General features: G+C 37.5%; 1 protein-coding gene across 3 annotated transcripts; it reads left to right on the plus strand.

The window, feature by feature from the left end:
• The first annotated feature begins 17,118 nt into the window (after positions 1–17,118).
• LOC149244851 (uncharacterized) lies at positions 17,119–18,112 on the plus strand. Of its 3 annotated transcripts, none has more exons than XM_089455505.1 (2): positions 17,119–17,381; positions 17,546–18,112. In XM_089455505.1, exon 2 carries the CDS (start codon positions 17,595–17,597, stop codon positions 17,826–17,828), a length of 234 nt encoding a protein of 77 aa, XP_089311631.1. In that variant the 5' UTR covers positions 17,119–17,381; positions 17,546–17,594; the 3' UTR covers positions 17,829–18,112. The 3 variants fall into 3 exon arrangements, with proteins under 3 accessions (XP_089311631.1, XP_089311630.1, XP_089311629.1); XM_089455504.1 differs by having other exon boundaries at positions 17,120–17,381; positions 17,502–18,112; XM_089455503.1 differs by having other exon boundaries at positions 17,128–17,381; positions 17,537–18,112.
• Positions 18,113–72,089: the final 53,977 nt, after the last annotated feature.

The following is a 72,089-nucleotide window of genomic DNA, read 5'->3' on the forward strand; positions in this document are numbered from 1 at the left end:
ACACTTCCCAGCGTCATCCCTTTGACTTTGATAGCCATGTCGAGAGTAATTATTGCACTATCTACCATTTAATTAAGGAGCGGCAAGGTGACCGCCACTTCTCTCGTCGAGCTCATATCGCCCAACTCCCGAGAGAACCCCACGATTTTCCATTTTATCAGCAACGTGGTTCAAGTGATGAAGAGCATGATATAAGGTGTATTGCTAAAATTTCGACAACTATTATTTAATTACTTTGGCTATGGAAGTATTATTCTCAATATAATGAACATTTGAGAACATTCTTATGACCAACATGGAGTCCCCAATATGTTTATTCTCTTTATTCCGAGAGTGATAGCGAGATCCAAACCTTTCCACAAGGCGAAAAGCTCAACCTTGTTGTTGGTGGTCACTCCCTCCCCACGCAAATGTTGTCTCTAGATGTTCATCGGGCTTGTGAAGGACCCCTCCCGCTCCTTCCTCTCCTTTTATCATCTATTATTATACAACAATTTTAACTTAATTTAATTTTTATTTTTTCTCTCTCTTGTAATTCTTTATCATGTCATAATTTCTTTTTGAATTTAAATGCAACAATATAGCTATTATGATTATTCTAGATAGTGACATTTTTCTTTATATTGTAATTATTTAGTGAAAACTTAACATCTTTATGTCATTTTCACATAAATTATAAATGATTTTCAGTGACCTATAAAATAATTTTAAGAAACTTCTTATAATGTAAATGAGGAAAATTTTAAAGATGAAAGATTATTTTAAAATGTAGAAATATTGGTCAATTTTACTAATCCCTATAACATATTGACAATTTTTAACATGAAATTGCTTTATCCTAGATAATATATGTTAATAATTTTTTGAAAAATTGGAAATTAACCAACTTTTTTTTTAAATAAACCATTTCTAAATTTAGAGCCTAAAATTATATATATAAATTACTTAAAATCTTTAACTTATATATAATTATTAAAAATAATAAAAAGTTATCAATTTTTTTAAATTTTATTTTATAAAAATAAACTATCAATATTCTTAAAAATTTATAAGTAAAAAGATGTTTTTAATAACTTTTTCAAAAAATAAATTTTTAAAATTTATTAGTTAACTTTGTGTGTATATATATATATATATAGATATTTTGTAATTAATTATTTTATTTCTTTTATTTTATAAATAAAATTAAGATTCACTTCCAGGTTGACCTAAAAGGGCCAACAAACAAGTTTGGCATGTATGCCAACAAGTCCTTCGCTCTCCATCAATCTTCACCACAAGCTACAATACCTTTGTCAAACCTCCAAATATCTTTATAGCACATCATGAAGCCATCACACACTACTACAAGTCATCCTCATAGGCATAGACATGAAGACCTAATGAGGACCTGGTTGACAACTCAACTAGTGTGCCATCAACCATCTCTAACACATGTAGATATGTATGATCAACTGTAGCACACCATCTCTACCTATAGCAACATCAACAAACCATCATGACTTGCTCATCAATGCACATGCTAACTCCTCCATGACCAACATGCTACTATCAAACTCCATCAATACCATCACATGAGTGTGCCATCAAGTGTGTCATCATCAATATGATCAATCATCAATGCCAATACATGCCGACACACACCATGGTCCATCAATCTACATCATCATGTGGTTGACATAAGTGCATGACCTAAAGAGTTGAAATCAATGCCAACACATCCATCTCAGTATGACAAGAAGTAGCATGACCATGACCCTGTTAACATCAATGCCAACAAACTCCCCCTTTGGAATTGATGTCAACCTCATCAACATGTGAGGTTGATCTATATACATACAAATTGTCTCCAAATTCTCCCCCTGATCCAGGAGGATCTTGTCAGATCAATTGCATAGGTTCAGTTTCGTCGTCAACATTCAGTGTCTGGTGTCGTCAGCTTCGACAGTGATGTTTATGGTTCAGGTTGTCTAGTAATGTATATGGTTTTCATGGTGATATGGTTTGTTACCTAGTTGTCGACATGTGATTGTCGTCAGTTTTGCCAGGATTTGGTCGTTGAAATGGGTTTGTCGTTCGCCTTGTAGGATTTGGTTTTCTATGGGTTCGTCATCATGTGACGCTTGTCGCAAATGTCGCTTTGTAATAAAGAAGTGTGCATAGATTTATTGATTTAAATCATCAAAAAAAGATCTAAACCTAAAGCCTACATGCAAAACCTAACACCTAAACCCATTAACCTTATCCTAGAACCTAAGCCATGTGTTAAAACACATTTAAATACATTAAACCCTAAAATATAACCTCTCGGACCATATAAAAACAATACGATGCAATAAACCATAATACAAATAAAAATATTACAAACATAATCCTAACCGCTGTCTTGACCGCGTCGGAATTGCGGGTTCATGTGAGCAGATAGGGTAGACCGCGCAGATATGTGGACATGTGGGAAGATAATCATAACATTCAAGCAGAGACAAGAGCATGTGAACACGTTCACCGCAGCTTCAGTTAACTATGGCATTGAAATCGCAGTCAGGTGGAGGTAACATTACTATGGTGGTGACAACATGTGAACGCACCACAACTGTTAGCGGAACCGCTGGAGAGGTGACCGTGAGGTGTCCACCTATGGTTATACCATAGCTTATTCACATGGGCGATCAACCAACTCCACGCAGTCAGCTCACCGCCTGCAGTTTATGTGTAACCAAAGTTATTTTTGGGTTTTGAAAGGTATTTTTGGTGTTAAACTAATAACAAGACCTTGTAACAAACCAACTAGGTGTTCCCTATGACATAATGGCAAACCCTATCTTTAACATTCATGCCAATATTGGGCATAAGGAGTTCGAATGCATTTGCAGGGATTATTAAAGGAAATTTTTCTCATTGAAGAAGGAGAGTGGTTTTTTTTAGTTTTGTATGCAGATTCTAGAGGATATAGGTTGTTTTGTTTTTAGTGTAACGGGAGCATCGGGAGTCAGAATTGGGAACCAAGATAGGTGTTAGAAAGCTTATTTAGAGAGATTTCTTGTGACTGTGACAAGAAGTGCCTATGTGAAAAATCATTCTGGTCAATTTTCTGTGTAATCGATCTCTTCGGAATCAATCCTAATAAAGCGATCGCCCATCTTGAAAGCGGACCCGAAGATGTAGTCCATAAGGGATGAACTCCGTAATCAATCTTGTTGTCTGGTATTGTTGTTTATTTGTTGTTTTCACTTCTTTTTTGCATCCTACTTATGTTTATCATCTGTCGTAAATTCTTTCTTCTCAAGAAGTTATCATGATAAAATAACTTTCAATTAACGTTCTATTCATTAATGGCAGTAATCAATTCTTTCTGACTGCCTAACATTCAGCGGTCTAAAGTTTCGAGATCGTGATAGGGATGAATAATTTAGTGATAGGGGTAGAACCGGACGAAGGAAAGCTGTAACTAGCAAGGATGCTTCGGGCTCTTGAACTAGATGCTCTTTATTCTGTCGATTCATTAGCACTAGCACCACCCGTAGCTAGGGCAAAGGCGCCCACCCACGTAGGTATAGAAAGTGGCTAGAGCAAGGGTAGCAGGAGCAGCAGTGGATTCGGTTGATCCTGCAAAAGCAAGGGTAACAGATGGTTGGGTCATCAGTTTGACATATGATCATTTCAGATCATATAATTTGGTATCAAAGCAAGTTACGTTTGTAGGATTTGTCAGTGAATGTTAACCAGCTCAAAGTTGCAACATGGAGAAGGAATCCTCAAGGAGATTGATCCAGAGATTGGAAAGCAAAGATTTGTTGATAAGTCGACCATGACAGGATCTGATGCAGGTGAAACGCTAGTAACTAAGATAAGTGATGAACAGTTTTAGCAAGCATTCTTGACTATGCAGCAGATGTTGGAAGACCTATACAAGGATAAGAAGGCAAGAGATGTAGCTTCTTCTTCAAAGACATCGACGAAGGAAAAAGGTAAAGGCAAGGCTAATAAACCACCTTCACCTCCATCATCTCCATCATCATCATCTTCTTCTTCTTCTTCCATTCCAGAATCTGAAATAGAAAATAAACCTAAGAAAACATCTCTTTTAAAACTTGATGTAAAATTTGAGTTACCTATTTATGATGGAAAAATGAATCCTGAAAAGGTTAGATAACTGGATTAAGTAGTTAGAAGTGTACTTTTGTATTCAGAACATTTCTGACGATAAAACAAAAATTTAATGGGGCGAACAACTTTAATTTGGTGGGAAAGTAAAACTCAGATAGATGTAAAGCGGAAAGGAAAAGTCATCTCTTCATGGTCTAAGTTTTTACAATATCTTAAGAAAAAATTCTATCCTTTAGGATACATGCAGCAAGTTGTTATTGATTGGTAGCCCTTGAGGCAAGGTAGAGGACAGAGTGTTTAGGAGTTTACTCAGGAGTTCAGAAAGAAAGCATTGGCACTTGGTATTTCATTGGATACACGTGAAACTTTATTAAAATACATCGGCAGTTTACGTTCATATTTGCAGCATACATTATTGATGTTTAATCCTGATGATTTTGATGAAGTGTGTGTTCAAGCCATACATATTGAATCAGGTGGTAGACCATTCAAGTTTTCACCGTAAGCATCCAAAGAGTTGGAAATTAAGGATTCCAATGAAAGTAAAGGGAAGAACAATTTGAAGAGAAAGAAATCAGCGATAGCTCAAAAGGAAATACCTACTTTTTCTCATTGCCAAAGAATCAGTCATGATGAATCTAAGTGTTGGAAACTTCATCCAAAACTTAAGCCCAAAAAGTTCCTTAAAGAGAAGGATGAAAATAAGGCAATTGTTGCAGTCTAGCAAGATCTAGGTTCCGATTCAGGTGATGAAAGGAGGATAAGTGCCATAGTTTCGACAAGTAAAACTTCTGACACTTGTTCAAGTTCAAATACTATTGCATCTTTATCAGACATAAATCCTTCAAATGAGGATAAAATAGTTGAATTATTTAACATAAGGATAACTTCTAAGCACACAAAAATAGATACAATGTTTGACAGTGGATCACAGGCCAATTTAATATCTAAATATTTAGTTAATAATTTGGGTTTGGAGACACGAAATTATTCAAGACCTTACCCATCAGGATGGCTAAATAAATCAACTCAGATAAAAGTCACAAAACGGTGTCGATTAAGATTTTCCATTACAGCTAATTACATTAATGAAGTGGAATTAGATGTGGTTCCAGTAGACATATGTGGAGTTGTCTTAGGAAGTCCTTATCTTTATGATAGTGATGCAGTATTTTATAGAAAAGAGCATAAATATCACCTTAAGAAAGATGGGGTTGAATTTATTGTCAGAGCACATCAAAGTAAAAATCACTTGAATTTAGTTGTTGCTAATCAGATGAAGTGATTAATCAATTCAAATAAGAGATTTGTAATCATGTGAGTTAAGGAACAACATAAGAATCAACATGATGTTTGTTCAAGTTATGAGTCTCAGCTTAAATATAGTTTGATCAAAGAGGTTGAAATTTTTCCTATTCTATTTAAAGAAACCAAACATCTTACTCATAAGTAGGGAATACAACATGAATTATAGTTGATGCCTAAATCTCCTCTTCCTAATGTTAGAATGAATCAATTCAGTCCAAGTTTCGAATTTAACAGTTACAGGGATGCAGGTCATTATTGGGGAAGTCAGTGTTAAAGTTATCTTGTATTGTGTCACCATTTCATGTTTCAAACATTTTGGAAGCCTCTTTTCAAGTGGAGAGGAAGCCCTTTTGTTTTCATATCAAAGCCTTTTCTAAAGCAGTGTCAAAGTATTCAATACATCTAAGGGAAACTTATGCATCAGGGGAAAGTGCTAATCAATGGAAACATCATTTAATGAATGAAGAAACAATGATTCAAATAAATCATTCGACATTCAATACTTTCGAAGACAAACTAAGCTGCGGCAATTTTCACCTTACAGTTTGATGGGTTTATTGCTGCAAGTTCACTTAGCAATCAGGAAGTAGGAAAGTATATCAAGTCGAATAGATGATATGATGTCAAAAATGTCTTTGATTTCCTTTGTCATTCTGCAATATAGATTGTTAGTACATGTCAATAGTATTGAACAATATCCTGTAGAGACTATTTTCAAAGATGTGTATGAATCACTAATTCATGGTACTTCGTGGAAAGAAGTCAATTACCATGTTTATAACAGGTTGTTTAACCATATTTGCAAGTTGTGCATACTGTAGATGGATGGAACAGGTCACCAATTCAAAATGTGCCATGATCAACATCATCAGGGTCATCACTTTTAGGTGGTTGATCGAATGTATTGGTACATCTTTCAGACAAGGTGGAGAGTGAGGGAGCTCTACCCTCATCGACTATCTGTTTAAGTCAAACTTTTGTGGTCCAAAAGATTTCAAGTGGAGAGGATTGATCTAGGAGGATCTTGTCAGATCAGTTGCATAGGTTTAGTTTCGTTGTCAGCATTCAGTGTTTGGTGTCGTCAGCTTCAACAGTGATGTTTATGGTTCAAGTTGTCTAGCAATGTATATGGTTTTCATGGTGATATGGTTTGATACTTGGTTGTCGACATGTGATTGTCGTCAGTTCCACCAGGATTTGTTCATCAAAATGGGTTTTTCGTCCACCTCGCAGGATTTGGTTGTCGACAGGTTTGTCGTCATGTGACGCTTGTCACAAATGTCAATTTGTGACAAAGAAGTGTACATAGGTTTATTGATCTAAATCATCAAAAAATGATCTAAACCTAAAGCCTACATGCAAAACCTAACACCTAAACCCATTAACCCTAACATAGAACCTAAGCCATGTGTTAAAACACATTTAAATACATTAAACCCTAAAATCTAACCTCTCGGACCATATAAAAACAATACAATGCAATAAACCATAATACAAATAAAAATATTACAAACACACTCCTAACCGCTATCTTGACTGCGTCAGAACTGCGGGCTCATGTGAGTAGACAGTGTAGACCGCGCGGATATGTGGACATGTGGGAAGATAACCATAATAGTTAGGTGAAGACAGGAGCATGTGAACACTTTCACCGCACCTTCAGTTAACCGTGGCATTGAAATCACAGTTAGGCGGAGGTAACATTACCATGGCGGTGACAACGTGTGAACACACCGCAACCGTTAGCGGAACCTCCAGAGAGGTGACCGTGAGGTGTCCACCTGTGGTTAGACCACAGCCTATTCACATGGGTGGTCAACCAACTCCGCGCAGTCAGCTCACCGCTTGCAGTTTATGTGTAACCAAAGTTATTTTTGGGTTTTGAAATGTATTTTTGGTGTTAAACTAATAACAAGCCCTTGTAACAAACCAACTAGGTGTTCCCTATGACATAATGGAAAACCCTATCTTTAGCATTCATGCCAATCTTGGGCATAAGGAGTTAGAATGCATTTGTAAGGATTATAAAAGGAAGTTTTTCTCATTGAAGAGGGAGAGTGCTTTTTTTGAGTTTTGTATGCAGATTCTAGAGGATATAGGTTGTTTTGTTTTCAGTGTAACAGGAGCATCAGGAGTCAGAATTTGGAACCGATATAGGCATTGGAAAGCTGATTCAAAGAGATTTCTTGTGACAGTGACTAGAAGTGCCTGTGTGCACAATCAGTCTAGTCAATTTGCTGTGTAATCGATCTCTTCAGAATCAATCCTAATAAAGTGGTTGCCCATCTTGAAAGCAGACCCGAAGATGTAGTCCATCAGGGACAAACTCCGAAATCAATCTTGTTGTGTGGTATCCTTGTGTATTTTCTATTTTCACTTCTGTTTTGCATCTTGCTTATGTTTATCATCTGTCGTAATGTCTTTTTTCTCAAGCAGTTCTCACGATAAAAGAACTTTTAAAAACATTCTATTCATTAATGGCATTAATCAATTCTACATCAGTTTGACATATGATCATTTCAGATCACTCCCGCTTTGACATCAATGGAAAAGGGTCAACTCCATATGAATAAGCAACAAGAACTGAATTGCATACTGGAGTAATACATGGCTACATGGCTAAAATAAAATACATCAAAGGTTATCTATCAGTCCATATAAGAAAGCAACAATATATACCATTCACCATTCAGAGTAGAATACCAACCAACAAATACTAGCAGCAAGCAGCAACATGCCAACATAAGGAAACCATAAGCATCATATGAAACATCATCATAATATGCAACTATGAGTAGCATCAAGTATAGAAACAACATGCACATGAGCATCAAACATCACTCCTCCATATAGAAACATCATATGAGGCAACCACACACAATCTCCCCCATGACTGCATAGTAGCAACTCCATAACATCTCATCACATGAGGCCAATAACCCCAATGTCATAGCATAGTATGAGGTATAACATGAAAATCTCCTCCAAGCAGATCACAATGCCAAAAATCTATGGCTTAAATAAATAGGAACAAATAATGCTCTCCCTGAACACGTGCCATCTCCAAGTTGTAGAGATACCAATTGTTGGGCTAAAATGATCACTTCTGCTACAAACAATGCTTCCTTTGACAGATAGAAACACCATATGGACTAAGACTCCACGCGACCATGACTCAAGTGACATATACATGATAAATACATGGTTGTAGCAGTGACATAGAAGACCTCATATATCCTCATAAGACCATAACATGACCTCATGAATCATGGCTAAATGACCCAAATGATAGTACAACATAAGTACATGGCTCCATGAGAATTTTACATGAATATATCAATAAATACATGGCTGTTATGATCATCTCCTATGGACTACTAACACAAAAACATGAAACATCAAGACTATTACATCATCATTAGCCTGTACAAGTGGTTGCAATAGGACTCCATAAGATTCCTCCAAAACAAGTCTATCACCATGATGACTCAAGAACTATTGAATGGACTCAATACCATCATAAAATGATGAAACAATAGTAAATACATGATTGTAATAAACTGCATATGACAACCTATACATGCCCGGTCCATGTCACAAGCCATAATTATACATCATGGAGTCACGATCACAATCTATGCATGGTTACACATCTTTTCAACCAGCTATTGGTGGAAACCTAAAACATACATGGTTGAAAAATGTGCTCGTTTTCACTCATGAAAATACATGTAAATATGTTGCAAATGACTAAGTGAAAACCAATGAAGAAAATGCTAAATATTACATATAAATCCATACCATTCATAGCTCCCCTGAGCTCAAAATACCTCCAATAAGACGGGTTGATCCCATGGACCTAAATGTGCATGAGGCTAAAATGAACTGAACAATGTTGTTGCAACAATCATCACACACTCCCCCTGAGGTTGTGCACTTATCATAATCTGCAGTCCTCTATAAGTATGCATGAAATAACTATGGACTGCAAGAGGGAGTGCTCTTCACTAGTTTAAAAGCTGCAACTCCTTCTTCTTCCACATGGTCCTCAGTTGCTTCTTGTTTTTATTAATTTTCTTCTCATCTCACTTCTGTTGCTTCGTTCCTTTCTCCACTTCTTTTGAGTTAGATCCTCTTCATTTTTGCTGCTTCTGACGGTTTTCACTTCGTAACAGCATAGAAAATAATCTCTTGCCATATGGCCAAATCTATGGAATATGTAGCACTCCTCATGGCCAAGAGGATCAACCCTCCTATTGCTCATGCTAGATCTAAACTGTGCATGAAATGTGCTTCTCCTCCATTGGTTAGATTTGCAATCCATTTCTTTATGGTCAAACAAGTGACATGAGTAACAATAACCATAAAAATCATGATTATACCTATTGGCCATTCTCCTTGGCTGTTGGAATTGCTGGAAACTCTACTGATAAGGTCTTTATGTTCTGCTCTAGCAATTTATTGCAACATGCCCAAACTTGTGACATCTATAGAATTTTATATCATGCATCAAAGGAATGAAAGGTCTTTGCTTCCTTTGAAATCTAATGGAGTTGCCACGAACATGTCTAGGAGAAAAGGATCTTTTGAAAGTAGATGTTCCTTGATATTTTCTACTTTGCTGCTAGTTCTACTTATTTTTCTATTGTTGGTTCTTTTGTTTGCTAACTGGCTACTGGATTTGCTTCTTGGCTCCTTGGTTCTCATTTTTTCTTCTGGTATTGTTTGCAATAGGTTTCTTGGGTTCTTCTTTGATATTTTTTCCTGCATGAAAACTAGATTGAAATCCAAGACCCAATTTATCCAATGATGATCTTTGGATCTCAAGCAAATTATCCAAGGAATAATGCTCTTCTCCATTTTTCGCTACTTTCTAAAGGAAACAATTTCAGCTTCTAATTTCTCACATTCTTTTACCTTCACTTAATATTGTTTCCTCGTACCTTCCTCAAATTTTTCAGATTCAACCAATTTAACTTTTAAGCTCATTATCTGTTCCTTGAGCTTCACCTCCCTATCATCACAAATTTGCAAAAAAAAAATCTTGATCCTTGCATGCAACTGCTAGTTTAGAAATTTCAGATCTAAGACCCTTAATAACATCCTCATCTTCACTAGGCACTTCATCATGATCAAAATCTGAATCATAATTATAACTCAATAGAAAATCATTAAAATTTCTACCTTTGGATTCAAGATTTTCTGATCTCTTCTCATCATCTGTTGAATCATGTGCACTGGAAGAATGAGACTCTTGCAGTTGATATTTTTGTTTTTGGAGGCTCTTCTTCTTGTTTCTCTTCTTCTCATTTTCAAATTTTTTGCTAGTACCATCACCAAATATGGATTTTGGCTTGTCCCACATATCTTTGGCACGTTTCAAACCCACTAATATCTTCATATCATCATTGCGAATATTCTCATAGATTATACACCATGCTTGTGCATATTGGTACAAAACTTCATCTAGAATTGGATCTTTGCCACAACCTTCACACAATACTTTCCAAATGTTAGATACACAAGATAAAATTTGAGATTTTACATTTTGTGCCACACCTTATAATTTGTAGCAGTGAGGACAACCATTCTATAAAAAAAAAATCAATATTCGCCATCAAACCCCAGATCTACTCTGCAACGATCAAGCTACAACCAAGAGCCCTTCTTTGATACCAATTGTTGGAAACCTTTGAGCACTACTAAGGGGGTGTTGGGGGGGGGGGGAGAGTGTTGTGAATCAATAGTGTGATCTATATATGATTTTTTCCTTTTATTACTTTACCGAATCACACACTTATTATTACAACAACTCACAATATATTAGCAGCATATGAGTAAACAATAAACATATAAGAAACATATGCTAAGGAAAAATATCAAAGCACATCCACACAAATCATAATCACACATGAGACACAAGATTTATGGTCAAAACCCTTCCGGGAGAAAAACGACCCTTGTCGCCACTGCTCTGCTCTGAATTCTATTATTTCAAGCAATTGATCTTTTACATAGTGTGCTAAATCCCATTAGCATGGAGACTTGACCTCATATACATAACGCCAACATCCATCGACTAGGAGACTCGATACTACTGGATCAACTCAGAATACTTTGTTCTCTACAGATTACTATGCGTTGCATGCCACCATGATCAGTCAATCCTCTTCCAACTACCATTGGAATATCCAACCACCATTGGATTGAGAAACCTATTCCTTTCGTTGAAGCTTTGCTATCACTGCTCCACCTCCATGAAGTCAATGCTCCTCACCACCACGCAAACCTCCTTTCATGTATTTTCAAACTAGATCCCAAGACACTATGCTCAACAAGAAATCAACTTTTCATACATATTCTTAGCAACAAGATATCATCATCAAACCAAAATAAAACAAATGCACAAAGTATGTGCTCTCCAATACAAAACTGTGTTGACACAAATATGAATAGATCAGACCCTCACAACAATATAATGTTGCATAATACAAATAACATCATAATACACATGGTTATGTGCTACATGCATCAACAACTCCTACAAGAACAAGTGTGAGAATCACCAACATAAACTCCACTAGCAACATACATGGATCATCAAACCAAATTCTACACCAACAACTACAAATCTAATCTACTCTGAACTCATGCTTCAGATATGGAAATTATTCAGTCATAAACACTCATGTACTGAAGCATCTAAGCTCTACATAAGATCCGAAGAATCAACACTCAATGCAACCTTCTCTTCACACATACACTCAACCTCTAACATCATCAACAACCAGAAATCTCGTAATCCATGAATATAAAACATGTAGGGTGAAATTGAGCTTGGGATAGGATCAAAAGTGCATTACTTGGACCAACTCAATCCACTAAGGTCAGTACTAGTGCACTAAATGCATTCACATCATGAGAGGACTTTTTAAAACTATTTGTGGCCTTTTTCACTAATTTTGGAAGCCTCTAGGAATTTCCAATCTATTTTTCTTCTAAACAACGTGAGGAATGCGGAGATAAACTCAAAAAATTCCCTAGACACTCCCATAACACATTGTGCATGCGTCTAGGGCCTTGGATGCTCCCTTGAGCTAGTCATGAATGCATCCAGAGACTTCCAGACACTCCCACATGCTTCTATGTGTGCGTCCAGGAAGAGACCCTTTCATTTCTATCAATCTAGACCGAATTCTGAAAATTGCTAATTTGGTTCGTTCTGCACAAAAATCATGTCCCAAAATTTTGAGATTCATCTTCATTAGCCCAGAAAACCCAATCCAAAAATGTCACTTCTATCCAAGCACCATACTCAATAATTGGGCCTAAAATTGAAGTAAAACATTTGTTCTTTAGTCCGGAACCTTTGCCACATGATGGAACATCTTCTCCAACATATGTACTAACCTCCATACCTCTGACATAGCCTCTGACACCTCTGCAAGTGGATCAAACAAGCCTCCCAAGTGTCACTGCCAAGTTGACCTAGAAGGGCCAACAAACAAGGTTGGCAAGTATGCCAACAAGTCCTCCATTCTCCATCAATATTCACCACAAGTTGCAATACCTTTGTTAGACCTACAAACATCTATGTAGCACATCATGAAGCCATCACACACTACTACAAGTCATCCTCATAGGCATAGACATGAATACCTAATGAGGACCTAGTTGACAACTCAACTAGTGTGCCATCAACCATATCTAACACATGTAGATATGTATGATCAACTGTAGCACACCATCTCTACATGTAGCAACATCACCAAACCAACATGGCATGTTCATCAATGCACATGCCAACTCCTCCATGACCAACATGCTACCATCAAACTCCATCAATACTATCAATGAGTGTGCCATAAAGTGTGTCATTATCAATAAGATCAATCATCAATGCCAATACATACTGACACACACCATGGTCCATCAATCTACATCATCATGAGATAGACATAAGTGCATGACCTCAAGAGTTGACATCAATGCCAACACATCCATATCACTGTGACAAGAAGCATCATGACCATGACCCTGTTGACATCAATGCCAACACAACAATGCCGAAAAGATACACATTTTTTCCTAGGGATCTGGAAAACTAGTTTCGTAGGAAATTTTTAGCATAACACTTCCTCACTATTAATTTTCCTTTATTGTTTGCAGTCTTGCACATTCTCTGAAATGAAATATTCTTCGCAGCCTCCAAACATCGGTTTGGTAATTTCCTTAAACCATATGATGGAATGTCCCAGGGATACGAGAGGATGTCATGTGTCCCATCCATTCTCCATCTATCCGACCTTCTAAGAACACTTCCCTGTGTCATCCCTTTGAGTTCAATAGCCATGTCAATATTTCACTATCCACCATTTAATTAAGGAGCAGCAAGGTGACTGCCACTTCTCCCATCGAGCTCATATCGCCTAACTCCCAAGGGAACCCCACAATTTTTCATTTCATCAGCAGCGTGGTTCAAGTGATGAAGAGCATGATATAAGGTGTATTGCTCAAATTTCGCAAGCTATTATTTAATTACTTTGGCTATGGGAGTATTATTGTCAATATAATGAACATTTGAGAACATTCTTATGACCAACATGGAGTCCCCAACTATGTTTATTCTCTTTATTCCGAGAGTGATAGCGAGATCCAAACCTTTCCACAAGGCGCAAAGCTCAGCCTTGTTGTTGGTGGTCACTCCCAATCCCCACACAAATTTTGCCTCCGGATGTTCCTCGGGGCTGTGAAGGACACCTCCCGCTCCTTCCTCTCCTTTTATCCTCTATTATTATACAACAATTTTAATTTAATTTAATTTTTATTTTTTATCTCTCTTGTAATTCTTTATCATGACATAATTTCCTTTTTTATCAACAATATAGCTATTATGATTATTCTAGACATAATTTCCTTTTTTATCAACAATATAGCTATTATGATTATTCTAGATAGTGACATTTTTCTTTATATTGTAATTGTTTAGTGAAAACTTAGCATCTTAATGTCAATTTCACATAAATTATAAATAATTTTCAGTGACATATAAAATAATTTTAAGAAACTTCTTATAATATAAATGAGGAAAATTTTAAAGATGAAAATTTATTTTAAAATATAGAAATATTAGTCAATTTTACTAGTCCCTATAACATAGGGACAATTTTTAACATGAAATAATTTTATCCTAGATAATATATGTGAATAGTTTTTTGAAAAATTGGAAATTAACCAACTTTTTTTTTAAATAATCCATTCCTAAATTTAAAGCCTATAATTTTATATAAAAATTTCTTAAAAAATTTAATTTATATATAGTTATTAAAAATAATAAAAAGTCATCAGATTTTTAAAATTTTATTTTATAAAAATAAAACAATTATCAATATTTTTAAAATTTTATAAGTAAAAATATTTTTTTATAACTTTTTCAAAAAAAAAAATTTAAAATTTATTAATGAACTCATCATCATATATATATTTTGTAATTTTTTTTTAATTCTATAAATAAAATTAATTTAAAAGAAAACAATCAACAATTTGTTTGTGATTAATTTAGAAGAATTATTTCAAAACATTATGAATCATAGAAATTTGAACTCAAAAAAGAAAACAACCATTATAATCTAATCATCATCAATATTATGTGTAATGGATAATAATAAAACTGAAAACATTACTATACCAAAAACTTTTTAAATTTTTTCCATCAATTTTTTTAGTTTGAGTAACTTGAATTTGAAATTTGAATCTCATTGTTTACATAATATTTCATAATACAACTATGACAAATTACGCTGTCTTGATAAAAAAAAATGTATCCATTATTTAGTGAAAAGCATCTTAACTAATTTAATTTAATAAATCAATCTCTTAGGGTAAATAATTTACATAATATTCCATAATACAATTATGACAAATTCAACTCCGTGAATAAGAAAAACATATCCATTAATTAATAATCTAAAGCATCTTAACTAATTTAATTTTATAAGTCAATCTCGTGGAGTAATTAATTTGTAATTAATCGTTTAAATATTATCATTTCAGGAAATAAATGAACATTAGTAATTTTTTAATCTGTAATCAATAAATATTGGTTATTTTAATCTTGTAATGCTTTGTCATGTCATTATTTATTTATTTTTTAAATTTAAATGCAACAATTTTTAAATTTAAATGCAACAATATATTTATTATGATTATTCAACAGTGTTTTTTATATTGTAATAGTTTAGTGGAAATTTAGCATTTTATGTGAATTTCACATCGATTTTAAAGATTTTTATTAACATATAAAATAATTTTAAGAAACTTTTTATAATGTAAATGAGGGAAAATTTTAACTATGAAAAGTTAAAGTGTAGAGATATTGACCAATTTTATAGTCCCTATAATATGTTAGTGATTTTTAAGGTAGAATTAATGTATCCTATAAGATATGGGTGAATATTTTTTAGAAAAATGAAAATTAATCAATTTAAAAAAATATATAGAAAATCAACCTTTAAAACCTTAAATTTTTTATACAAATTTTTTAAACAATTTTTTTGTAAGTTTGGTGGGACTATATCTTCATCTATCGGGACAAGGAATTGAATAGGTAACTTCACATCAAGGAGTGCTTTAACAAGAGCACGTGATCCCAGGGTGCTCTTGTGACAAGAAATTGAACCGGTGACTTCACATCAAGGAGTGCCTTAACATCGTTAACAAGTGGGAGCGCCTTAAGAGCCTTAACAAGAGCAGGTGATCCGAGCATGGAATTGAACCGATGACTTCAAATCAAAGAGTGCCTTAACAAAGCATGTAATACAGACGGAAATGTTTCTGTGATTAATGATATAATGCTTAAAATCTTCCAAAAAATCAATAAAAAAATATTAATTGGCCTATTCCTATCTATATTTTAAAATTAATATATTTTTAAAATCCTATAAACAAAATCAATTCATAGAAAAACAACTATAATAAAAATCACCAATATTATATCTAATCTATGATTACTATAAAAAAAAAAATCAAATTTTATTTATTATTTTATTCTTTTTATACTAAAATTTTACACCCTATTCATCATTTTGCAGAACCTTGAATTTCATTATTTATATAATAATGCATCGCACCGCCATAACAAATTAACCAATTGCGCACCATATAACAAATGAACGAATTGCGCCCAATCTTATCCATTATTTAATCCTAAGCCATTTTAACTAATTTAATTTTATAGAATCTTATCCAATATTTAATCCTAAGGCATTTTAACTAATTTAATTTTATAAATATATAAACTGCGGTGAATAATTAGTAAACAATCGTTTAAATATTGTCATTTCAAAATATAAAAGCACATCCGTTTATCAGTCGCCCGGGTCTATTTTCTGTGCCTATGAAGCCACGCCCCTCGAAGACTTACCGATTTCGGCCAAAATAGAGGCGCTAGATTAACAAGACGGAAGAGTTGTTTAGAAAGTTATAGAAATTTCGGTTATATTTGGAAAAAATTCGAAGATTTTTGTAAATATAAGTTATAATTGTTAAATTTTAAAATTTTAGGTGTTCTAAACGATTTAAAAACTGCCTCTACAAAACTTTTTAAAATCTTTTATCCAAATTCCAACCAATTTTTGACCTTTCGGACAATCCCTCCACCTCGTTACACCTTCCGCCTCGTTAGACGACTCCAAATATAGGTGGTTCCTGCACGCAAGGATAAACAAATAATAATGAGATCATCCGGCCCTCGTCATCCACAGGGGTTGACTGACTCAGCCGGTGAGGATGAGGGCAGGGTCTGGGTTGTTCCAGATGGTATTATAACGGAAGACGGAGAGAAGCAGCACAAGAAACATTTGGCGTGAAAGGCGCATGAATACTGCAATTGCAATCTCCGAAAGACCAGGATTTGCAGAATTTTAATCTCCGGAAAGCCAGGATCCGCAAGCGACGGGGAGTAGAAGGTGAGTAGCCGAAATCCGAAATACTGTTTTAATGGATTACTAGCGAGATTTATCGAATTTCTCTGTGCGCTTCTTCTCAGTTTCCACTCTTTGTCGCATAGAGGTTTTGAATTTCAATAGTTTATTTTTTTGTTTTGTGTGGGTTTCGGAGTTAGGGCTGATAGATCGGAACCCTAGGGTACATAATTTGACGGAAAAATAAAGGGGTTGTTAATGGATCCTCTGCAATTGAGCGTAAGACCGGATCTACCTGAAGAAACTAGGGATTCTCTCATAGCAATTTCACAGCTAGAGCCCGCCGATAGCTACAGTCCAGATCAGACAAACGCAAAAGATTACAGGGTTTATGAGGAAGATAAAGAGGAATACAGATTGAAGCTTATTTCTATTTCTTATCCGGAGAAATCTCCTGATGCAGAGACGCAACCTGTAAATGACAAGGTTTGAGCAGAATTTGCCGTCTTTTGATTGATATGTCACCGTTATGATCAACGGTGGAATGTTGTTTGTGTTGTTGTTGGATGCCGTCCAGCCGTGAACAGAAGAATAATTACTCTTCGTCTACTGTTGTCTGTAACAAGGAAACTGTATGGAGATGTTAAAACAACTGTGTGTATTTTTGCTTATGCCTTAAGCTTTCTTTTTGGTTATATATAATCCGTGGATAATGAAATGGAAGGCTTTGGAATCTTTTGGATAATGAAATGGAAGGCTTTGGTAATGTATATTAATTTATTGGGTAGATTAATTGGTTTGTGTACCAAGGTTTAGTAGGAGAGTAATATTATATTATTTAGATTTATATTGGTGATATATATTGAAGAAAAAAATACATAATATATTGAATATATAATAGGGGTAAAGGGTTTTCATATTGACAAATATAAAAAATAGAGCTCAAAGTTCATGATAAATTATAAAGGCTATAAAAAATGTTAAAGAAAGAAAAAAGAAAGAAAATTGTTTTAACATCCATTAGACTAAAGATAGTCCATGGGACAAATTTTTTTTAAGTCTCACAATAAAGGTTCTCAGTTTCTCAATAAACCCCTCACAGCTGGTGAAGTCTCACAATAAAGGCTCTCAGTTTCTCAACAGACCCCTCACTAAATAGATTATCTCAAGAGCTAGCTACCATAATATCTCCATAACTTTCATTATTGTCTTTGAAGGTCTTGCATTCCAAAATGAAATACTCTTTCCTTACACACTTCTTTTGGCCTTTTCTAGTGCCCTATTTCATAACGAAGTTAATGAGAATTAGTCCTTAAGTGAGCAATAAGAATTTTGGCTCTCCAAGAAATATTGGCCTTTATGTTTTTTTGTTGATGATTATGAGTGAAATTAAACACTTCAATAAAGTATTTTTCCTTTCTCCCTAGCTCCCTATCAATGAAAAACTCTTTCCTTACACACTTTTTTTGGCCTTTTCTAGTGCTTTATTTCATAACGGAGTTAATGTGAATTAGTCCTTAAGTGAGCAATAAGAATTTTGGCTCTCCAAGAAATATTGGCCTTTATGTTTTTTTTGTTGATGATTATGAGTGAGATTAAACGCTTCAATATAGTATTTTTTCTTTCCCCCTAGCTCCGTATCCCAAGTACACTTGTGGAACTTATCCATCACAATTTTTATTCCAAGTATGCTTGTGGAACTTATTCATAACAACTTTTTTTATCTCTTTACTGTTTATGGGACATGAGTTCAAGCAAATACCCCATTTACTAAACCATTTGTTATTTTGGTGCATCCATGTCTTTTTTTCTTTTGCACAATATGTCATTAAAGACAACCTTAGGCCATCTACCCTCTTCCATTTGCTCATTTTTTTAAATACCATATTACTCACACATAAAGTATTTTTTTTAAATACCTTGTGATAAAATGGACACCTATGAACACCTATAATATCTAGTGAAAATAGGGTTTTTTAAATTGGAATGGTGTATTGGGTTAGTATTAGTAGGGATTAAATAATGTGATTTTTAGAGATATTTTCTTATACTCAAAATAAAGGTTTTGTTTAATATGGGCACTTGATATGTCACAAGTTCATTGAGTGAAGCCCCTATGGGTGTGTGGATAGTTTTCACTAAATCATTTAAATATTATAAAAAAAGTTTGAAAATAAGAATTATTTTTGGAAAAATTAAATTATTTCTTTCATCAATTTATCTAATTTTAAAGCTGGCCCCTACCAAAACTCAAACTAACTTAAAGAGAAAAAAAATAAAATATAAATATATATATAAATTTATAATCCAACTTTTAAGTTATCCCAGAAACATAGTTAAAAAAAGGGAAGAAAAAGGCTAAACCCAGTTCGGAAAGTTCTTTATAAAAAAAAAGAAATGAACGAATGTATTTATAAATTTATAAAACCATTTTCATGTTTTCAGAACGGATAAATGCATTTATAGATTTTTAAGGTTATTTTTCTGTCAGCGTAATTATGTTTTTCAAAGGGTAAGGTTTAATGTATTAAGATTTGGGTTAAATTTATTACATTTCTCTTTTCGTTATTTTGTTTATTATATGTAAAATTTGTAATTTAAATTTTTTATTTTATATTTTGCAATTTTACATAAAAATATTAATTATTTTCTTTTCTGTGACCAAGAAACATTAAACAGCGTATTAAATAAATTATTCCATTATAAAAACAATTTGTACGCTCCATATAGAGAATGAATGCAAGTGGGCCGGCTTCTTATTACCTTTCAATTAGCACGGTCGGCGCTCTTTAAAATTTCTCAGATTCCATCATATGTGACCAATTGTATTGTCTCTTTGGTAATTTCTTTCATTCATTATTTTATTAAAAAATCACAGAAATCGATGAAAAATTTACAAATTGGATGAAACCGGTTGATGCATGTAATGACTTATGAATCGTCATCATTTAATCTCTTATGTATATCAAAATATTAAATTATCTTGAACGAGAAAAACAAGGATATCAGAATGGCAGTCAGATTAGTTTTGTCGTTTTTTTTAATCTGTGATATACGGTTGACTTAAAAAACACTGACGTCAAGTACATATTGGCATGCTAGCATTTGGAGTATCCACTTCATGATGAATACAGATGTGCGTAGTCTAACGATACTTTAAATTTGTTTTTAAAAAAATAAAGGAAATTATAATATTTTTTTTTTTTGGAAATATGAGTTATAGTTCTGAAGTTTCAAGATTTTAGGTAGCCAAGGAGTTTTTGATGGTGCTCACTTCATTTCTATTGTAAAAAATAAGATTCAAACACTTTTAATATCTGATTTTTTGAAAAAAACATAGCTAGATTCCAATGATTTTTTGCAATTCCCGCAAATTCCTAATTAGACAACACCATGAAGATGGAGTTTTAAAATAAATTGTACATTGCCTTTATTTATTTAATTTGTTTATTTATTATGATTGAAGTATTTTTATAAATTATTTTACATGCATTATGAATTAAGGAATTCAAATTAATTATTTTATAATTGCACATTAATGAATTTATATCATTTATGTGAATATTTTTTTAAGCGATAATCATATATATTCAGTTATAAATATATGTAAAGTTAAATGTTATTTTTATTAACAATAATTTAATTTCAAAGAAGTTCTGCATTGAGTGAGAAGGGACGTTAGGAGTAGTGTGGAAGGCGAGGATGACGACACCTACCCATGGAGAGGGCCTGACATGCCAACCCCCATCTTATAAGTGTTACCAAGAAATCATTTGTGGATATGCGAGTTTATGGATTTAGGTGGGCACTCTTAGTTGCAAATTTAGTTTGTTTGGAGGAGATGAACGATACACACCCCACACTACACTCTGCATCCTCCCAACACATGTTAATTATGGACTTGGGATTCTCAAGTACATTTACTTGCATTCTTCGCCCCTCAAATAGATTTATGGGCTTTTATGATATGTTGTGGTTAATGTCCTCCATTGCTTGTAATTTCTTGTATTAGACTTGACATTGGTTTTTTTGCAATCCATTAGATTCATAAACAAGTTTCTTTTCTCCCCAGTTGCTTTTTTTTGGTGGGTTTTGGTCTTTTCTCTCTTTGCTTTCTCTTTGCCCTCCCTCCTTGCTCTCATCTGCTTCTTCCTTTGTGGTCTAGGCTTGGGTTTCATTGTTAGGCATTGGATATCTTGTGAGGGCTCACTACAGAACTCATATCCTATGTGGTGGCGAATGCAGGGGCTTGCAAGGAGGAATAAGAGTTTGTTTGCAAGCGGAGACCTTGGCTTGGCCGTGTAAAGAACAAATCCCTTTGCAAGGTAGAGCAAAAATCAAAGAGATGGAATCTTATTTAATTGGAGAGCATTGGTGTCTACTAGACTCGGAGTTGATGAAGTTGTGTTTGCATGGGTTTTAGATGCTAGCCACATCTAGTGTAGATAAAACTAATATGTTTGACTATCGACTATTCTTGGCATATGTAGGGTTTCGTGGGTAAAGTTTTGTGGGATATGAATCATGTGAAAGAGGAAATTATTCTAGTGTTCGACGATATTATGCTACAACTCAAGGAAATGAATGAGTGCCTAGTGCATATTGAGTAGACCATAGACTTTGGTTCAACAACCCACTGCCTTGATCCTGATGTTGCAGGTCCTATTGATGTTGAAACCTCCCCTTCCACTTAAATTTTCATGTCTCTCTTTAGTTGATATTTTTTGGTTTTCAATCATTTGCTTGATAGGATTGTTAGGGTCAACACTTCTAAAATTTTCACTTACTTATTGATAATAGGCTCTATGGAGTCTCTAGACATTTAAAGTTTTTGTTGTATGAATGTATTATCTTTTTGGACAATTTATTTCTACACTTTGATAAACTTTTACCTTATCAGTGGTTCGGTTTCCCACATGGTAAGTCATTGACAGAGGGCAACAAATTCTTTATGTAACTATCAATGACTAGTAGAAATCTTAATTCACAAAACAATAAATAAGTTAATTTTAAAATTAAACATAATTAAACACTATAAGATTTTTTTATTTGCAGGAAAAAATATCTACACACAGAAATCTTACATAGATTTTGAATGTTGAAATATTAGTCATTTATAAGACTCATTGGTTCCTCTATATCATTTGATGTTTTACATTCAAACATGTTGTCAATCAACATGACTTTCTCATTGAAATCAAATTTGCAATCTGTTGACAGTGTTGGATCTTGCCAACATATAAGGGATCTCTTAGATATGAAGTCTCAATTAGACCTCACACTGTTTGGTATAGGAGTCTCATTCAGAAATATGGCCCTGCTTCCATTTACTTAAAGATTTTCCTTAGCTTAAATAATTAGCAAAAGAGAGTAGTACACGTGCTTTTGAATGAGCAAGAGAGTATGCCTTGTGCAACATTCAATTGTAAATGTTTCAAGGTTCTTTCACTGCAAGGAACAAAAGTTAGTCTCTAAAAGAAAAGTAATACTACTAATATAGTAAAGACACATGCACATAATACGAAAGAATTGTTAGTCATCAAGTGAAATAGTTCAGATAGATGAAACGATTGTTATAACAATCACACCACATTTCCAACAAGTTAAGCACCAAAGCCACTGAAATAGTTCAATTTCTTTAGTACATATAGATGTCAACATAAATTGCAAATATTTGAAGAATAGTGTCGAAACATCCACGATCTACGCATGAAAATGTGTTGGCCAAATGACTTCCAGTATTAAACAAAACTTCCAAGATACATGAGTACAATGAACACCACTAGCTTCAACAGTGGTGCGTTAGAGCCACTACTTGCTCTGAAGAATAACTATCTCTATCTCTGTAATGCCTTGTGGGAGAAGCCAAGGTGAAAACTCATTTTCTTGAATAATGAGGCGTCTTTTATAACTAGAAGCATGACCTTTCATATCCCCATGACTCTTGAGTTTCTCATATGCCTTTTCAAATCCTAACGACCTTTAGACTTCTATACAACTTTTGGACTTCTAGATGACCTTTGAACTTCTTTATGACTTTTGGAATTACATATGTCTTTTGGACTTCTCCATGTGGCTCTTTTTTCCATATATGACTCTTGGACTTCCACATCTTTGTATTTACAATGGTTACATAATTACATCATCATGCGATGATAACATGACAAGTCACTAATTGGTTATTTGGACCCAAAATGACTGATGACATGGACTTTCTTGAGAGGTGACAATGCTGCCACTTGTGTCTTCAATCTTGCATGCAACTTTCATGTTGTTGTTGTCTTTACTCTCCAAAGGGTCTTAGATCATATGGAGTCTTTATGGACCGCTTTGATCATCAAGATTCCAATGTTCTTCATCTTGTCACTCCATGTGTTCTCTGTTCTTGAATGCTTCCTTAAGCTGCTCCCTTTGAAAATTTTCTTCATGCATCCTCTCCATGTTGATCTAGAACACCTGCAACTAAGATCACTCATGGCAAGCAAACATCAGCCCAAAATTTTCCTATTCTAACATGTTTCATGCAAAATTTTTTACTGTGGTTCATTAGTGTCCTTGGGAAGAAAAGAGGGAGCTTTTGGGTGCAAGGTGCACTATTTAGGGTCAAGGGCTAAGTGATGAGGCTTGAGGATGCACTGTGCCCTCTACTGGGAAGAGAAAGCTTGATCTAGGGCGTAAGGTATAGTGTGAAGGGTGAAGGAAACCTAATGATGCTTGTTGATGTGCCATGCAATTAAATGGGAAAGCCTAAGTCTCAAAGAAGGCGCAAGGCGCAGTCTAAAGGCTCAAGAGAGGTTAATTTTCACTATTGATGTGCCATGCGCTCAGTTGAGGGCACATGGCGCAGTGTCAAGCGTCAAGGAAGATGAAATGAGCATTGTTGATGCGCCATGCACTCAACTGGAAGAGGGGCTTGTTGGAGGGCGCAGTTCGGAAAGATGAGGAGATCTTGTTTCATGAGAGTGCGCTATGTGCTTTGGAGGGGCACAGGGAATAGTATGAACAAGGAAAGGTGTCTTGAATGAGCCTTAAGAGTGCACCATGTCATGTGCTCTCTTAGCCTTGGTGGGGCTAACTTGTGCAAACCAAAATTTGTATATGTATGGAAGATAAGACAAGGGGAAACACAATGAGTTAGGAGTAAAATCAAGTGCGACACATACCAACTCATGAGTAAAATTTAGACAAGATCGAATACTAAGGAATAGACATCAAAATTCCAGTTTACAAGCACTTTCCTAGTACGACAGACAAAATATGTGCGACTACGACCAAAAGTGTCATTTTATAACTAGTAAGTGTATTATAATCATGGAGTGCACCAAAGATGTTCTAAACAATGCAACGACACATAGGAAAGAGCATGAACACTTGAAACATGTAGAATGACATGCAACAACACTTGACGACCAAAGAGACACTTGACACGATAGTTAAGTAGGCTCCAAAATTCGAATGTAGCAAAAATTTGGAGGGTATTGCAGCAATGACAACACTCAGTGACACACTGGGCAAACTTCAACTTCTCTGTCTAGGAATAGATTTCAGTTACAGAACTAGCCTTCCAGGAAGTATTGATTTACCAATTAGACTGCCTTGAATTTTCCCTTTCCAACCCAGTTATATATAGCATCCCACATTCCTTCCTTGGTTCAACACACAAGGGACTATGCCATATCACAATTGTTTCAATCTAGGAAAGAGTAATATGTAATGGTGAGTTTTAAGATATTTAGTGTGAATTTAATCTCTGGTGTTGCACCGCTGCCAGCAGGTCTGGACAGTACGATAGAGTCACCATAGGAGTACAAGCATTGTTTCCATGCTAGCGGGCATAATCAGCACCTCGACAAAGTCACTTGCTTCACCTCTCTACGCAAGAAGCCTTTCTCTTCTTTCACCCTTTATTTATTTATTTAGTAATGTTAAAGGCCATTTTGTCACATCCAATCAAATGAATTTGAACTTGGATCTATCATCATCCGTTGACAATTTGCAATCATCCCCTACAAAGCCAAAAGCATTCCCTTTCCAGAAGTTACAATAAATTTGGGTTAAATTGGCTTAAAAACCCTAAATTTAGAGATCATCGCACTTACCCTTCAAACAACTTACAATGATGCAGGTTGCACACATAACAATTGTGTTGATGAGTGTAGGCTTCCTTCAAAGAAAGCGCGATGATAGTTGGAAATTGGTAAAAAATAAAAATTAATTTCAAAGTTTCTCTTTCTAGAAGCTTCAGAAATGGTTTCAACGATTTACTATTGGATCAGATCTTGAACTCCTAATCTCGAGGTCTTATCTCTTATCCTCTATAACTTACCTCCCTATAATGTGGATATAAGCCCTAGAATGGTAAATCCCAAACCACCTCATTTACCCTATAAATTCCCTGCCTCCCATAGTGTCTAGGTTGGCTTTTGGAGACTCTTAGTTATGCCCTCATGCTACCCATTTGTGTCTAGAGAGGTCCATAATCCATCCATGTACTTGAGAAATGATTGAAGGCTTGCTTTTGTGGCAAAGCAAGGACAAGATAGTTGATCCAAACTTAAACAAGAATGCAACAAATTACAGATATAACCATAAATACAGAGATGCAGCAGAAATAACACTTCATTTCATTAATATCAAATACTGAAATATGTTTACAAACAGGATGGAAACAAGACTAGCTCGGGCGATGGTAACTTATCTCTGAGAATAGATGTGGCAGCTACATGCCTCTGAACATTGTTACAATGAGACTCAAGGGCCTATTTATTATTGAAAAACATGAGAAAACCATAACCCCAGGAGATGTAATGCCAAGAGTTTGTGGGCCCCGTTGGGGTTAGTTGGGCAGCTAACTTCCCGAGATCATAACTTGGTCATATTATCTCTGTCTGGCACGTACGATACCTTGTTGGAATGGTCTCTTTGAGTACTACAGGATTTTCCATAGGCCCTTGCCTATGGCTATTAACCTGCACCGAACCTCAAAAAAACGTCGTTTAGGGGGTCAAAATTGCTTCGAAAGTTCAAGACCCAAAAAACTGCTAAAAATAGTAAACGCTGAAATAAACAAGGAAGCAAATGAAACCCACTAGAGGTATAAGTGGAATAGGTGGGTGGCCACCAATATCCACTTGGATCATTCCTCCCACCTTAGGAAGCAATGGTCCCCATTGCATGTAGAGAGAGCCTCCATGAGGTGAGGAAATTTCTGTTGAACCCGGTCCTTTTTGAGCCACTTGCCTTGGTGCAGGAGTTGGCCAACTTTGACAACCCGATATAGTTGGATCTTTTGTTGGCAAGTGTTATTGACCTGTGTGTTCATAATCCAATCAATTATGGCCTATTCCATGCAGTCTAGGTTTAACTTTGTTGGTGTGATTTGTTCAACAATGTCTGATGTGTCCAGTAATGGTGGGAAGTATGGCTGAAGGCGGTCGACATCGAACACTCGGTGCAGACCAAGGAATGGGGGAATACTGAGCTCAAAATAATTCTCTCCCATAACCTTGGTAATGGTGTAAGGACCATATCGGAGTGATATGAGCTTCTGATGGGCTCCGGTAAAGCGTTCTTTCTGCAAATGCAACCAAACTTTGTTGCCCACCTGAAACTTGTGTGGCACCCAATGTTGATCATGTCGCTGCTTGTTCTTGGCATTTGACATCTCCAGAATGTCGTGAACCTACTGGAAGATGTGTTGGATGTGTTCAATAAATTTGGTCTCTTTATCAGCCTCGAACAATACATGTGTAGATTTTGTCTGTGTAGTCGCGTAAGGCATGGAAACGTCAATCAAACACAATGGTTGAAATCCTAGACCCACTTGAAAGGGACTACGATCAGTTGAGCTATGGAGATCTCTATCATAACTGTGTTACACATATGGAAGAATCTCATCCCAAGTTCGAGGATGCTTGGATTTGTACATGCGAAGTATGTGCACTATCATCCTATTGACGACCTACATATGGCCATCAGTCTGGGGATGAAAGGTAGTCGACTTGGTGAGCTTGGTGTCCAATAGTGTCCAGAGGCTTGATAAGAATGTGCTCAGGAACCTACTATCCTGATATGATATAATGGTCAACGGGATCCCAAAATGGGCCCATACTCGTTCAAAGAAGAGTTTGGCGGTGTCCTCTACGGTGATACTCTTCTTGCAGGCCACCAATATAGCCATCTTAGAAAGTTTGTCCATGACTACAAATAAATAGTCATGACCATGCTTGGTAGAAGGGAGACTAGACATATAGTCAATGGAGATGGATTCCCATCGCTGGTTGGGAGTAGGCAAAGGAGTGTACAAGCCTTGCTTCTTGATGGTTGGCTTGACGATGGCATAGACAGTGCAGGATCTGATATATTTACGAACATCTAGTCGGAGTTTGGGCCAATAAAAGTACTTTTGTAGTACAACCACAATTTTATCCACACCAAAGTGTCCTGCGACCCGACTGTAGTGCGCCTCCCAAATCAACTTGGCACGCTCGCTTGAAGGAACACAAAGGTGGCCCAGGTAGCATAATAATGTGTCCTAGAGGTGGAAATCAAGAACTTGCTTTCCATCTACTAGCATCTAGTATGTGGAGGTGAACTCTGGATCATTTTTGTATAGTTGCGGCCATCCAGAAGTCTCATGACCACAAGAGTTGAGAATAGTAGTCAGTGCTACAACTGGGGGCCAACTAAGGCAATCTACAACATGATTGGCGCTGCCCTTTTTGTATTTAATGTTCAAGTGGAATTGTTGCAGATATGTAGACCACTTTTGATGGTGATCATTCTGCAACTTTCCCTGTGTTTGTATAAACTGAAAAGGTCGGTGATTAGTGTGGATGACTGTCTCCTTTCCCAGAATGTAGTGCTTCCACTGTCAACATGCCTGCACAATGAAATGCATCTCTTTATCATAGGTGGCGTACTTCTGAATTATATCGGAAAATGTCTCACTATGATAGGCCACTAGATGCCCTTGATGGGTGAAGACTTCACCAATAGCATAGTCTGAGGCATTTATCTTGATTTCAAATGGCTGTTGCAGGTCTGGCAGTGTGAGTACCAGTGCAGAGTAGAGGTGGTGCTTCAACTCCATGAACCTTCTGTTGGGACTCGGACTAGGAAAAATTTTCTTTCGCCCCGCCCTTAGTAATCTGACTCAAAGGCCAAGTAATATGGGAGAATCCCAACACAAACCTCCGATAAAAAATTTCAAGGCCCAAAAAGCTGCAAAGCTCTGCTAGAGTGGTCAGGGTTGGCCAATCCCAGATGACTTGGATCTTAGTCAGGTCCACATGCACACCATGCTCCTCTATGATGTAACCCAAGTATTGGACCTGGCTCATGCCAAAGGTGCATTTCTTCAAGTTGGCACACAATTTGTGTTGCCAAAGGGTTTGAAGGACCTGCTAAATGTGTTGCAAGTGTTCTTCCCAACTCTTGATAAAGATGAGGATGTTGTCCGTAAAAAATACCACGAACGAGTTGGTGAAGGACTGCAAGATGTCATCCATTAGCCTCATAAAAGTAGCAGGGACATTTGTCAACCTGAAGGGAATAACGAATCATTCGAAAAGGCCTGCCTTGGATTTAAAGGTAGTCTTCCATACATCTGTGAGCTCAATTGCAACTTGGTGATAACCAGACTTCAGATCGATCTTGGTGAGATACTTGGCCCCTTTGATTTGGTCCAGCAGGTCATCAATCCGTGGGATTGGATACCTATTCTTGAGAGTGATTTTGTTTAATGCCCAATAATCAATGCAGAGCCTATAGGTCCCATCCTTTTTTTGTATGAGTACAATCGAGCTCCCACAAGGCGAGGAACTTGGTCGGATGTGCTATTTTTTCATAAACTCATGGATTTGCCGCTTGATCTATTCATTTTCTAGAATGGAGTGATGATATATCAGCCCATTGGGTAGAGGTGCTTTGAGAGTCATATCGATTGAATGATTGACCTGAAAATGCAAGGGTAACCCTATGGATGAGGAGAACATGTCCCTATATTCTTCCACAACTGTATCCACCTGCTTCTGTTGCTTGGAGGAACCCTTCCCAAAAGCCATGGATGTGGCTATGACCTTCCCCTTACTTTGAGAGCAAATCAGAAAGAAAAAAAAATTCCCAGTCTGGGAAATGACCTTACTGCATTGCTTGGCAAAGATCAAGGAGATCATGATAGGTGGGGATATCTCCGCTATCCTGTATAACTTACTACCCAAAGAAATAAAAATAGAGCGAGGTCTAGACTCATATACAACATGTCACTTCCATAAGTATGGTTGTCATAATAATACATCACAAACTTCAAGAGGAGATACGTCACATTACCTTATATATGAAGGGCTTGATGTTGTAGGGAAGGCGACACTGCTAGCTGGCGTAGAGATCTCGTCCTTGGTGAAGCCACCCAATGGTGTATGGATGTAGATGTGTTGTAGTCGGTATGCCTAGCCACTTCATGACCTCTACTAAAATGAGGTTCTTTTGGCTCTTGTTGTCGACAATGAACTGCAGAAGAGAACCCTTCACCCACATCTGTGAGTGCAATAGGTGTTCCCCCTCTTCTGGATCTTGGTGGTGGCCATAGTGGCACTGGGCTCTACGTAAATGATCTTCTTTCCTTTATCATTCCTCTTGTCGGGTTCTGACTCAGAGTCAGAACATGCGTCTAACTCGGAAGCCTTCAGCTTGGCCACTAGTGACTGCTTGGCCCGACACTCACTTTTGTTGTGAGTGGAACTCTTATGGAACTCACACCAATTTCACATGTCCTTCTTTGTCTTCATGGTGTTGTTCTTTGCTTGCAGCTTCAATGGGTTATCCTGGGTCGCCCCGCCTTGGATTTTCCCTTTGTTTTGCGGTTTGGGGGCGCCTTTCCCTTGCTTCGGATTCGTAGATCCAAAGTATCGCTTTTTCTGTTTAAACTTTTACTCAATCTTGACAGTGTATCGGTACACTATGTCGATCGAGGAGATGTCCAGGAACTCCATCTCATCCTGGATGTACTTGTGTAGGTAGCTGCGGTATCTCAGAATCCTTGATACCCAAATTCATGCGAAGGGTATGGAAAACATTGGTAAACTCCGACACGTCCTGGTCTCTTCCCTGCTACAGCATGGCCCACATTATGTATTTCTCTTCATATCTCCCGACAAGGTAATATTGCTCCTTGATGGCATCCCAGAATGAATTCCAAGTGGATGCGACTGAAAACAATGAGGGTGTACTTTCATCTTTCTTCTCACAATAGGTTTCCCTCCAACCCTTGACTTGGGAGGTGGCTTTGAGAAGTGAAAAAGTAATATTTTCCCAGCTGGAAAAATCATGAACATAAAAATGTCCTTCTGGCATATTTAACCATTTATCTATGACGTCTCCATCTATTTGACCTTCAAATATGGGGATGTAAAAGTTAACTTGTACCTTAAAGGGTGTGGCACTTCCAGAGTAGTTATCGGAAGTAGATGTGTCGCCTTTGCATATCCGCTGAAGGATCTTGGTAAAGTTGTCCATCATCATGTTCCTTTGTCACTCGAGGGCTTCTTCGAGCAATATTTTGAAAGGATTTCCTGTCCCCTCATCTTCTTCGCTTCCACCATGGGAGGCCATCAGGATTTGCGAGGCTGGTTTTGCAAAGGTTCGACTAGTTCGAGCCCTAACTCCTTATATCTCAACCTTGTTGGGGACATGCAAAGAAAAACAAAGAAATAGCAGATCACTCTCATACCACTGATCCAAACTTAAACAAGAACACAACAAATTACAGATATAACCATAAATATAGAGATGCAACAAAAATAACACTTTATTTCATTAATATCAAATACTGAAATATGCTTACAAACAAAATGGAAAAAAGACTAGCTCGGACGATGGTAACTTATCTCTGAGAAGAGATGTGGAGGCTACATGCCTCTGAACTGTGTTACAATGAAGCTCAAGGGCCTATTTATTATTGAAAAACATGAGAAAACCTAAACAACCAAAACCCTAACCCGAGGAGATGTAACGCCAAGAGTTTGTGGGCCTCGTTGAGGTTAGTTGGGAAACCAACTTCCCGGGTCATAACTTGGTCATATTATCTTCGTTTGGAGTGTACGATACCTTGTTGGAAAGGTCTCTCCGAGTACTACAGGATTTGTCGCCGGCCCCTCTCCATGGCCACGGGCCTACAACAGACCTCCAAAAAACGTTTCTTAGAGGGTCAAAACTGCTTCGGAAGTTGAGAACCCAAAAAACTACTAAAAATAGTAAATGCTAAAATAAATAAGGGAACAAATGAAACCGATTAGAGGTGTAAGTGGAATAGGTGGGTGGCCACCAATATCCATTTTTATCAATAGTTGAGAGAGATCTACAAGGTCAAGGCCTTCAAGGGTTGTAATCTTCTCCTACTTTTATTAATACAAAAATTCCTTGTTTTCCTATACATTATGTCTCATTTATGCATATGTAGAACAATAAATCCTTGGCTTCTTGTTTAGAGTTGTTTGTATATTTTGGTTCTCTTGCTTGTTTTGGATGATTGGCAAGTTCTAATTTTAGCATTTGGATTTGGAGCTAATGCTTGCAAGTGACGAGAAGAAGAGAGGTTGCATTGGTTCTCAAGTAAGTCTTTCTTCCATGTTTCAAACTTCTCTAAGGAAAGAATAACAATTTTTTCTTGTTTTTTTCTAGATCAAGCCACTAGGTCTAGGAGGATTGCTTCTATCTGCAGAAGGAATTTATTTATAAAACAACTTGACGGCTTTGATGGGAGGGGTATTGCAACAAGGATGTTGCAACTCCCAAGACTCTCAACTTAAATTATCAACCCGGGGTTCGTACAAACTTAGAGGTGACAATGCTATATGCAAAGTAGGTCAAGATCTACTCATGTCACCCTCAGTCACTGAATCAAATCAAGATATTCAGAGACCACTCCTTTAGCTAACTATAAAGATAAATTTGTATAGAAAGACAGAAGCATACCCTAATTGTAAGGAAGTGATACTATCTTAATTACAGAAATGAAATTTCCATTCATTAGATGTAAAGACTAATTGTAACTGCAGGAAGGAAAAAGACTACACTAGTTTTAGAAATTAACCATGCTACCCTACTTGAAAACCAATCAAGTTAACACTTTACTTGCATAATGTAAATCATAATCTTTTTGCAAATTTCTTTGAAAGAGGAAATTTAATCTACAACACATAACTAGGAAATCCAAGAGTGTAACTTTTGAAAACTAGGTCTAATCTATATGCATTGAAGAGTTTCCCTTCATATCGTTGAATGTAATATAGTGTTGGACACCTAATCCTCAATGGGTTAGTGTGGAAGCCGAATGGACAAAAGGAGTCCAAGAGACCTTGCGATGTGAAACCCAACGGTCGGATAATGTACTATAAATATATATCATTTGTCAATAAAAATTGTACTGCATGATTTATCTTTCATATTGTTCTTACTACCCATGTGTGTTTAACATGGTATCAGAGCAGGCGTATTCCTGCCCTGCATAATTAATTTGAGCCATTTGTTGTATGGCCTTTTTTGTGCAAGTCATTTCTGCCATCAATTCTGCATCTCAGGAATATTTTCTCATGAATATTTCTTCAGCTAAATTTTAGCTGCTCCTGACACTGCCAGCGCTGTCCAAACTGTTCTGACATGTCTGTATGCCATACTCTCTGTCCATAAGCGTTTCATGGTAATTTTAGTGCTATCCTGTCTGTCATTTTTATTGGCTAGCCCTGTCTATCATATGCGTTTTATTTCTGAAGGCTGGCCTGCTGCACGTAGCCCGAACGCTGCTAGCCTGCTCCACGTGTCCCGTCTGAAAGATGTGCGTTAAAATTATTTTTGAAAGGCCTGCGATTTTGTTTCTCCATCGCCTTGCAGTCTTCTTCCTGCTGTAGCTTTGGTCCATCTATTTTCAGGTCTTTCCCAAGGCGAAGCTTGTTACCAAATCGTGCCATTGTGTGTTGGATCGGTGCTGAATCATTGTTGTCGAAGTAAAGATTGCAGAAACAGAGCTTAGAAGGCAGATTATTATATACCTGTGCGAATTCAAGGCCGAGTGCATCCTCAGCAAGGAAGGATAGTTACATTGAAGTGCTCTGCAACCTGTGCATGGTGTGATATCTAGACCTTTGTAAGAATGAGCATTGCGGAGTTAATATCGTGGTCAATTAAATTTTCTTAAAGCCGTCGCCGAATCTTGAGTAAACGTTGTGAAGAAGTGGGCATATGTATAATAAAATTTTGTGTGGCCAGTTGAGTGATGATTTGAGCATGGAAGAGTTGTGAGCATAGCAGTGGGGTGAGCAAATAACTGTTTGATTGTGGAGGATACTGTGTGTAATGATGTTTTCGCATCAGTTTGTTTCTTGTGAACGACCGCTGAAGAAGAAGAATCTAAAATAATTTTCTGAAGGTTAAGGCAAAATCTTTTGCTTATGTAATTCAGCCCAAATTCTGGTGATTCCAATTTTGAATAGTTTGATTAGTTGAGACTACCACTAGAATCAATGAACATAAAGGATTATACTTTAGGGATGATGCCTGAAAATAGAGATTGAATACACTATTATATGTGTTGGTCGGTTCGATGCACAGCAAATTGGCACCAGTAACATTCAACGTTTTATTTGGCCTTTTATTGTGATGCACAAGGCTTGTGATGTTTGTTTTTAAAATTGGAAAAACCTAACATGGTCTTCCTTGGCTTGGTAAACAAAGGAAAAATGCCTGGCAGGGATGTTGTCCCTATATCTGTCGTTTCAAATTCCTGAGGCAGTGGTAACGCATTGGAAAACTTACGTTTCCACTCAGCTCTTTAAGTATGTGTGAATTCTCAACATTTAATTCTTTGATTTTGGCGGTGTTTTGCCTCTGAAGAGTGAAGCAATTGCGTCCAACTGATCAGGACTCTATTCTTCCTCATTATTTACTCTTGACTCCGACTCTTCATCATAATCTGATGTATCTGAGAATTCAGAATCCAAATGATGTTTAGTGTCGAGCCCATCAAGATCCCAAGGTTGCCCATTTGAGTTACAAATCAAAGTTGCATATTTTTTCTCCGACTTTAAGGCTTCAGCTTCTTGTTCTATTTCTGCCAAGCAGAGGAAACCGTGATATTTTGCGGCATTTGCATCGGTTAAATTCTCCGAAACACAATTTGTTTTTGAGAAAAATTCATCTGGGCATTCAAGGTCGCATGGTCTGGAATATGTGAAAGATGCCCAACGTGCAGAAAATATGCAAATCATTCCTTTTGCCAACTATTATTCTGCTTTCTGAAGAAATTTAAAACACCGAGCTGCCTACTGGTGCGTGTGAAGGGACAACAACAGAAAATCCTACCCTCTCCTGGCATTCTTTACTTCTGTGATGACCGTGAGCACTGAAGAGACACCGGAAGGCAGACTCTCCCCTGTGCAAGCTAACATTGCTGCTGTAACTTCATTTTTTGGGACTGTGTGCCAATTCCAGGATCAAATCTGGGCCATATTGCTGGTGTACAAAGTCTGTGTCTATGTGAAGAAAGAATTGAAGAGCTGAGCTAAATAATCAGGTTCCATCAGCCTATGCTCCTTCTCTAATTCGCTGCTATTAAATGCCAGAAGTTGCATACTTTCCAGAACTTATTTTCTTGTGAAATGTGTGGACTGTATGATAAAAATTGCATATATCAGATTTCTGGCATTAAATATATCAACCAGACTCTTGAACTAAAATAATTATTCCCATGTACTTCAAATAATTATTCGATACTTGCATTTCTATAATTCGGAAGGAAGATAATCCACAAGGGTATTGCCTTTTGATAGCCATCATTTCTGCTTTGAAAGTGATTATGCTGGGGGATTTTTGGGAATGACAGAGTTCAATGTTCATAAGAATTGGGGACTGTTTATATTCTTTAAAGTTGCAGCAATTTGGCATTATTTAGGAGTTCAGTGGAAATTGTTTCAAGCCAAGACTATCCTTTGTAGATCGAATTGGTGTATATTCTTAAAGGTTGTTCATATCAGAGATTGTCATTGAACTAGATTGAAGTTGTTGCCAGGACAAGTTCCCTTGGATTCAAGGCTGGTACAGGAAAATATCTTTTTGAGGCCTAAATTACTTGTAGCTTTGTTGGAAGTTAAATTCTCAGGTGAATTGAAGAAAATTCAGTTTTGAATGAGGAGTCTATTTTCCGGATATCACCATTCTTTGTGTGTTGAATCTATTGCAAGCTGATTGATTTGAAGTTGTTGCCATAAGTTTATATAAAAGAGCAATTGGTGTCCATCTTTTCCTCATTGTTTTACTATTTTTTGAGGTTAGAAATGGCTCCAATCGGTGCAATATTAGAGTTAGTGGACAATCTAATACTCTCCACTATGGATAATACAGTCAAAATCAACAAGGATTTTCTCTCAGAAATTCAGACATGTCTACAAAATGCACAGGAAAAGATTGATTTTTTGCAGCTTGAATCATAGCTACAGCAAGAAGAATTACATCAAAATAGACATCATTCTGAACCTGTTTTTGTTCAGAACATTGAGACAACCACCCATCAGCAGCAAGTCAATAATGTTACAGTTCATTCAAATAAAGCAGCAGATGGAGAAACTTAGTTTGCACTTCCCAAGTCCATCATCAGACCTTGGGAACAACTTGTCCACAACAAGCACAGAACTGGTCTTGGATATGACAAGGACTTGTCCTTTCATATTCCAGACTACGCCAAGCCCATTTAGTTTCAGAGTGCTAGATTCATTCATGACAATTCACCTGCTCCTCATGACAGTTCAGCTTCAGCTGTTCCAGACTCTGCCCCTCTTCCACAGCAACAACAACAACAACAGATTGTAAAATGCCAACATTGTGATCGAGTTGGCCATTTGGAAGATCACTGTTTTGATCTCCATCCATGTAAGCACTGTCATAAAACCAGTCATTCTTCACACAGATGCTTCAGAAACAAACGTCCTGCAAGAACAAAGATTCATCTTGGATGGATCACTTCTTGGCAATGGGCATCAACAGCCAAGAAGATATTCCAAACACATGTCAGAACTTGTTCCAGAGTATTGAACAGTCTTGCAGTTGAGTTTTCTCCATCATCTCACCTTGTATCTGACAGGGGGGGAAATGATGGTCATCTACAAGTTTCAAAGTCACATCAAGCGAACCTGAGCCACAACCTGCCACACCAGTTTCAGAGTTGTAGCCAGAGACAAATATGCCCATGAGCATGCCCTCAGTTGGCAGTCTGGGATACTTCCTCTAGCAGAAGACTTCAGCTTCTTGCCAGTTTTGGAAGAATTCCAGGAACACAATTGAGAACACTTCCTCTAGCAGAAGACTCTAGCTTCTTGCCAGTTTTGGAAGAGTTCCAGGAATTGCATTAAGCATTCCAGAGTTGTTGGTCATCTTTAAACCATCACAGGTTGAGACTTCCCTTTTCAGGTTGAAGTTCTCCCTTTTATGCGGGGTGAGACCTCCTTTTATTGGTTGAAGGTTTCCCTCTTCAAAACAATAGGAGCACTTCCTCTAGCAGAAGACTTCAGCTTCTTGCTAGTTTTGGAAGAGTTTCGGGAACTGCACTAAGCGTTCCAGTGTTGGTGGTCATCCTTAAACCACCGCCCTTTATACCAACATTTCAGAGAGCACATTTAGCCTAGTGCTGCCATGCATTTTTTGCACATTTTGTATTACAGCTCTCTTCTTGGATGCATACATAACCCTTCAGATAAAGGGGGGGAATGTTGGACACCTAATTCTCAATGGGTTAGTGTGGAATCCGAATGGACAAAAGGAGTCCAAGAGACCTTGGGATGTGAAACCCAATGGTCGCATAATGTACTATAAATATATATCATTTGTCAATAAAAATTGTACTGCATGATTTATCTTTCATATTGTTCTTACTACCCATGTGTGTTTAACATATAGTTTTAGCTATAGAAATATGATCCTTACTCATTGCATGAAAGAATATTCATTGTGATTCAAATGTGAAAATCTGCCTCTTAGTTCTAGTTATTGTCTTGTACTTGCAGTGAAGGAAGGATGGGTCTAGAGTGGTCCCTGGGTCTCCCCAATCATAGATTCAAATCTTGAAGGTCGTTTTTCAATCCCAAAATGAAAAATTAAGATCTTATAGCAAATTTGTCCAAGTTTAGGCAATGTTATAGGACTGCTACATGATACCCTGTTTTATTACAAGATTGCCTTGTTTTGCTACAGGATTGGGTTCGAGAGCTTTCAGAGGGTAAGGAAGGTGTTTTGAAGGTGGCGGAAGGTGTATGAGGGTGTATGAAGGATGTATGAGGTATTTTTGTCAAGCTTATCACCCCTCAGAGGCCCATTTTGTACAAAAATACTTGTCCATGGTGTCCTTCATTGTTCCTGAAAAGATGGTCTTGGTGGCAGAATTTGATAGAAATGCGAGGTGTCTACGAGGAGGATAGTAACGAAAAATATGATGTAGGATGAAAATGTGTCAGCCCCTACAAGTCACTGGAATTCCCTACAGACTAATCAATCAACCTCTTTTCCTCTTGGGAAGAACATACATCTAATGATCAAATTGCAGCAAAATAAATCAAAATGGAAAGTATGAGTTGAATTTTATTTCATCAAGAACTATTATATCCTACAAAATGCATCTAATTCATTTTCCAATACATGATGTTAACTTCTAAGATGCAGAAACAGACCATGTAAGAGAATTACAATCCAAAACCTAGAAAATTCCAAAGAAACACAAACACATATTTTTGGCTTGTTGTTGTAGAATCTTCAACCACACATCCCACATGAGAGGTGGTGATCAGGACTAAAACCACAATTTTCCAATCTAATTTATGCCTAAACACGGAAATAAATACAATAACTTAAATAAGGACAAAAGGAAAATACATGAGAGGGACTAAAGCCTCTGGGTTAGGCCCAAACCCAAAGGTTTTAGCACTCCTAAGATAACTCAGGTGTAGACCAACAATGAAACTTTCATTAACAGAAAATGGAGTTCAAATACATAATGTCAAAATGGAAATAATAGTCTCAACTACTTAACCTTCAATATCCCTTCCTAGCTCCAAAAGTTCGAATCCTAGTGAACCCTTAGGTATGTTTATTTATACAAAAAGTGATTGAGGGGTAGCTCCCTTGAGAGGAGGATTGCTTCCCTCCAAAATCTTGAAATTAGTGGATGTAGTTCCCTTAGATCCTCTCATGCACTTGAGTTCCTCGGCTTCCAATGGATCTCGAGCTATAGATGAGTGATTCTACGGATCAATTCGAGTCAAAAGAGAGTAAATGCAGGGGGAAAACCTCCTACATTCCCTCTAGTTGCCTCCAATGTGCCTCTGCATCATAAATGTACCCAAAAATGCTCTCTTTCTTTCACATAAGCCACATTAGGCCACCAAGTATGACAAGCATCCTTTAGTCTTCCTACTAAGCAAATTATAGCCAAAAATGTAAATTAATGTGGTGAAAATAATTTAAGAATTTATGGGTTGGAGGATTGAAATATGGGCCTCAAAATATACCTATTGATGGGACCCACCATCACCCCCTTTCTAAAGGTGTTCCTCACCCTTTGAGAAACTTAATCAATGATATGAAGTCCATGCATGGCCCTGGTGGCCTTTCTGACATCCCAAGGCATCTCAAATGGAGTGCCTTCCCGTGCATAAAATCATGCATTTGTTTCTATGTCTGCCCACTCCCTTTGTTCTTCCTGATCTATTCTCTCCTGTAGGCTCAACAACAAAGGAGGACTAAGTTTGAGCCCTGTCCAAATGATCTTCAAACTTTGAATGATTCTTTGTAGAGTGGGGTTCTCTCTAGGGAATTCTAGAGTCTTTCAGGGGAGTGATTCTCTTTGATTTGCAAACTGTGAGGTATAGCATGCCATCTCCTTTAGCAAGCCTCTAAGTTCTTAGTCCCAAACAACCTAAAGGTGTCCTCAAAATAGAGGATAAATTTTTCTTGTGTTTCCATGTAATGAGGAGACAATTGGGGATCAATGGAGATGATGTTGTGGTTTTTGATGATAGCCTTGGGGCTCACTAAATATGCTCTGATGTATAAGGGCTCACTTTCCTCTTTGGTCATCACTCTTTTTACTTCCTCAACCCTTTCCTCATGGGTCAACCAAGAGGCTAGTACCATTAGTTGCATATCCCCCAATCTCGAGTTGGGGTCCCAAAAGTTCATGTTGTAGAGGATCATGTTGTGCAAAACTCAACCAATTTGGATCTATCCTCAATGCTTACGTTTTGGCAAAAGCCAATTAACCTGCTACAATCTTGGAATGGTAGAAAGCCATATTGTGCTAATGTTTTTATTTGTAATTACAGTCGTTGTTCCTTGAGGAAGATGGCATAGGACTTGGATAGTTGCCTACACTCGATGGCTTCCATGGACAAATTTTCCATGGTGGTGAGTTGTACCTCCTTTTCCTGCAAGTGCTCCCTTAGCCTTTTGTTTTCTAACTCCAGTTACTCCTCCATGACTAATTCTTTTAGCCTTAAGACATTCAATTCTTTTCTCATTTGTTTCACTTTTTCCTCCAGGAGCTTGTTGGAATACTGAGAAGGGGGTGAATCAATATTTTCTTCCAATTGTTATTATTACGAGTTAGATTCTTCACAATTTAATTAGAGAAACGTGTAATTATAATTTTAATGGGCATAAAAGAATAAATACAATGTATGATAATTATTCCCAAGCACCAACTTTGTTTCTGATGAGGCTTTGACCTCTAGGGCTTCGACCCTATCTCATCCAAGGCACCTACCTTGAGTTTAGGAGCACCAACTCCAAGGACACCAATCCTTTTTAATAGAGAATGTAGATGGAATTTACTTGGATGTCATTGACATACTTCTTCACTGTACAATCAATTCCAAGATTGCTTATGTTGCCTTCTCTGTTCATTTTCTTTGCATTACTGTGTTGATTTCAATTTCAAGGTCATGTTGCTTCACTATGTTTCCTTCATTACCATGCTTCACTTTGTTCTTCAAGGCATCTATACAAAAAAAAATCTGCAAGTCTACTATGCCACTGTCCAAGTGACATTATAGTCTAGCCCTTACAATTTCGAGGAGATGATGTAACAATGTTAGTGATGAAACAGTCTTGTTTTGTGCATTGTGGTGATGAAGCAACTCTGTAGAGACTATCCGAGCACTGTCTAGAAAATTCTACCACAGTTCAAAGGTGCAAACCCTGCCACACTCAGAAGGTGCGGACCTTGCAACAGTCTGAAGGTGCAAACCCTGCCATAGTTCGAAAGTGCAGACCTTGCCACAATCTGAGGTTGCAGACCTACCACAGTCTAAGGTTGCAGACCCTACTACAGTCCGAGGTTGCAGACCTTGCCACAGTCTGAAGGTGCAAACACAATTCATGCCCTTAATCTATAGTAGCAGGTTGCTTCCGTCCTCAATATTTGAGTTCATGAGTTGTGAACTCCTTTTTCCTTGTTCTCCATGTGTCTCGAATCTCCGACGTAATCTTAAACGTATCCTTGATGAAAAAAACAAAGGTCTAACCTCTTATATATACACCTATTCGTCCTCACAATGAACAACCACGTCCAAAACAAGCCGCCATGAGTTATGGGGGCAAGGTCGACTCAATAACTAGAATTAATTTCCTTATCTTTAAAAAAATCAGATCTCTTAGAATATTTGGATTTTCGAGTCATGTGATAGCTCATTAGAAAGCTAAAAATATGCTCTAAAAGATGGCATAGATATCATGTTTAGATGCTTCCTCTAAAGAGTGGGAAATATGGTCTTATGAGGTTGGTCAATAGATGGTGCAGAAAAAAAGAGGACAGTGAAAATTCTTCATGGATGGGCATTATGTCATCAAGGGAATCTTCTTGTCTTCACCAAGTGTGGTCATTCATCATGGTGCATGGTTGACACTTCTTCAATGTAGGGACGCCATATTATGCCTTCTTCATCTTCTTGTCTCCTTCAACATTATTGGAGGTTTGTCATGACATCATCAAATCATCATTAGAGGTAAGGCATGTCATCATGTTTATGTTATATAGGCAATTTGCCAAGTGTAGTCCTCGTTTGGTATCTTAAAGAATATTTTCCATCCAGTCATTGCTATATCAATGATCAACTATTGACATTAATGACAACCTAGATTAAAAATCTCCCCCTTTGTCATTGATGGAAATATTTTTTCCCTTTCAAATATTCTCTCCCCCTTTGACATCAATGGAAAATGGGTGCACAAGAACTCCCCCTACCAAACTTCTCCCCCTGTCATGTGGTATATTAAGGATCTGCTTAGTGTGATGCTAGAGAAATAATCCCGATCTTTTGGAAAAGATGTTCACATGCTTCTCGAGGAAGAGGTTTTGTGAAAATATCTGCATTCTTCTCCTTTGTATTGATATATTCCAACCCGATTTTTTGTTCAGCCACCTGTTCACGGAGAAAATGATATTTGATTGGTATATATTTGGTCTTTGAGTGCATCACTGGATTTTTACTGACACTGATATCACTTGTGTCGTCACAATAGATGGTGATTGGCTGTGTGGTATCTATGTTGACATCCTTTAGATCTTCCTTTGTCCATAATATTTGAGTACAACAATGTGCAACAACTATATACTCAGCTTCAGCTGTAGATAGTGATATGGATGATTGTTTTTTGCTGAGCCAAGATACTAGAAAATCTCCCAGGAAGAATGCATTTCCACTAGTACTTTTTGATCATCGACACTTCTGGCCCAATCAACATTGGTGTATGCATCCATAGTAAGAGTTGAGCTCTTAGGGTACCAAAGACCAAAATCAGGAGTTCCTTTCAAGTATTTGAGAATTCTTTTTAGAACCAACAAATGAGATTTCTTAGGAGCTGATTGAAATCTTCCTACCATTCCTATTGCTTGCATAATGTCAGGTCTTGTAGTAGTTAAGTATAGGAGAGATCCAATTATTGACCTATAAAGAGTTGCATCTATCGAGGGGGATTCATCATCTTTTCTCAATTTGTAGTCTGTGGTCATTGGTGTGCTCATAGGTGCACAATCTTCCATCCCATATCTTTTAAGCATGTCTTTAAGATATTTTGCTTGAGATATGAACAATCCTGCTATGGTTTGAGATACTTGTAGTCCAAGGAAGTAAGATAGCTCACCAATCATCGACATTTCAAACTCTTTTGACATATTTTGAGCAAACTCATGGCTTATCTCATCATTATTTCTAGTAAAAATCATATCATCAACATAGACAAGAGTGACTAGTAACTTATTCTCGTCCATCTTCATGTAGATATTACTTCCTGCCACCCCATTTTTGAAGCCTTTTTGTCGTAGATAGTGATGTAATCTTGTGTGCCAAGCTCTAGGAGCTTGTTTCAACCCATATAATGCCTTTTTCAACTTACAAGCAAAGTATTTTCCTTTTGCTAGATCAAACCCTTCTAGTTGCTCCATGTAGACTTCTTCCTTGAGTTCCCCATTCAGAAATGTTGATTTTGCATCCATTTGATATACTTTGAATCCTTTTGAGCAAGAAAATGCCAAGAAAATCCTTATAGCTTCCATACGAGCTACCGGTGCAAAGGTTTGTTCAAAGTCGATTCCTTCAATTTGTGAATAACCTTTACAAACAAGCCTTGCCTTATTTATGATGATTTGTCCATGTTCATTCATTTTATTTTTGAACACCCACTTGGTTCCAATTATATTTTTATCCTTTGGACAAGGTACTAGCTCCCATGTCTCATTCTTCTTGATTTGAGACATTTCTTCTTCCATGGCTTCCACCCAATGAGGATCCTTACTTGCTTGAGTAAAAGTTTCTGGTTCTATCATAGATAGGAGAGCAACATCATTTTTCCTTGGTGTAATTGTCATCCTTCTTTGGGTTTGTATCCCCTCATCTACATTGCCAATAATCTGCTCTTCCAGATGATGTTTTTGGAGGAATTTCACTTTTGAAGGAGTTTGAGATGGTTCGTTTTGTTTTTCTTGATCTTTTTCTTCTTTTCTAGGTTCTTCTTCGTTTTCTTCAATGAGGGGTTCAACGTCATGATCTTCAATTACTTTTTCTGGAAGGGCTTCATCGATCCTCACATCAATGCTTTCCACTATTTTCCATAGTCGATTGTTGTAGCAGTTGTAAGCTTTTCTCCTAGTAGAATATCTAAGGAATATTCCTTCGTCAACCTGAGAATCAAATTTTGAGTTCGATTCAAGGTATAAACTTCTGTCCCAATTGCTTCTCTCCAAAATTTTGGCTGCAAGTCAACTGCTAGTAACATTGTTCTTGCCATTTCTTGAACAATTCGGTTTCTTCTTTCAACTACCCCATTTTTCTTGGGTGTTCTAGCAGCAGAGAGTTCTCTTTCGATTCCATGTACTTTACAGAATTCATCAAATTCTTTTGATGTGAATTCTCCGCCTCTATCTGTCCTAAGACATTTAATCTTAGAATCCTTTTCATTTTTTACAAGAGATTTAAGATTCTTATACATTCAAATGCTTCGGATTTATATTTTATGAAATATACCCACATGATTCTAGTATATTCATCAACAAATAAAGCAAAGTACCTTTCTCCTTTGAGCGTTAGAGTTCTAGTTGGCCCACATAAATCTACATGAATGATCTCCAGAGGTTTTGATGTTGAGAACTCCTTAGTCTTGTGTATGGTTCTAGTTTTCTTTCCATGTTGACATGGGCCACATATAGCTTGATATGGTGTGAACATCCTTGGAATGTCCCTTACTGCATTAGTTTTACTAATATTGATCAAGTTATCAAAACTTGTATGCCCCAGTCGCTTGTGCCACAACCAACTTTCATCTGTTTGACTTAGATAACATTTATCTTCTTGAATTTTGTTCAGAGTGTAGATGTTATCTGAAGTTCTAACTCCTTTCGCCACAAGTTCTCCCGAGGAAGAGTTCCTTATTTCACAATATTTAGTGTTAAAGACAACATTATTTCCTTGATCATAGATTTTGCTAACACTCAAGAGATTGTGTTTGAGCCCATCTACCAACAAAGCGTTTTGAGCCATTCCTTTTCCATTAATAAGGGTAACGGTTCCTTTTCCAGCAATTTTGGTAGATCCACTTCCAAAGGATACATTTCCTTCCTTTTTATTCAATGAGACAAACTTCCTTTTGTCACCTATCATATGTCTGGAGCACCCACTATCCACAAACCAATGGTTTTTATCACTGTGAGCACATAGAGCTAGGCCACATTTATCCATATTGGTTTTCTCATCTTTTGCCTCTCTTCTTTTGAGGGGGAAATTTTGTTCATTATGTCCATTATCATTACATAATAAGCAAATTGGATCAAATTTGGCCAAAGGATCAAAAGAATTGTAGGCCTTGATTTGTCCTTGCCCTCTGAGACCATGTGGTTTGTTTGTTTGATCCATCAATCTTAGTGCTTCATTCTTACGAGCCATGCAATGTTTAGCTTGATGACCAACATTTTTACAATAATAACAATGCCCAAAAAGATAGTTTGGTACCTATTGTAATAGTCATGATTTGAATCAACATTATTCCTTGGATTTACTTTTTCTTCATTCTTTGGATTTGAGATGAGCCTTTGATGAGATGATTTTTCTTCTTTTGGATTGCTGGAAAGTATGTCGGCATAGCTTCTTGCATTATCATTAGTACTTGAGGATTATCATTTAAAACCAATCCCGGATTTGTCATATTGAGGTTTTTGAGCATTAAGGATATTGTCAAGTGTTTGAGAGTTTTCCCAACTCTTTTTTACTTGCTCCAATTCCTTTCTCAGAGATATTATTTTAGCTTCACGATTTTCACAAATTTTTTCCTTTTCTTTTAGCATATTTTTTCAAGAGGTCTTCCCTTCTTTTTTCTTCCTCCTTTTCTACCTTGAGAGAAATGATTTTATTCTGTAATTTCTCATTTCCTTCAATGGAACTTATTAACAATTCATCTATAGTTCTTTCTAGTCCTGAATCATCATCATTTATGAATGCCATGAATAATACTTATTGGCTTCCAACATAGTCATTTTCTTCATCGGATTCATCATTACCTCCTTTGCGATGAGGGAAATTATTAGTTGATTTATTTTTTATGACTCAAAATTCATCTTCATTAGACTCATCTTGCTTAGAGAATAAATTCTTCTTATTAAACCCTTTATTTTTTTATACCATTCTTTTAGAATCCTCCTCATCATCACTATCATGCTTATGAGGACATTTTGCAGCATAATGAACTATTCTTCTACATTTGAAACTAATAAGAGGGTACTTACTTTTTAGCTTGGACCCTTTCTTTAGTCTTCTTACAAATTGCGCCAATTCGGATTCAACATTGAAGTCATCACTGTTGGTATTCCATCATTTCCCCTTTCTTTATTTTGAGGCCTTGAATGTTGCATCTTTGGAATTTGGGATTCCTTTTCTCATCTCATAGGTAATGAGGATTCCATGAAGTTCATCCATATTGATAGTATCTAGGTCCTTCATTTATTCTAGAACACTTACTTTGGAGTCAAATCTGTTAGGGAGAGATCTTAAGACCTTTTGAACAATAGTGCTTTCTTCAATATTGTTTCCCAATCCTTTAAGAGAGTTGACCACTTCAACTACTTGGAGAAAGTCTGATGCAATATATTCTTCATCGTCCATTTTCAGACTTTCGAATTTCCTTCTATGAGTTTGAAGCTTTGCCTTCTTAACTTTGCAGTCCCCATCGTATAAGCTAACCAACTTATCCCATACTTCTTTGGTTGAGTCACAATTCCTGACTTTTGTAAATTCAGAATTAGTGATTCCACTAGTGATGAAATTTAAGGCTTTTGCATTTGCTATGTAAGCTTTCCTTTCATCTTGATTAGTTGGAAGAGTTGAAGGAGTAGTGTACCCATTCAAAACCGAATGCCAAACTTCAGGTCCAAGGGACATTAGGCAGTAAGACATTCTTTCTTTCCAAAAACCAAACTTTGTGCCATCGAACAAAGGAAGCCTTTGTGACACTTCTTGATTTTTCATTGTGACTAAGAATCCTTCTTCCAGCTGTTAGGATGATTATTATGAAGATGGCTCTGAAACCAATTGTTGGAAATAATGAGAGGGGGGTGAATCAATGTTTTCTTCTAGTTGTTATTATTACCAGTTATGTTATTCACAATTTAATCATAGAAACGTATAAGTATAATTTTATTGAGTATAAAAGAATAAATACAATGTATGATAATTATTCCCAAGCACCAACATGGTTTTTAATGAGGCTCCAATCTCTAGGGCTTCGACCTTATCTCATCCAAGGCACCTACCTTGAGTTTAGGAGCACCAACTCCAAGGACACCAATCCTTTTCAATAAAGAATGTAGATGGAACTTACTTGGATGTCATTGACATACTTCTTCACTATACAATCAATTCCAAGATTGCTTATGTTGTTTTCTCTGTTCATTTTCTTTGCATTACTGTGTTGACTTCAATTTCAAGGTCATGTTGCTTCACTATGTTTCCTTCATTACTATGCTTCACTTTTTTCTTCAAGGAAGTTATAAAAAAAAAATTCTACAAGTCTACTATGCCACTGTCCAAGTGACACTATAGTCCAGCCCTTACAATTTCAAGGAGACAATGTAACAATGTTAATGATGAAACAATCTTGTTATGTGCACTGTGGTGATCATTAGGGGAATTTTGAGGCCTAAAATGGGCCTCCAAAGAAAATTGTACAACCAAAATAAGCTTTATAAGAACTAGTAGGATTCAAGATGATGATGTCAACCATGGGGCATGATTCACCATTTTTGGAGTAAAAAAATTTGAAATATTAAAAAATAATAAAATAATAAAACTACTTTTTTCAACTTATCTCCCTAAGGTTTTACTCAAATTTCGAGCAGGAGTACTCATTGGATGCAAAATTTAATTCCTCATCCAAGGAGCACCCATGTTGCATACTTTAAATTGTCTTTTCTACATAAAATATGAGAAATACATGAAAAAATGTGATTGCAATCACGTTTTTCATTTATTTATCGTTGTTCGTGTAGCAAGGTCCATCAAAAGTATGCAACATGGGTACTCCTTGGATGAGGAATCAAATTATGCATCCAATGAGTGTTTCCGCTTGAAATTTGAGTAAACCCATAGGGAGATAAGTTGAAAAATATTTTTTTCTTTTTCCCCTTTAAAATTTGATGATGTAATTTAATCTTATTTTATTATTTCCACTATTATTTTATAATTTCCTTACGAGGCCCATTTTAGACCTCAAAAATCCCCTAATGGAAGCAACTCCGTAGAGACTATTTGAGCACTATCTAGACAATTTTTCCACTGTCCGAAGGTGCAAACCATGCCACAGTCCGAAGGTGCAAACCTTGCCACAGTCCGAAAGTGCAAACCCTACCACAGTCCGAGGTTGCAGACCCTACCACAATCCAGGGTTACAGACCCTGCAAATGTCTGAAGGTGCAGACGCAGTTCAGGCCCTTAATATGCAGTAGCAGGCTTCTTTCATCCTCAATCTTTGAGTTCACGAGTTGTGAACTCCTTTTTCCTTGTTCTCCTTGTGTCTCGGATCTCTTGCGTAATTTTCACTGTATCCTTGATGAAAAAACAGAGATCTAACCTCTTATATATACACCTATTCGTCCTCGCAACGAACAACCATGTCCATAGAAAGCGGACATGAGTTATGGGGGCAAGGTCGGCTCAATAACCATAATTAATTTCCTTACATTTAAAAAATTAATATCTCTTAGAATCTTTGGAGTTTCAGGGCATGTGACAGCTCTTTAGAAAGCTAAAATGATTCTCTAAAATATGGCATAGGTATCATGTTCATATTATGCCTCTAAAGAGTGATAAATATGGTTTTATGAGGCTGGTCAATAGATGGTGTAGAAAAATAGAGGACAGTGGAAATTCTTCATGGATGGGATTTATGTCATCAAGGGAATCTTCTTGTCTTCACCAAGTGTGGTCATTCATCATGGTGCATGGTTGACACTTCTTCAATGTAGGGACACCATATTATTCCTTCTTCATCTCCTTGTCTCCTTCAATATTATTGGAGGTTTGTCATGACATCATCAAATCATCATTGGAGGTTGGGCATGTCATCATGTTTATGTTATATAGTTAATCTTCCAAGTGTAGTCCTCTTCTAGTATCTTAAAGAATATTTGCCATCCAGTCTTTGCTATATCAATGATCAACTATTGACATCAATGACAACCTACATTAGCAGAGCTCCACATCCTCCACCTTCTTGGATTTTACAATTTGCATCCATCGATGAATCCCGCCTCTTTCTTTTTCTACCTCAAAGAAGAGGGGGTTGCAAATTTGGTAGGTATAATTCTCCCTCCCTCAATAAATTTGTAATAGGAAGCAAGGAAAAGTTGTGGTTCAGGCTCCTCGAGTCCTTGGGGACCTATTCCTCCCTCTTGTGATGTGGCTACCGTTTCTTGTAGCGCTTTCTCTTGATCCTGTAGCAAATATTTTCCTTCTTGTAGAAAACCTATCTCTTCCTGTAGCACCTCTGTCTTCTCCTATAGCACCTCTGTCTTCTCCTATAACACTTCTATTTTCTTCTGTAATAGGGTAGATAGTGTTTTTAGTTTCTTGGATGTGACTTTTCTAGTAGTGGGCCTTCCCATGGGTGTCCAAGGTTGTATACCATTGGTTTTAAGGGAGGTGATGTCCTCAATTTTTCCTTCACTAGGTCCATATTTTTTTTCTTGGTTGGTCGACTCATCAATTTTGATTGGGACTATTGAATGAGGTTGAGGCTTCCCTTGTTTAATCCTTGTGCTCTTTCTCCTCTTAAAGTACAAGGGGCCCTGCTTGGCCTACCTTCTTTTGGGCTTGACAGGTGTGCTAAGTTTGGCTAAGGTAGCAACCACCTCTTGTTTTGTGTTCCTTGGTGAGAGACTTATTCTCTTTCCCTATTTTCCTAACTTTCGAGATCTAGAGGGCTCCTCAGGGGTCTCTTCCTCTGGTTTTTTATTTCCTCCCTAGTCCAAATCTTTTAACTTCAAGGATGCATTTAGAATTGCATAAAACAAAGCATATTAACCATGTAACTTAAACCACACGAAAAGAATTGAGAAAACATGAGCAAACATGAGATGAAAGACACAAAGATTTGATTATGGAGTTCACCCAATGTGGGTTACGTCTTCGGGCCCTGCTCAATAGCGGGGAGGCCTTCTTTTATTAAGTGGCATCAAAAAAATCAATTACAAGCAATGTTACAAAAATGACCCTTATACCTTCAATCTAGATGATGACTTGAAAATGGAGAGATAAGCTGGTGAAACGAATGTCACCACTGAATTCCTTGCGACAAATTGTACAAAATCGACTATAAACTTGTCCACTTCCGACAATTTCACCTCTGTCCCTTTAAGGGAATCTTCAAGGAATCTTGTTGACGCCCCCGCTCAAGGTTCCAACCCCTAGACCTGCTCAGGGTTTTGCCCGGCTCATGGTTCCGCGCCTCCAAGTTCCAACCTCCGGCCTCAGCTTCACTGCTCATTGATAAAATGTTGTGGGTTTAAATATTAAAGGGCTGACGAAATTAACAAGGAGTTGGTTGTTGGCCAATTGGTAGCGTGTTAAGTTAACCGTGGGCAGGTCGGGGTTCCAACCCCACCGATCCTGTTGGAATGGCGCGTGAAGTTGTTTGGCTGGTGGTTAAGTGGTCTCACGTGATAATTTAAACATAGCACATGTTGTTGGAAAATGTTTTTTTTTATGCCGACGATTGTAGGGTTGCATCTGTTTAAGGGGTCTCTCGTCAGGGGTCGGCCCACGTGGGTCAGGGAGGTTCGACTCCCGCTGGCTCCACATTATAACACATATGTTTATGTTATGTGGTTTCATTGGGGTGGCGGGGGTTGAAACCTGCCACTCGACCTTTGATTGTTATCTATATTAATACATTACAATCGGTGGGGTGGGCGAGTCCAGCAGGCCCAACCTGCCCCCCTTTTTTAAATACTTTTTTGGTTTTTAAAACCAATCAGACATTTTTTAATTTCCCAAAAATAAGGGTCACCGAAAAAATTAACGGTTCAAAAAATTCACCCGTTCCAGTGCCCGGATTTTGTGTGTCAAGTTTCTGCCAATTTGTTGCCTCCTTAAGCCTAGTACTTGTCCAAGTTTGACCAAAACTTTGACCAACCATAACTTGACCATACGAGCTTGGATTTGAGTGTCATTCACACTGTTGGAATTAGGGTGACGAGCATGATGATCTTGTCCTGGTTTCGCTTCCATACGACAACTTTGATTTTTGAGCTATTTTTAAGGCCACTTTCATTTCTGGATCCTCCGAGATCACTCCCTCTTCCTTCCTTTCTTCTTCCTCTATTTTTTTCCTCTATTTTTCTCTTCTTCTTGCTCTTATTCCTCTTTCCTACTTCCCACACTAGATTTTGGTGTCTCTTCTTGCTGTGTTGAGGTAAGGGCTTGTGTATCAATGAAGGCCTCCCTATCCATGTCCACAAAGTCAACCCACAACACAGGGCTTCTAAGATGGATTAAGGAATCTATCACAGTGAGTCTAATGAGGCCATGATGAGAAATGTATTGGTGTTTTCCTTCCCTAAATATTTGGATCATTCCAATTTAGACTGAAGGAGGAAATGTGGTAAATTAAGCTTGTTTGGAATGGGCAATTCTGTTTGGAACCTTAGCTCATAAAGTAGCCTAAATTGATAAGCATACACAATACTCAACCTCCCTTCACAAGATATGTACTTGATGATGTTGTAGGATACTTCATCCTACGGGTAGGGGAGGATTTCTCTTCTTACTCCATTTTTTCTTTGGCAAGATTCTCTCCAGGGAGGAAGAAGTTTTTCTTGGCTGTGATGGATATCATCCTATTTTGGTTGCCCCATTGAGCTCCTAATGGTATGGAAGTAACTCTACTGATGAGCTCTACGTTCATATGAATGGAAATCTCCCTAAAAATAGTGGTAGCACTGTCCTCTCCCTGAGAATTGAGGGCCATGGCAAACTGATGTGTTACCTCATCATCATACCCTTTCAATTTCTCAAAGAACCCCATCCACTAGTGTCTTAGAAAAATGTCTCTCACAAGAGGATGTTGATGGATTATGTTGGTGTTTTTGGGCTCTCTTCGATTGAAACCTGCCCCCATAACTTCTACTACTGCTTCCTTAAATTATTTGAAGGAAATTTTTGCAATATTTTGCTCTAAGTAGTCTAGGGTGCAGATGTACAAATAGGGAGGTTGATGGCTTTTTTAGTCAAAGAAAGAGAAAAATAATATCCTCTACTTCAGTGAAAAAATTCCTCTGCTCTTTCCTTTCCTTTCTTATGTGAGAAAATAAAAATTTCAAAGGAATTTACCTCTACAGGGGTTTGCTATAGAATGCCTGTAGTAGGAAGAATTCACTTCACAATTGTATAGAAAATGAGGAGGGAGGATGCCACTTACCCTTCTTAGTGTTATCTCATTTTTGCTTCATTGGTTTAATTTCAACAATGTAATTTTTATTATTCAAAAGTTTTTAAGCACTGACATTGGGATTCTCAACGCCAATTGTAAAAATTTAAATAAAAATTATGACAGATAGAATATCATCTCCTATTGTATATTTGTAAAATAAAATGCGTTGACTAGAGTATCAACGTTAGTTTTAAAATTTTAAAGTTAAAACAGACAATTGGAGCATCAACAGTCATTTGAATTTTAAATTTTTGGAGGTCAATATCAAAAGGCCGTGATAGGGCACATGTCAGTAGAGAAGCGATAATTGATTAAGCGAGCAATTCCTAGGCATAGGGTGACATGCAATATTATGATTTCACATGACATTTTTCGACCGCCAAGAGGTAATCTTATGGTAAAAATCATGATTTCATAAAAAAAAATTCTGTAACCACCAGTCATGTGAATAATCATTTCATTATGTAATTTATTGGTCATGCTTTAAACTTATTTGTTCTGAAAGGTGAAACTCAATTTACTATGTGGTTAATCCTTTGTATCTTTCATTCCGCGGAAGAAAATAAGTGATTATCCCGAAATCTGAGATCGAATCCCACTCCTAGCTCCGTTGAAAGTGTTTTTGACGGTGGAAATTATGGGGAAGAGTGGAAAATTACATAGAGGAGAGCTCAAAGGACCCAACTTGCTCGAGGTGTATCCAAAACTTCAACAACATTTTCAAGAGGCATGATGGGATGAGTTTTCTTCCAGTGTATAGATTACCATGATGGTGTTTCCAGGGCCTTCCCTGAAGGTCTTGATGGCCAGGGAGTTAATATTGGAGGGTTTTCTTTTCCTACTACTGAGGAGGTGATTACGGAAGCCAAAAACCTCCATGTGGATGAATAATGGTGGTTTAAGAGCCATATTACGGCCAAAATTAATGTGCTATTCCTCTTAAAAGATGAATACAAGGATAGGCCTTGGTGTTCAGAGATCTAGAGAAGCTGGTTGAAGGATGAATGACATGTGCTCCTGTGGATTGCATAATCATATTTCACATGCGAGGGATGCTTCAACATGGTTAATCTATATCATTTCCATTTCCTCGCCCATATTGCAAGACAGGTCAAAATGAATGCCCCTTATTTTATGTTAATGAGTCTCAAACAAATGTTTGCAAGGGTTAGCGAAAAACCAAATGTTTCCTCTCATTTTATTTATCATAGGGGTTTGGTTTAGCCGTTGATTGAAAATCATCTAAGAAAAGTCAATAAAACTTGGGAACACTTTCTCTTTTGGGGGGGTTTTGTAGAGACTGTTAAACCAAAGATAGGCAGAAAGAAAGAAACTAAGAAAATTGTTAAACAACCCAAAAACCAAGAAAAAGGGACATCATCCATTCAAACCAAAAGCCAGAAAAGAGAAGAATATATTCCTATTTTAGCTCCTGAATTGGAAAGGGTTTAGACAAGAAGGAGCACAAGACTTTGAGAAATGAAAAATTTACCTCCCCCCATTTGCCTTTTCCTGTAGAGATAGAGATCATTAAGCCAAGAAAGGAGGTCGAGGGTAAAGCCACTGAATCGAAGACAAAGGAGACTAAATTTGATAGACTCACCTACCTTAGCTGAGATTTATAGAGGTGGAAAGAGGCCACATACGAGACCATGGAACAAACTCAAGTTGAATATTAAATTGAAAGAAAACCCTAAGATGGGAAAATAGGTCATTGACATAGATGACACCCGTCAAAAGGATTTAATCATAAATAAGAAAAAGCCTACGAGTTCCAAAAGAACTAAAAGAAAAAGTAAGAAACCTGCTACAGAGACCAAGAAAACTAAAGAAGGAACAAAAAGTAATGTTGATATCCTGTTAGAAGCAACTAGTACACTCAGCTAGTCATCTTAAGAGCATAATTTTGGTGGCCAATAGTTTTCAAGGGCTTTTGAATAGGCATTGAAAATTAGCATGTCAACAATTTTCATTGCTGAAGTTTTGGTGAGCACTAACAACTACAGTGTCAATGCGATTTTGTGTCGATTCCTATGAATGTTGGTAGCCAACCTGTCAACAATTCCAGTTTCTCTCCCAAATTGAAAGGGTACTGGTGAATCTATCAGCGCAGGGAGAAAGTTGTTTTTGGAAGCAATCAATAATAACTTGGAGAAGAGGTAGCCATGAGGTAGTACTTGTCTCCTCTTTTGATGTGTCAAGGCCATGTTTTAAGGAAATATTATCACATTAGGCATGATGATGAGGCAGGGATTGTAGAAAAACTAGGCAGGATATCAATCATTAGTTTTGACCCTAAGTTTCAGTTATGATTCCATCAAGTTGTTTATTCTTTTTTTTTTTGGTAGGTAAGCACCCACAAGGGATTTGAACCAGTGACCTATCGCAAGGAGTTCCTTAACAGTGCACTTATTCACCATCAATCCAAAGCCCCGTGGGCATGTTTATTCTTCAGATACATAATATTTTTTATTTTATTTCATAATAAGCCATGTAATGTATTCAATTTTTTATCAAATATGTACTCTTTTATTTTATAACTTTGTAATTAACTTTTGGTAAAAATTTGGTTATATTTTGTAAGTCATTTATAAAGACAAAGACTTTGTAATGAAGAAGGGTTGGAATTTTTTGCAAAAACCTTATATATAGCATATACTTTGACATAAATAGAAGTTGTTGTGATCAATATTATTTTTCCAAATTTACAAAGATTCATGTGTTATAAGTTTCCTATCAATTTTCCTAGTGTATTTATTTTCTTCTAGTCCACAGTCCGAGTCATACGTATTCTGCATTTGGAATTAAGTGGTAAAATTCAAACTCTATCTGTAAGCTCATATTTATATGTTCCAAATTGCTTATATATTTTCAAGTTAAATATCATGCACATAAATCAACAAATTGCTTTGTTTTGATATTTATTCCTACTACCTTCCTTCATAACTAAATGATGACTTGTCTAAGAAGCTTAAATGTATCATGCATTTAATAAATTTGTTCATACAATCTATAAGTTGTAGTTTTATGTCAAAAGGCTCCATTTCCCAATGGTCCCTATCTATTTTCCTTCCATACACAATTTCCTATGTTACCTACTGAATCTGGCCAAATGAGCTAAATTGCATGTTGCTTAGTGACAATGAGTAGTAGAGTTTTAAAGAGAGATCCCTCTCCAGATTGAAGGGTCAACTTTCAATAAAAAGTGGTTATAGGTTACCTTAGTTTTTTCCCTTTATAACCAAATTTAAGTGATAACATTTTGGCGCCATTGCCAAGGAATGAAAGATAAATCCCCCCTAAACGACTTGATTGTTTAAAACAAATCTTTGAGAGAAAATAGAGATTTGAATATCAGTGTTTGGTTGAAAAAAAATTCTTCGGCGACTCCATCGTTGAGGTTTAAGGTGATCCCACTGGGGAAGTTCTAGCTCATAGGGGATTCTACACTTGGAGGAACCCGAATCCCAATCCACCAGAGATCTTATCAAGTCCAGAAAAATTGTTCAAAAAATGAAGATCTCTAGAAGAATCAAGTACTATTCATTTAGGAAGGCCGTGTTCCTTACTTAAAATTGTTGAGTCCATCGATGATATACGGTTTGATATTAAGTTTGAGAAAATTCTATTTAGGTCTAAGTCTGAAACTAATCTCTCAGATATTGTATTTGATGAGAAGAAATTTAAGACTTTTATTCCTAGCTTTTCCATTCAAGGATTGAATTTATTACCACAAGACCAAGAGATTTGGTTTTAGTTTGAAAAATTGGAAAAATTAGTTCATGAGCTTCATATAATTGTATATGAGTCTCCAACTATCCCATTTTCTATTGCACCTATTAGTGTCCTATGCTATCGTAATCAGAGTGAGATTTTGTCTTTTTATTATTTAGGTCAATTTGTAAAGTGTTTCTATGATCTCATAGAGATCAGGTCTTCGTGTCCATTTAGGATAGGATATACTAAAGTTTTGAGTGGTGAAAGAAATTGAGTTCTTAATTTCTTAACAAGTCTAGGTTTAGTATGTCTAGGGTTAATGTGTTATCCAATCATGGATAAAGGTAAATAATAGGTTTGGTTTCTCATCATTGGGATAGTAAGTGGTGTCTTTTCAATCAGTTGCATGGTCAAATCAGGTAGTACATCATTTCATTGTAATCATGAGTTTTTGTTGCATTGCACTTGAACAATTTGATTTGAAAAGTCAACATAGAAGCTAAAGGGAGTCCTGTACCACGTGGAGGATTAAAAAGACATGTTCTAGCCTTTAGAATCCACTGAGAACGTTACTTATCCTCCTAAGTTTCCCTGGATATCAAATGAGAGTTGTGTTTTGGCTGCAGGGGATCTGTTAGGATTCTGCAAATTGAGGATTTTCTAACCACCACAACCGCATTCATGTTTCAAATCTCTCTTTTCTGGAATAATTCATGTTGTATGTAGTCTAATTCATCTTTAACAATCGAGGAGAGAATCCATATGGCCTTTTGACCCTCTGAATCTTCAACTTGTTGCGCTTTCCTCATTGCGTCTACGTTTTTGTAATTTGCTATGCACAAAAACAGATTGATACTGCATTTTTTCCTATGACTTAAATTTGTGCAATTTGAGATTTTAAACACAAGAGTTTACCATTCAAAGCTTGCAAAACACCATCACCCAAACCCTAATTTTTTTTTTTTCATTCTTGTTGCACTAAGATGTTGAGCGCTATCATTGTATTGTAAAACCCTAGAAAGTTTTTCATTGTGAGCCATGACAACACCATATAGGAATAAAAGGTATAGAGGGGGTGACATAGTCTGATTTCAGCCTCAAGACCTTACCATGGTGGAATCAGATCCAACTATCAGGGTTGTATTTGAGCAAACTGGTTGCATCAAGTTTTGTGAAAAGATACAGGGTTACAATGTTTAGGTTACTAAAGAATTTACCTTAAATTTCACTAATGTGGAAGCTAAGGTTAGAGAATTGAGTTTCCCAGTTTCATAGGTTACTATCTCAATTGCCATAGAGATCCATTTGCATGGAGAACAATGGTTCAAGGGCATGCCATTAGATATAGTCAATTACAAATATTTTCTAAAGCCAAAGTATAAAAACAAATAATACAGTGATATTGTGCCAAAAGAATATATTATTGAACCTTACAATAAATTAGTCAAGGTGATACAAAGATACTTCACTTCTGAAGACAATTTTGGGAGGCATTATATCAGTACCGCTTCATGCTATTGTTGCATTTTATAGGCAAAATTCCTTTAAATCTACCTTTCTACTTGTTTAGGAGCATTGGTAAGATGGCAGATAAGGTTTAGGGTAAGAAGAGTCAAGTGGAGCCCAATTTATTTCATTTCTCCTTGATCAAATTGTTAGTGGTGGAAGAGTTGAGGAAGAGAAAACAATCATGGCAAGCATTTTTGGATTCATCCAAGTTGACAGTTGAACTTTTAGATAGTCCCTAGAAAAAAAATGATACACCCTCATCAGTGGCAAAGGATGTTCAACCAATAGTAGAAAGCTCAGTCAAAAGGCCACATACTTCAGTTGACTAGTTTGATAGGGAAACAAGAAAAAAGCTCCATTTCTCCCTTGAGGTGGTGGATATTTCCAAGAAACCACACACAAGAGTTGTTGCAAAAAGGTTATCCATGGAGAAAATACCTAAACAACCTACTGAAGTTCAAGGCACCATATCATAAAACTTTAATGATAGGGATAAAGAGATTATGGAACTACAAGAACAATTGAAAAAGGCTCATTTAGTCATTGATTAGCTTCAACATGATAATAGGGAGTTGAAGAAAAATATTTTGGGAAAGGCATCTAAAGCTGATGAATTAGAACCAGTGGCTAAAACCACTTCACTTTCCACCATATCCAAAGGTAAAGGACAAGCAGAAACAGAGGAAATCTAGGAGCTAGAGACTTCACAATCAAGAATACCTGTAACTAGATCTTCAATTAGGAAATTGGAGCTACAGAAAGAAAGTATGATGAAAGGAAAGTCAATGCAAGAGGAGAAGCAGTCTGAGTTGCATGAAGGACAACACACTTTGTCACTTTCCATAGGCTAAGGAAGCAGCCGATGAAAGCTCAAGATGAAATCACCAGGCTTAGAGAACAAGATGAAAGGGCTAAATAGAAGATACATGAGCACCTGAATAGTTGTGAGCCAACATTGTTTAAATATAAATATATGTTGAGGAGAACTCTACCCTTACATAGACAACTCAAGAACATTTACAGGTGACATCTCACCTTGAAAAAGGAGTCGAAGGCTGCAAAACAAGAATTACAGGAGGAATTGCAAGGCAAGTAGGAGGAAAGAATAGGAACACTAGATCTGTTAGTTGAGACAGCTAGATTTTGTTTGTTGATAGGTAATTGAGATAGTTTTTCCTTTTTCCCTTTTTTCCCCAGTGCATTAGTTTATATAAGTCATATACACAGTAATGCAACAAATTTTCTGCGCTACTGTCAAAGGCATTGAGATTTGGTAGAATATCAAAGTTTTGGCATTTTTCCTATGTATGAAGGTTCAAGAAGGTACTGAAGATTTTCAAAATCATCCACCAAGCATTTTTCTCGGTCAGATATTTTAACAGTTGGTCAAATTAAGATGAATAAATTTTTCTATGCTCAGTCGCTGCACTTTTGTTATAGGTGATGATTTTCAAGAAGGAAGGTTTGCAACTTGGATAGATGTTTTCTAATGGGTATTTGATGTTTTGGGGGTTGTATTCTACTTTTATAGCACATTTAGAAGTATAGGTGATGATCATAAGTATGAAAATGATGAATTCGATGCGCTCAGTTGTTGTACTTTTTATGGAGAAGGAAGCAACGCAACAAATTTGCTGTGCTTCAACATAGTCAACAATTTGACCTTTCAATTTGAATCTAAAATTCCAGAAATTGATTCATATGGTAATGACAAGTGTTCCAATAGAGCCCATAGATGTATGGAAGACCGCCTTCAAATCCATGGAAGGCCTTTTTGGATGGTTGGTTATGCCCTTTGGGTTAACAAATGCCCCTGCTACTTTTATGAGGCTAATGGATGACATCTTACGACCCTTCACCAACTCATTCGTGGTTGTTTATCTGGACAACATCCTCATCTTCAACAAGAATTGAGAATAACACTTGCAACACATTTTGCAGGTCCTTCAAACCTTGCGACAACACAAACTGTGTGGCCACTTAGAGAAATGTAGCTTTGGCATGAGCCATGTCCAATATCCGAGTTACATAATAGATGAGCGAGGCATGATTGTTGATTTGACTAAGATCAAAATCGTTCAGGATTGGCCAACCATGACCACCCTAACAGAGCTTCACATCTTTTTGGGCCTTGCAAATTTTTATCAGAGGTCAGTGTTGGGATTCTACCATATCACTTGGCCTTTGAGTCAGATTACCAAGGGCAGCGCGAAAAAAAGGTTTTCCTGGTCCAAGTCCCAATAGAAGGCGTTCTTTGAGTTTAAGTGTCACCTTTTCTATACTCCAGTACTCATATTGCCAGACCTACAACAACCATTTGAAATTGAGATAGATGCCTTCGACTATGTTATTGGTGCAGTCCTCACCTAGCACAGGCATCTAGTGACCTATCATAGTGAGACACTTTTTGATACGATTTGGAAGTATCCCACCTATGATAAAGAGATGTATTCCATTGTGCAAGCTTGACGAAAATGGAAGAATTACATTTTGGGGATGGAAACGTTCATCGACACGGATCACCGACCTCTTTAGTTTATATAGACACAAGGGAAGTTGCAGAACGATATCCATTAGAAGTGGTCTACATATTTGCAAAAATTTCACTTGAACATTAAATACAAAAAGGGTAGCACCAATCATGTTGTAGACTGCCTCAGTCGGTCCCCAGTTGCATCATTGACCATTGTTCTCAACTCTTGTTGCCACGAGACCTATGGATGGCTACAAATATTCAAAAATGATCTAGAGTTCACCTCCACATACCAGATGATAGTAGATGTCAAGCAAGTTCCTAATTTCCACCTACAGGATGCATTATTATGCTACCTGAGCCACCTTTGTGTTCCTTCAAGCGAGCATGCCAAGATGATTTAGGAGGCACACTACAGTCGAGTCACAGGACATTTTGTACTACAAAAGTACTTTTATTGGCCAAAAATCCGACAATATGTTGGGAAATATATAAGATCCTACAGTGCCTGCGCCATCGCCAAGCTAACCATCAAGAAGCAAGGCTTGTACACTCCACTGCTTACTCCCAGCTAATCTTTGGAATCTATATCCATGGAATATCTATCTGGCCTCCCTTCTACCAAGCATGGTAATGAATGTGTATTTTTCATCGTGGACAAATTTTCTAATATGACTATATTGGCGGCCTGCAGGAAGAGTATCACAGCAGAGGACACTACCAGTATCTTCTTTGAATGAGTGTGGGTAGATTTTTGGATCCCATAGACCATTATATCAGATCGAGATAGCAGGTTCCTAAGCACATTCTGGTCAAGCCTCTAGACACTATTGGACACCAAGCTCACCAAGTCGAATGCATTCCATCCCTAGAATGATGCCCATATAGAGGTTGTCAACAGGATGATAGTGCACATACTCTGGATGTAAAACTCCTGGCATCCATGAACCTGGTATGAGAGCATGCCCTATGTGTAACACAGTTATAACGGATCTCTCCATAGCTTGACTAGTCGCAGTCCCTTTCAAGTGGGTCTAGGATTTCAACCATTGCGTCTGATTGATGTTTCCATGCCTCATGTGACTGCATAGACATAATCTACACATGTAATGTCTGAGGCTAATACAGAAACCAGATTTATTGAACGCATCTAGAACATCAGTGAGCAGGCTCATGACAACTTGGAGAAGTTCAATGCCAAGTACAAGAAGCGATGATCAACATTGGGTGCCACACAAGTTTCAACTGGGCGACAAATTTTGGTTGCATTTGCAGAAAGAACACCTTACTGGAGCCCATCAGAAGCTCAAACCACTATGATATGGGCCTTACACCATTACCAAGGATGTGGGAGACAATACTTTTGAGCTTAGCATTCGCCCATTCCTTGGCTTGTACCCAGTGTTCAATGTGGACCGCCTTCGACCATGCTTTCCACCATTACTGGACACATCAGACTTTGAAGAATAGCTCACACCAACAGAGTTAAACCCATACTACATGGAACATGCCACAATTGATCGGATGATGGACACATAGATCAAGAACAATCACCAGCAGAAGATCCAACTCTATCAGTTTGTCAAAGCTGGCTAACTCCTGCACCAAGACAAGTGGCTCACTAGGGACCAAGTTCAGCAGAAGTTTCCCCATCTCATGGATCCACTTAATGCAATGGGGGCCATTGCTTCCTAAGGGGGGAGGACTGGTCCAAGTCTATATTGGTGGCCACCTAACTATTCCACTTGGATCCCCACCATTGCTTCTTCCGTCTTTTCAGTTTCCTTAATTGTCGCACATTTTACTATTTTTGACAGTTTTTTGGGTCTTGAACTTCCAGAGTTGTTTTGATGCCCTAAACAATTTTTTTGGAAAACATGCCAAATTAAATATTTTACTAACTTTTTCAGTTGAAAGTTATAGTCCTCGGATATATATTTCTAACAAGGTATTGTCCATGTCAAATGGAGATTGTATGCCAAAGCTATGACCTCGGGAAGTTGATGTACCAATTTACCCCAAGGGTGCCCATAGTTTTGGCGCTTCATCTCCTAGGGTTAGGTTTTTGGATGTTTATGGTTTTCCATTGTTTCTCAACAATAAATAGGCCTTCGAGCCTCATTGTAACATAGTTTAGAGGCATGTATCCTTCACATCTCTTCTCAGAGATGAGCTACCATCGCCTGAGCTAGTTTATTTCAATTCTATATGTAAGCATATTTCACCTCTTTGATATTAATGAAATGAAGTTTTATTTTTGCTTCATCTCTATGTTTATGTTTATATCTGTATTCTATTGTGTTCCTGCATAAGTCCAGATGAAATTGATCGTTTGAAAAAGATGTATCAACTATTGTAATTTGTCAAAGTCTCCAGGAAAAAATATCCATCATCTCATCCATTTATCACATGAGGGCCTCCTCGAGCAAAATATTAATAGGATCTCCTACCCCCTTGTCTTTCTTTTCTTCCACCATGGGAGGCTGTAATTGAGTTTTGTGAGGGTTGTCTTGAAAAATATTGATTAGTTTGAGCCCCAAGTCCTTATACCCTATCCTTGTTGGAGATATGCACAAAAAAATAGATAAAGAGTAGGCCACTTTGATACCATTGATTTGGAATGTCTAAGGAATGAGACAAAATATTGACAATAAAAAATGTTACAAGTACATTATATAAATAATGTAGAGTAAACTCATATGAAAAGAGTTTAATTATAAAATGGTAAAAATATTGTGAGACTACATCATGAGAAAACTTTCATGATTTTAAAATAGTGAAGGCCCGTATTTATATTCTTTATGGTGTCTTTTCACCTAGAGTCATTGTTAAAATTGGAAACTACAACCAAACTCCATGTGGGTCATCTTATTTATGGAAGCTGATATTTTTCTTGGATCCCTCTCATTGAGAGGTGTAGGATTGATCTAAAGATCATCCGATTCCGATAAGTATTCATGGAGTTATGAATTTATTTGTGTTATAAGACAATTCGTCAAGGTCGGATAGCAACCAAATAACCCCCACATGTGCTCAACGTTTAGTATAAAAGGAGATGAATTGAGAGTCATTTCACACACACTTCACTCTTGATTTCTCTCCACTTGTTCTGGGTTTTAGTGGCAAGATAAATCTAGATGTTGAAGCCCTAGATGCAAGAGGAAAGGAGACTAAGGGAGCTGCCCTAGAGATGATGCCCTAGTAAGGAAAACACAGTCCTAAGGAGGATTCCATAGCCGTAGTCCTAAGGAGGATGCCCTAGCTGTAGTCCTAAAGGGGAGATCTAACCTTAGACAGAGTAATAGAAAGAGCCCTAATTGCAGACACCTATACGCTACCCAAATAGGTCTTAGCCGCAACAAATTCATGGGTCATTTGGAGGACTGAGTTGTTGTAAAGGATGCCGAGGATATTTTGGGACATCATGAGAGAAATATGTGGTTGAAGGTCGAGTTGCTGAAGGTGCAGGGGATGTATTTTGAGGAGCGCTCACACTTGCATGGAGGCCTGGTTAGGAAAGAAGACTTGCGGATTGGTTGAGGGCAGCAAGAGGTAAGGATTGACTGTTTTGGAGGGTTGTTAGGGTGCCACAGAGATCTGTGGTAGGCCACAGGCCTAACCACCCCAAAAAAGGGTTGTGTGTAGACTTGAGAGGCTGTCATATGCCCAGAAGAACAACATGAGGAGGTAGCACTATACCTTAAATAGGTCGCAGTCATTTAGAGGGCTAGTCTTGTTGTGTGTTAGGTTAAGGGCAGTGGCACTTGTCCTAACCGTAAGTGCAAGCACAACAATGCTTACAATGGGACAAAAATAATGGCATGGTGCAATGGGACATCAACAATGACATGGTGCAATGATGGCACAATGGGACAACAACAATAACATGGTGCTGCAAACACATTGGGACAACAACATGGTACATCAATGTTACAATGGGACATCAGCAATAGCATGGTACTACAAACACAATGGGACAACATGGTAAGCATGGTGCTCCAAGCACATTGGGACAAATGTATGATAAGCAAGGTGCAGCAAGCACATGGTGGCAAGCATAGTGCAGCAAGCACATGGGACAACAATGACAAGCATGGTGCAACAACCACATGGGACAACAATGGCAAGCATGGTGCAACAATGGCACATTGGACAATAATGGTACATGATGCAATACAGTGATGGGTACAGTCATGATTGGTAAATCATGATGAGATGCGGCATAGTGATGATGGGTGTAGCATGGTACAACATGATGATGAGGAGAAGAACAATGATAGGTGGAGCATGGTACAACATGATGATGAGGAGAAGAACAATGATAGGTGGAGCATGGTGATGGAGTAACTTGGGAGAATCAGTTGAAGCAGCATGTCTTCAACTGAGTTTAGCTACCTCATGTATCATCTACTTAGAGATGATATATGCTCTTACTTAGATAAGTCAAAGTGTTGACTTCTGTTGTATATGTACTATCTCTCTCTCTCTCTACTGAACTATTGAAGAACATATAAGAAGAATTGATCAAAGGTTTCCCCACATTGGGGTTTGTCCCTGGCTAGTGCCACATCTTGTGTCCTCTTGTCTTGGCTTGTCTTCTGCGATCTATGTTTATGTTCTATATGCAATTTACTTTAATGCTGATGTGATTTCTAATCTGGAAAAGATATTGAGCTAATAAAGAAAATTGAAATAAATTTCTCTAAGTATAGAACATACCTAAAATTAACATTGTATCAGAGCTGATGTGAAGACAAAGACCAAGAAAGAGTGAAAGAGCAATCATCGAAGATAGTTAGGAAAGGACAATAGGATCAATGGATTCCTCATCCCTCTTCTAATTCACCAAGGGTGAAGTCGAAGTAGAGAATATTATCAAAATGGAGCAGCGGAAGCTTCTGATGGCCTACCTAAAGATCACTTCAATGGGAAGTATGGATCTAAGGGTGGAAGGAAAGGAAAATTCCTTGTTTGTAATAAGTTTGGCCATTATGTGAAGGAGTGTCTGAATGTTAGGGAAACCTCACTTGATGATGATAACAATCATTCCAAGGACATCTTCAATGATCGGAGGAATGACAGGTAATGCAGGTCATAAAGGAAATATCCAACTCTTCAAGAAAGCAAGGAACCCTAGGTATGAAGAATCAAATGTTGTTTCTGCTAAGATAAAGAAGCATTATATTATATTGGCCCTCTTCTCCATACTCTTTGGGAATCTAGCTTATTGATTATAGTGCTTCAAGGCACTTCATCGGATAGAAGGGTGCACTCTCTAATTTGGTAGAGATGGAAACAATCGTGGGATTATACTTGGAGTCAATGCCACCTATCCTGGAAAGGGTGTAGGGAATGTTACCCCTCAATTGAATGAGGGTAACTCAATTCATTTACAAGAATCTCTTTTATGTACCTGATCACAAGAAGAACCTGGTGTCCATTTCGGCAATGGAAATCAAAGGTTTCAAGGTGGAATTCATCGATGGAAAGGTATGTGTTTGAAAATAGAATTTTCAAAGATGCTTTTATCCTTGAGTTTAGGATTGGAAATTTGTATTAAGTTGCAGGATGGTCCATTGGGGACCATGTCATTTGACACATCTCATCTATATCACCGAAGGTCTACTTATTATGGGGCCCTACCTGATGTGAGTAAGATGGTGATAGGGATGCCTAAATTCAAGAAGAGCATAAAGGTACATGTCTGAGATGTACCAAAAGAAAATCTTACAAGGGGACCTTTCCCCTCATGTAGCAGTTCCATGGGTTTCGAACAACCCGAGGGGTTTGAGATTCATAATCGAGAATGTCATATATGCAGGTGGAATAAATCCCTCTATGGCTTGAAGCAAAACACCCCAGGCTTAGTATGAGAGGATTGATAGCTGTCTGATGAAGATGATATTCACTGGGAGTGAAGCCAATCCAAACCATTTCTTGAAGGTTGTGGATGATAGACCTCTCATACTGGCACCTTCTGAGGACGGCCTCTTTCTAATAGGTGTAGACCCTCTCATTTGCAAAAGTAAGAGGGAGTTGGATTCTGGAGTTGGAATGGTGAACTGCAAGCCCGTGACTACCTCGATGGATCTTAACTTTCAGAAGTTATGTGGTAGGGATACCAGACCTGATTTGGGAAATTCCTCTGAGTTTCATAAACTCATTCGCATTGATGTTCTTGGTGAACTTTCGTCCAGAATTATGTTTTGCAGTTAGGATGTTGGGCTCATATATGGTTGAGCCTCACTAGATTGGTGCCAAGAATCTTTTGAGATATCTTAAGGGGACAATATCTCATGGATTGAGATACACTGTCAGCAATGTGAAGCTGCATGACTATTCAAATACTAACTCGAAAGTGATCCGAATTAGATCCATGAAGAATTGTCAGAAGGACCATGACTGTATTAGGTCAGGATAGACATCAAAGAATTAAGAAACAACAATCAAAAACACCTCTGAACAGTGGCAGTTAGCAGCCAGCGTGGAGCGACAAGGACCTCAGTCAAAGCACGTTGACCGAGGCCCATGGATACTGCGCAGGAGGTGAAACTAGCCCCTGGGAAGACAGGATCGCGAAACAGAGGCAGCTTTTGAATCGCACATAGCTGGGCAAAACCCCTCGAGAAGGATAGGCCCCGAGTGCTCGGTCGCATAGGAGCCGGGAAAAGGCTAAAGGTCAAGGTGGGACCCGCGCTCCGAAAACTGGCGGTATTGATCGAGGGCACCCTCAAGCGGTAAGCGGACTTGGTCAAAATGGAGCGATTCCACTCAGCACCCGATGCGTGGCAAGCGGAGGAGAGAGAAAACCACCGCTAATCGCACGCTAATGGTTGAGCAAGTCAATCATGTGAAACATGTGAATGGCGTCGGATCTGGAGGCCCCAGATCTAATGGCTAAGATCGCGCCCAATGGGAAAGCGGAATCGACAGGAGGGATTAAGTCGTGATTTATAAGAATTTGATGTTCGATTTGACTGCCAAGGTGGCAGAAGACTCATTCCACAGCGTAACAGAAAAACCAAACCAACGAAGCGAGTTGGCGCAGCTACAGGAGAATATGTGGCCACTCCCTGTGAGTCTGATGATGACGCTGAAACAGGGAACTCCAAGCAAAGCTATAGCAGGCGAACCAACGAAAGTGGAAGGAAAAGTGAACAACCATGAGCTCGAATGGCCTTAAAGTCATGCACAGGCAAAGCAGAAAACAAGAGGATGGGACACCGAAAGGAAGACCGAACACAGAAAGGAAGAACAGAGGAAGGAAAGACAATGAAGCAGCAGAAATAAGACAGAGGGTTGGGCTGACCAAAGGTAGCATCGAGCACCAGAGAGCTTGAGAGATTCAAGCCATCCCTGAGGGGATCTTTCAGGACTAAGCACCACACTGGGCTCTTTCCATCAAAGACTAGAGAGGTCAAAAAGCTAGTGAGGGAAAGAGTTTGTGCACTCTAGTGGCTTGGGGAATCCAAGAGCCACCTTACCAAGAAAATTCTGTTTCAGGAGACTCATATTGAGCTCCTTCATTGTAATTCTCTGCTTTAAGACACAATAAAAGAAGGCCACCACTGAGAGCTGGACCGGAGATGTAGCCCTGGAGGATAGGGTGAACTCCTTATTAAATTCTTGTGTTCTTATATTTGCTTACTGTATTTCTCTGTTGTTTTCCATTTCAAGTGTTTGTGTATTTACAATCTGATCGATCCGTTGCCTAAATAACATAGACACACACCAGCACATGAGTCTGTAATACCTTTATTCAATAAATCTTTAACTGAAATCACTCATAGGGTGATTATCAGATCAAGTGGTATCAGAGCTCTAGGCTGTAAAGGTTAGACAAGCTTGTGTTGGTTTAGCTGTTGAATGCTCACTAGATCAAAGCTCAAATTAGGAGAAGGAGAGTTGGTGGAAACTAATCTTGAAATTGGGAGAGTCTATCCTCGAAAGATAATGTCAGAGGAAGGTTTTGTAGGGCTAGGCCCTCAATTCATAGAAAGCTTCCTAGCTATAAAGTCCATGGTAGAAGAAATGTATAGGGACTTTAGAAAACATAAGGATGAAGACTCATCAGGCTCTAAACAAGACAAAGAAGAAGATGAGACTCACTTCCATGACCACTCCAAGGGAAAAGGGAAAGAGGAAAGCTTTCTCACACCTCCTAATAGCCCTGTGCATAACAAGAAAGCATCCTTAATCAAACTAGATGTTAAATTTGATTTTCCTATATATGATGGAGAGTTAAATGCAGAAAAGTTGGACAATTGGATTAGACAAATTGATGTTTATTGTAGAGTACAGAACATCGACTCAGACAAGAGAAAGATTCAGCTGGCAAGCCTACGCCTAGGAGGCACTGCCTTGGTTTGGTGGGAAGGCAGGACCCAAGCTGATATGAAAAGGTATGGTAAGACTATCTATGTCTGGAATGAATTTGTTTCTGCAATAAAAAAGCAGTTCTACCCATTGGCCTACATGCAACAAGCCATGATGAGTTGGCAAACTCTTCGACAGTTGAAAGGGAAAAGTGTGCAAGGGTACACTCAAGAATTTAGAAAGAGAGCATTGATTCTAGGAATTTCATTAGACTCACTAGAAACTCTGTTGAAGTACATTGGTTGTCTACATAGCTACATGAGGCATACCATCCTCATCTTCAATCCCACTAGTATAGATGGGGTATCTGTACAAGCTACTTATCTAGAAGCCAGAGGAAAGAATGGAAATCCAGAAGTTGGGGGACCATCCCAACCCATTGCAAGCAAGAGCAAGGAGAAAAGAAAGCAGAAGTGGAAAGCAAGGAAATCTAACACTGCACAGAAAAGCAAAGCTTCATGCACTCATTGTAAAAAGGATGGGCATGATGATGAGCATTGTTGGATTCTACATCCAGAGCTGAGACCTAAGAAGTTCGAGGGCAAGAAGAAGAATACTGTTGTAGCTATTCAGAAAGATTTGGGGTCAGACTCGGGAGATGAAACAACCATTGCAGCCATAGGTATCAAAGGTAAGAATTCTGAAGCATCTACTAGTAATTCTGCTCAATCTATTATTGATGAAGAAAATGAGACAAAAAGACATGAGATTTTCCATATTCGAGTTATTTCCAAACATCAAAATATTGATACTTTGTTTGATAGTGGCTCACAAGTAAATTTAATTTTTGAAGCAATTGTAAAGAAATTGGGATTAGCAACCACACCTCACAAGAAAACATACCCATTAGGATGGTTGAATGATAAAGCACAACTACAAGTGACTAGATAGTGCAAACTCAAATTTTCTTTTGGGTCAGCATTTGTAGATGAGGTGGAGTTAGACATAATTCCTTTGGATATATGTGGAATTTTTTTAGGAAGTCATTACTTGTATGATAGAAAGGCTATTTTCTATAGAGCTAAGAACAAGTATCTACTTGTTAAAGATGGAATCGAATACTTTATAAGGGCTCATAAGCTAAAGAATAATTATACTCTCATAAACTCAGGGCAGATGAAAAGAATGATAAATTCATGCAAACAATTCTTACTGATGGTTGTAAAGGAAAAGAAACCCGATAAAACCAATGTATTTGAGGGCTATAATGTTAAATAGCAAGTTGATATAGAAAGGGTTGTTTCAGAATATGATATCTTGTTTCAGGAACCTAAAGGTCTGCCACCAAAAAAGGAAACACTACATGATATTATTTTGCAGCAAGATGCTCCATTGCCTAACATTGGAATGTACTAGTTGTCAGCTTTAGAGAATGCTGAAATCAAGAAGCAGGTGCAGGAGTTGCTCGAGAAGGGGTTCATCAGGCATAGCACATCATCATGTGGGTCACCAATCATTTTGGTGAGAAAGAAATATGGCTCATGGAGAATGTGCATTGATTATTGAGCACGGAATAAGATAACAATAAAAAATCATTTCCCCCTTCCTCGCATAGATGATCTTTTAGATCAATTGAAGGAAGTTGTTTATTTCAACAAGCTAGACTTGCATAGTGGATTCCATTAGGTCAGAGTTGCAGAACAAGATGCATGGAAGACTTTTTTCAAAACAAAGTAGGGATTGTATGAGTGGTTGGTTATGCCTTTTGGCTTAACTAATGCTCCTGCTACTTTCATGAGATTAATGAATGATGTACTCAGACCTTTTCTTGATGATTTTGTTACTGTGTATCTGGATGACATTCTGATTTTTAGTAAAATGTGGGAAGAACACTTAAAGCATGTTAAGCAGATACTAGATGTTTTGAAAAGAGAAAAACTTTATGTTAAACTCTCAAAATGTGAATTTGGCAAGACATCTCTAAATTATTTACGTCATATAGTAGGGGGTGGTGAATTAAAGATAGATCCCTCTAAAGTGGCAGTCATTGTAAACTGGCCTAAACCCAAGTCTGTTATAGAAGTGAGAATCTTCTTAGGAGCAGCACAATATTGGAGGAAGTTCATTTCTAACTTTTCCTCAATTGAAGCTCCCTTACATGCTTTAACAAGACTGAACAAGGTGTTTCAGTGGGGAGGAAAACATCAGAAAGCCTTTGACACCTTGAAATAAAAGATTAGTACAACCCCTGTACTAGCACTACCTGATCTGCAAAGACCATTTGAGATCCAAACTGATGCGAGTGACTACACCATGGGAGCAGTGTTGACACAACACAGTAAACCAATATGTTATCATTCTGAGACTTTTAATCCTGCAGTAGTTAACTAACCTACATATGATAAAGAATTGTATGCATTAGTTCAGAGTGTGAAAAAGTGGAAACATTACTTAATGGGCAAAGAGACAGTAATACATACTGATCATCAACCATTTCAATATCTACACTCCCAAAATAATTTGCAGCAATCAAGACATTACAGATGGATGGTTTTCTACAGCAGTTTCATCTAGTCATCAGATATAAAAAGGGCATACATAACAAAGTTGTAGACATGTTATCTAGACCCATTGTAAATGCATCTACTATACTTAAGCATAATTATGTGCTACATGAAAGCTACATTGAACAATATGCTCAATATATAGACTTTAAAGATGTATATGCAACTTTGAGTCAAGGCAAAAGAGTAGAAGAACTGGATTATCATGTAAAGGACCGACTCTTATACCATTGTGGGAAACTCTACATTCCAAAAACTGAGAGAGTAAAGATAATTAGAGAAGCACACACTTCCTTGATATCAGGTCACTTTGGAGTAAGTAAAACAGTTTCATAGCTGAAAAGATTTTGTTATTGGCCAAAAATGAATGAGACAGTTTCTAGATATGTAAGAGGATGTACTATGTGTGCTAAAAGCAAGCCCAGCAACAGAAAACTAGGCTTGTACACTCCTTTACCAGTACCTTCTCACCCTTGGGAAAGTGTTTCCATGGATTTTGTTGGAGGACTGCCTAAATCTAGGAAAGGTCATGATTATCTATATGTTGTTGTGGATAGGTTCAGCAAAATGTGTATTTTGATACCTTGTAATAAACAGATTACAGTTGAACAGACTGCAAAATTGTTCTTTGAACATGTATGGGTTCATTTTGGATTACCCACTTCCATAGTATCTGATCGAGACACCGGATTTGTGGGGAAATTTTGGTCAAGTCTGTGGGAGCTGATGGACATCAAACTAAAGAAAAGAACAACTTTTCATCCACAAACTGATGGCCAGACAAAAGTAGTTAATAGGATAGTGATCCAGTTACTCAGAGGATATTGTAGCAAACATCCAAAGCTTTGGGATGAACATTTGTGTTATTTGTAGCATGCTTACAATAGATCAAAACATTCTTCTACACAGAGATCTCCTTTTGAGACGTGTTTTGGTTTCACACCAAGGTCTCCTTTAGATTTTATCTTTGGTAAAGATCCCATAGTTGATGGACACAACGATGTGGACAAAGAAACTAGGTTCATTGAAAAAATCCAGGAGATCCACTAGGCAGTACAAGAACAGCTAGAGAAGAGCCAAGCCAAATATAAGGCTAGGCATGATAGGCATCAGATGGAGCATAGTTTTCAAGTTGGTGACTAGTTCTGGTTGTATATCAGCAAGGACAGGATACAAGGTGAAGGTAAAAAGCTAAAATCTATCAGGTATGGACCTTTCAAAATACTTGAGAAGATTGGTGAGAATGATTTTCGCCTTGATCTACTAGCTTACATGCACATCTACTCAGTCATAAATGTAGATTGCTTGAGATTGTTTGAACCTTCAATGATTGAGGATCCTGAAGAGCAGAGTCAATTGCCTTCTATCGATGACCTGCTACCTGAATATTTTAATGAATTGCAGGAAGACACAATGCTGGATAGGAAGGTGAGGATGACACGCAGAGGAGATGTTGAGTACCTCAGAGTAGGGCTCAAAGGTTCAAAGCCAAGAAGTGCGAAGTGGATTGAGATTGGGCAAGTGAGAAAACAATACCCTCACTTAGTCGATGCTTGAAAACCAACTTTTGGTGGTCCAAAAGCTTTTCAGTGGGAAGGCCGTGGTCCAAATTGGATCCATGAAGAATTGTCAGAAGGACCATGACTGTATCAAGTCGGGACAAACATCAAA

Source organism: Pinus tabuliformis, chromosome 7 (genome assembly GCF_031772625.1).
Source record: "Pinus tabuliformis cultivar Carrire ecotype Pingquan chromosome 7, CPIR1, whole genome shotgun sequence".
Lineage (NCBI taxonomy): Eukaryota > Viridiplantae > Streptophyta > Pinopsida > Pinales > Pinaceae > Pinus > Pinus tabuliformis.

Coding starts and splice junctions, on each gene's coding strand:
- LOC149244851 (XM_089455505.1), top strand. CDS start 17,595: ATGGATCCTCTGCAATTGAGCGTAAGACCGGATCTACCTGAAGAAACT.